At 33.0% G+C, this 53,185-nt stretch overlaps 6 protein-coding genes and 1 non-coding gene across 8 annotated transcripts; 4 read left to right on the plus strand and 3 right to left on the minus strand.

The window, feature by feature from the left end:
* The first annotated feature begins 1,393 nt into the window (after nucleotides 1-1,393).
* On the plus strand, nucleotides 1,394-5,264 carry LOC123897835 (uncharacterized protein At2g24330). Its single transcript, XM_045948620.1, has 6 exons — nucleotides 1,394-1,770; nucleotides 1,983-2,267; nucleotides 2,653-2,797; nucleotides 3,448-3,557; nucleotides 3,997-4,423; nucleotides 4,537-5,264. The coding sequence occupies exons 2-6, from the start codon at nucleotides 2,004-2,006 to the stop codon at nucleotides 4,839-4,841; spliced, it is 1,251 nt and encodes a 416-aa protein (XP_045804576.1). The 5' UTR covers nucleotides 1,394-1,770; nucleotides 1,983-2,003; the 3' UTR covers nucleotides 4,842-5,264.
* Nucleotides 5,265-6,047: 783 nt separating this feature from the next.
* On the plus strand, nucleotides 6,048-14,929 carry LOC123898567 (ubiquitin carboxyl-terminal hydrolase 26-like). Its single transcript, XM_045949555.1, has 14 exons — nucleotides 6,048-6,234; nucleotides 6,731-6,836; nucleotides 6,931-7,527; nucleotides 8,103-8,358; nucleotides 8,702-9,420; nucleotides 9,598-9,706; nucleotides 10,315-10,493; nucleotides 10,634-10,918; nucleotides 10,998-11,196; nucleotides 12,292-12,363; nucleotides 12,653-12,880; nucleotides 13,284-13,547; nucleotides 14,215-14,362; nucleotides 14,517-14,929. Exons 2-14 carry the CDS (start codon nucleotides 6,757-6,759, stop codon nucleotides 14,609-14,611), a joined length of 3,231 nt encoding a protein of 1,076 aa, XP_045805511.1. The 5' UTR covers nucleotides 6,048-6,234; nucleotides 6,731-6,756; the 3' UTR covers nucleotides 14,612-14,929.
* A 3,373-nt stretch (nucleotides 14,930-18,302) lies between these two features.
* LOC123898568 (probable galacturonosyltransferase 10) lies at nucleotides 18,303-23,635 on the plus strand. The gene is made up of 3 exons (XM_045949556.1): nucleotides 18,303-18,576; nucleotides 19,828-20,224; nucleotides 21,655-23,635. The coding sequence occupies exons 2-3, from the start codon at nucleotides 20,075-20,077 to the stop codon at nucleotides 23,104-23,106; spliced, it is 1,602 nt and encodes a 533-aa protein (XP_045805512.1). The 5' UTR covers nucleotides 18,303-18,576; nucleotides 19,828-20,074; the 3' UTR covers nucleotides 23,107-23,635.
* A 2,853-nt stretch (nucleotides 23,636-26,488) lies between these two features.
* On the minus strand, nucleotides 26,489-38,440 carry LOC123898569 (protein arginine N-methyltransferase 1.5). Its single transcript, XM_045949557.1, has 23 exons — nucleotides 38,009-38,440; nucleotides 35,162-35,279; nucleotides 34,512-34,621; nucleotides 33,916-34,005; nucleotides 33,754-33,819; nucleotides 32,652-32,731; nucleotides 32,415-32,490; nucleotides 32,228-32,314; nucleotides 31,941-32,016; nucleotides 31,216-31,307; nucleotides 31,098-31,133; nucleotides 30,931-30,999; nucleotides 30,506-30,574; nucleotides 30,080-30,133; nucleotides 29,905-29,979; nucleotides 29,198-29,290; nucleotides 29,011-29,114; nucleotides 27,917-27,965; nucleotides 27,743-27,829; nucleotides 27,518-27,623; nucleotides 27,053-27,140; nucleotides 26,862-26,955; nucleotides 26,489-26,742 (listed from the first exon to the last, which is right to left on the minus strand). The coding sequence occupies exons 1-23, from the start codon at nucleotides 38,144-38,146 to the stop codon at nucleotides 26,659-26,661; spliced, it is 1,941 nt and encodes a 646-aa protein (XP_045805513.1). The 5' UTR covers nucleotides 38,147-38,440; the 3' UTR covers nucleotides 26,489-26,658.
* Nucleotides 38,441-39,075: 635 nt separating this feature from the next.
* LOC123898570 lies at nucleotides 39,076-41,480 on the minus strand. Of its 2 annotated transcripts, none has more exons than XM_045949558.1 (4): nucleotides 41,231-41,480; nucleotides 40,994-41,095; nucleotides 40,402-40,616; nucleotides 39,076-39,608 (listed from the first exon to the last, which is right to left on the minus strand). In XM_045949558.1, exons 2-4 carry the CDS (start codon nucleotides 41,081-41,083, stop codon nucleotides 39,335-39,337), a joined length of 579 nt encoding a protein of 192 aa, XP_045805514.1. In that variant the 5' UTR covers nucleotides 41,084-41,095; nucleotides 41,231-41,480; the 3' UTR covers nucleotides 39,076-39,334. The 2 variants fall into 2 exon arrangements, with proteins under 2 accessions (XP_045805514.1, XP_045805515.1); XM_045949559.1 differs by having other exon boundaries at nucleotides 40,994-41,097; nucleotides 41,247-41,430.
* A 2,397-nt stretch (nucleotides 41,481-43,877) lies between these two features.
* Nucleotides 43,878-43,980, minus strand: LOC123900244. The gene has a single exon (XR_006805895.1). It is a non-coding gene; the product is annotated as a U6 spliceosomal RNA (small nuclear RNA).
* Nucleotides 43,981-48,853: 4,873 nt separating this feature from the next.
* On the plus strand, nucleotides 48,854-52,230 carry LOC123898737 (glucan endo-1,3-beta-glucosidase 5-like). The gene is made up of 2 exons (XM_045949750.1): nucleotides 48,854-49,524; nucleotides 50,648-52,230. The coding sequence occupies exons 1-2, from the start codon at nucleotides 49,163-49,165 to the stop codon at nucleotides 51,759-51,761; spliced, it is 1,476 nt and encodes a 491-aa protein (XP_045805706.1). The 5' UTR covers nucleotides 48,854-49,162; the 3' UTR covers nucleotides 51,762-52,230.
* Nucleotides 52,231-53,185: the final 955 nt, after the last annotated feature.

Here is a 53,185-nt window from a genome sequence, read left to right on the forward strand (position 1 = left end):
TTTCCATAAAAAACTACCTTAATTTTTACTATCATGCAACCTCACAAAAAATATATGGATCACTTTCTAATCAACTACCAAAACTTTATATTTTTATTACCCCGAAGAGTTTTTTTATGTCAATTTTATTTCTTTCGAAGAAAAAATTATTATTATTAATTAAAATTAAAATTTTAAAAATAAATAATTTTTATATTGAAATCGAAGTTTCTAATGAGTTTTTTTTTTTTGTGGGTAGGAAGTCCGGTTAAGCTAGCTCCTAAAAGAATCGATCCTTGCTATAATAGCTTAATTTCATGACTTTTGATTATTTAATATTGTTATATTGTATTTCACTTTGTTTAAAATATGTTAAATAACTATTTTTAAGTATAAAAATTTAATATAGTGTATCAAAGAATATATAAGAAAGTTTACCCCCATTGAAGTTGAGCTAATCCATCTGGTAACTTTTTTTTTATATAGAATTTTTATACGGTAACTTTGAGTATGGTCAATTTTTGTTATCTTTCCAACACTCATTTTTTTATTGGACGAAATGCACGTGTTTTCACTACTTTGTAACCAGACCAACATAAATTGGTGAAACTTACATTTATTTCGCTCGATAAAAGAATGAGTGTCTGGAAAGAAGAGATGTTAAAGTGAATGTTGTTAGCACTACTTAGACTCAAAATCATATCATTGGATGAAAAAAAAATCAATACAAAATTGAAAGAAAGAAAAGGGAATAAACACAAGATGGTACTCATTCAACATTCTAGGAACTAGAGATAAGAACATAATTTTACCAATAATTCAGAATTCCTAAAAATACCAACATTATAATTTTCTAAATTTATCGCTAAATAATCTTATACACCAAAATAACTTTTTTCATTTTATTACACTGCAGAAAATATTATTTGTCCACAAAGACCTTTTCTTTTTTGAAAAAGCCAGACTTTATAAATTGTGACATCTTATTAAATCAACTTTCAAATTATTTGATCATATTTAATAAAGAAATAAATTATTAACATGAAAGTTGAGTTGGGTTACACGTTTTTTTGTGCAATCTCCCGAGTTACTCTGCTTTACTCATTTTCTTGCCATATATTTTCACTAAAAAAAACCTTATTCGAAACACTATTAAATATTAAACTTATACATTTCTTAGAGCCGAATATCAGGTCATCCGTCGATCCACTCTATTTATAATATATAATTGGATATAAAATTTGTGAAAGGAATTTTTTTTTTTACTCTTGTGAAAGGAATTTATTTAATTTACGGAAAAAAAAACTATAATCCTAATTATTTTTATTTTTTAAAAATGATTTAATTATCACAATATTTGTCACACATATTTTTCTATCAATAAAAAATAAAAATTTGTCACACAAAGAGATTAGGATGGTAATTAAAATTTGTAATAAAGAACAGAAGCCAAAGTTGATTTGCAAAATGGTAGATTAACATTGAAGAAAGATCATAATTACATTCATCATCACATAATGAATGATTAATTAGGAGTACTTTATTATTATCATGCATGGGTTTTCTTTTCACCTGGCATATAGTTTTCCATTGAGTGCCATTCAAGTCTTTGTTTCTTAGATTACGACCCTCGTGCTACGTGTTCTTCACAACGAGACGTGTTTCGAAATTCCCAAAAAACAAACACAAATTCCCCCAAATTGATTTGCTTCCTCCTCCTCCGTTAATCGAATCCAATCAATTCAATCGCGAGATCCGAACAATCCAATCAATCATCAACCATTGGAGGAGGTTAATTTCTCGATTTCAATCTTTTTATTCATCGTTTTCCTTTTCAATTTTATTCATTGATTGATCTTTTATGAATTGTGTGATTATTCAATTAATGGAAAATTATTATTATTACTATTTAAGTGAATTGATTAGTCACTAAATTAGTTTACTGGATCGATTAATTAATGATTGTGTGATTGTTGATTTGTTAGAATTTTTGTTGTTTTTAGGAAACAAAAGGTTATAATAAAATGGCTGATGATAAAGTAGTTGGGGAAGGTGAAAACAAGGAGACAAAAACAAGTGCTACTACTGCTGGGAATGAAAAGAAGAAGCGTAAAGGATTCATTTCTCGAATTTGGAACGGAATTTTTAGGTTACACGGCGATGATTTTGAGAAACGCCTTCAATATATTTCTAAAGAGGAAGCTACTGTCGTAGCTAGAGTGGCTAGGAGATCGCGATCCAGGAGGCGGGTGTCTCGGAATCTTATTTTATTTTCTGTTATATTTGAGGTATGCTATGTTTTTTTTAATATGGTTAATGGTTGATTATATATACTATGTATGCCTTTTTACATTTCGTTGTAATATTGTCTATTCAGTTTTTCGTGTTATTTCCATTGAACATGATCGGTTCTACTTTAAAATGCATCAAATCAAATGTAAAACAAAACTTATATGTTATGTTCTAATCTGTGTACCAAATAATAAATAGACGGAAGTGGTTATTCATTTCAAGTTTTAGTTATCCATTTTGATTGAATAGCTAATTAAGTACGTTATTTGGTTTCTATCAGTAAGTAAGTTGATGACTTGCTGCCATGGTCCTAAACTGTAGACCCTTTTTTTTTCATTGTAATAAAAATAGAATTTTGCTGAGAATAGTTTCAACTTTCAGGTCATTGCTGTAGGTTATGCTATTATGACAACAAGATCAGTGGGTATAGATTGGAAAATGAGGGCAATCCGGGTTTTACCAATGTTTCTTTTGCCTGCACTATCAGCTGCTACTTATTCAGCATTTATCAGCTTCATAAGAATGTGTAAGTGTCAGAAGCTTTAGACATGCATATCATACAGAAGGTAGTCTAGGTGTGTATTTCTTCTTTAACAATCAGGACTTCGGATGTATGGTTTGTTGTTGCCTCGTTTGCAATTGTCATCTATGTCAATGAAATTAAGATTTCATTCATAATTCTCAAATTTGATGTCACCTAGTGGTCTTATTTATGATACAAATTAACACTTTAAAATCAAAAGGAGTTATAAACTCATCACCCATTACAATTTCTTCCATTTTTCTTGTCTCTGGGAAAAGGCCTTCGTAATTGTTAGAGCCAGTGGACAAGTCTGTAGTTCAGTACTTCCTGAAATGAATGCTTTTGATGAAATAATTTCCTCATGCTATCAAATCGATGGCTCCAGGGTACTCAGCAAATGCTGATAAAATTATTTGGTCATAATGGGTTTTATAATTCATTAGAAGGTCCTAAAGTTCATTCAATCATTTACAAACAGCTTATGAAACTTGTGTGTATAGGAAATTGCTTGAAGGAGTAGCATTTGATTTGTTAAAGAAATTTGTTGCCATCAATAATAAGTTAAGAAGGCTGTAGTGATTTGACCATCGAGAAGTGAAAAATAAAATTTCCTAATTTGCTGAAGTTTTAATTCATAATGTGTTATGATGCAGGTGATAACAGGGACCAGAATATTCTTGAAAAGCTTCGAGCTGAAAGGCAAGCAAAAATCGATGAGCTCAAAGAAAAGACAAATTATTACACTACACAACAGCTTATTCAGGTGATTGTTTGAAGAATTGAAACTAGGAACAAGACTTGTTACATGGTTTAGAATATCACAATTTTTTTCATGCTGTTTGGAGCAGACAAAATAAATTTGAGATTGTGGTGACCACATATTAAGGTTCAGTGATTTCAAAATCTAAGTTGATATACAACACATTATCTAATTTTTCAGAATCCTATCATATCTTGATGACACACCTCCTAATTCTCAGTTAGGAGTTTTTTATGATGACAATAATCTGAGTGCTTTATTTTTTTGGAAGAATCAATAATGTGAACGTACGACATGACTAATGGAAACAAAGTTCCTTATTCATTAGGAGTTATGCTCGTGTCTGTGCTTTAAATTTCATTACTAGAAAGCAGTTTTTTATGGTATATGTTAACCACTGCTTTAAGATTATTAACTATTATACCTGTGATGATGTACATAGAGATATGACCCAGACCCAGCCGCAAAGGCAGCTGCTGCAACTGTTTTGGCGTCTAAATTGGGTTCAGATTCTGGTTTGAAATTGTACATGGGTGATGAATCCCATCTCAGTGGTGCTTCAACAGGGAAGAGCAATGATGTTGAACTTGTGCAGTCCTCTGGACTTCGAAATAGGAAACAAGTTCAAAATAGATCCACTAGTCCAAGGACAACCGCACAAAATTTTGCTGATCAACAATTAGTAGGTTCGGGAGGATTCGATCAAACCCAGACCTCTGAGTATGATCAACCTATTGTTGTTGAACATCAGCCTCAAAATTCAACCCCACAAGATGGAGGATGGATTGCAAGAATTGCAGCGTTACTTGTGGGTGAGGATCCAACACAGTCTTATGCTCTCATATGTGGTAACTGCCACATGCATAACGGTAAGGGGTTGAATTTTATCGTTTATGGTTTTGTCCTTTTGCATTTATTGCAGGAGAAAAGATGACTATAACAGGAAAAGCATATTTTTATCTACTTATTTATTTATGTTCAGGTCTTGCTCGGAAGGAGGATTTCCCATTTATCACTTACTACTGCCCACATTGCCGTGCGCTGAACAAACCAAAGCAATTGGATGGGAGTATCTCCCCTAAGGCGGGGTCTGTGCAAATGGATGAGCGTATCCTGGCTCTTCCTTCCCCTAAGGCAAGGTCTCCAAAAACAGGCGATGGTGAGGCAGTTTTAAATGCTAGCACTTCTGCTGCAGAGAGCATAATCACAAGCGATAGTCCCGTAAATGCTATCCCTGAGATTGAAGAGGTTTCAGAAAGGACAAGTTCAGAGGATAAAACTGATTGAAATGGCAGCCTTCTTATGGTGATTTGTCTGTTGGGATGCATGTCTTGCCCCTTGTTCCGTGGAAGGAATTGACTATAAGGGGAGGAACTGTGCAATTGGTTTCCTTTGTTGGTTTTGCTACACGAAAAGCTGAAATACTTCCATACATATTGTGGATTTGTTATACATAGATTAGATGGATTGCTTGTGAGATAAGGCAATTTTGGCGTGTTTTTCATCTTTCTTTGCTGGTATTTATATATTGCTTCAGTGTTCTAGTTAAAAACCTGAATCGTACCTGAGAGAAATTTTGAAAACTGAATTTACATCCATATTATGCACTGCTTTCCAGCTATGAGGAGCAGGGATCATCTCTATTTGTCAAAGGAATTTGTGGGCTCTATTATTAAGATTTTTGGTGTATAAAAGCATTTATTTTTCGAAGTTGTGACACATTTTATAATTTATATAATCGGACTTCTTTTTTTTTTTTTTTTGCATTCAATTGCAAAAATGTAAAACAATTTTTTTTTAAAACTTTTGCATTCAATTGTTCGACTACGTGTAAGTAAAGTATTGCCAAAATATTTCTAAGTAATTCATCCTAAAAAAAAAGTGTACGTACAACATCTGGCACAAGAGCTGTGTCTTTGCCTCAAAACTTGACCCATCCATCTCTACCTTTTGATTGTGACATGACATCCCTCCCTCCCTCCCAATCAAACAAAACTTTGTCTATTGCCCCATTCTCTCTCTCTCTAATACTCACCAGTCACCACCATTTGTGTTTCTCTCACTCCAACACTTTTTTTACGGTTTACAATGGAATTAGGATTGAATTAAGAACATCCAGTATACTATTGTCTAGATTCTTCATCATTAGATAGAATCTAATCTAAGTCAAATAATTGTGAAATAATATGACTTAAAAAGTGACCTAATAATAATAATAATAATATTATTAATAAAATAATAACATTTTGAGAATTACTACTATAACAATGATAATCGGTAGTCGAGGTGAATGAGATGATAAGTAAAATAATAAAGAGGTTAGGAGTTAGATAAAAATTGTTCGAAAAAATCCTAATTTTATATATTTTACTTATATATCAAATTTTATTTATGTTTTTATTGAACAATTAATTATCATAGTCTCTTTTTTTTTTTTGTAACTGGAGGTTAGATAGTAATAATAATAATAATTATAAAAAAAATAAAAAAAATAATTTATTTATTTTGTTGACAAAATAAAATAATTTTATTGTTCTCTGTTGCTTTCTATTTTTCCAGAATTCGAAGCACTTTTCTATCTTGCAGCTGAAAGCAGCTTCAATTTCCCCCCTAAACAAACACCACAACAACAACAACAATTATTCATCTCTTTCAGTTTCATTCCTTTAATCATCTTAAGGTATTGTTTTCCGATTTTCTTCAAATTTTCTCGTCTTTCTCATTTTTATAATTTCTTCTTCATTTTATTTTTTCCGAATCTTTTCTGCTTCAAAATTCTAGGGTTCTTCTATTAACCTTCCCCTTGATTTATCTAATTTCATTCCTGCTTTTTTATACACTACAATTAACGGTATTGTTTCTGCTTAGCCCAATTCAAAAATTGAAAATTTTCTGAAACTGATTTTGCCCTGTTCATTGTCTTTTTTAATGCATTTTCTGCAACCATATAGTATTTTACTTTAGCCTTTAATTTCGACTTATATTGCACCATGATATGATAAATGATAGTAACTGCAAAAAAATTATAGCTTTATTATGTTTGTCTCAGTGATCATTGCCATTTTCCCATAAGGAAATGAGGAAATATACTGTGATATATTGATATTCATGTGTTTTTGTTTTACAGTTTTGAAGTTTTATAATGGAAATGATGTAATTGTTATTGATATTTTCAGGGGCTAGGTTGTATTTGTATTATAGAATGAGTAGGCCAACGACCCGGAGTAAAAATAAAAGACAAAAACAAGGGGATGAAGGTGTCTGTTCTAATGAAATATGGAGGTACTCTAGGTTGTTTTTAGTTTGTGAATTGAAATGAGATTTAATACTCATTTTTTAACAATGTTGTGTTATGTATGTTCTTCAATTAATGTAGGAGAATTCACGAAACAGGTGTGGTGACCGGGGATGATATTAATCAATTGTATATGATTTGGAAACCGGTTTGTTCAGGCTGCCGTGTGAATACGAAAGATAATCCGAATTGCTTTTGTGCATTGGTTCCACCTCCAAATGGAGCCAGAAAATCTGGCTTATGGGAGAAGATGTCAGATTTTGTAGAAAGTCTTGGCCCTGATCCAAACAAGGATCTTCGTGCGTCTGCCGATTCTCCTGCAGGTCTAACAAATCTTGGGGCAACATGTTATGCAAACGGAATACTCCAATGTTTGTACATGAACAAGTTATTCCGAGAAGGCATATTTTCTGCAGAACCAGATGTTTTAAGGCAACAACCTGTATTAGATCAACTAGCTAGACTTTTTGCGCAGTTACAAGCTAGTAAATTGGCTTTCATAGATTCATCTCCCTTTGTGAAAACACTGGAGTTAGATAATGGTGTTCAGCAGGATAGCCATGAATTCTTGACATTGCTTCTGTCATTGCTTGAGCGTTGTCTGAGTCATTCCAAAGTTTCCAAGGCAAGAACAATAGTTCAAGATCTTTTCCGTGGAAGTGTGTCTCATGTGACAACGTAAGAATCATTGAATCTAAGCAATTTGTTAGCTAATAAACAATTATTTTTACCATATAATATTTTTTATGGCCTGTTGTAGATTTTTCAAATATCCGATAGTTTTCTATTTTACATTTGACCCCTCTTACTACTACTACTACTACCACCACAAAAGAATTCAATAACAGGTCTAAAGAACAATTACCAATAATGCAGAGTTACTGTCATGTAATGCAATTGTTTGGTTACTGTTGTCAGATCTCCCCACAAAACGTGCACGAGTATGTTTTTCAGAAGGAGTATTTTTCATATTCCCAAATATTAATTTTGATTATCTTCTATGAAAACAAACATATTAAATGCTTCAATTCTTTGTTGAGTACTGTTTATTTTTGTAATATAATTCATGGAACTAAGCTTTTTTTTCATAACTGGTCAGAACTCAAAAGCAACTATGGTAATTTATTGTCAAAATGATCTCAACTATCTTTCGATTGTACAATTTATCCTTCATATTAGATGTATGTGTGACCAGCAGTATCTATGTATATAACAAATACGCATCTCTTATAATTATACGACGTACTATGCAGGTGCTCACAATGTGGAAGAGACTCTGAAGCTTCTTCCAAAACGGAAGATTTCTATGAATTGGAGTTGAATGTCAAGGGATTGAAAAGTTTAGATGAGAGCTTAGATGATTACCTAACTGTTGAAGAGCTTCATGGAGACAATCAATATTTTTGTGAGTCATGCAACACAAGAGTTGATGCTACTCGCAGCATCAAGTTGTGTACATTACCTGATGTACTTAATTTTCAACTTAAACGTTGTGTCTTTCTTCCAAAGGTAATTAATTACATTACCGATTTACTTCATAATTAATTTCCATATTTTGTTATAGTTATAATGAGCTCGGTACTACACTACTACTAAGTAGCATGCTTTTTTTTTCGTTGTTTTACTTTGTTTTACATAGTTTTAGTTTCTGATTTATGGATATATAAGAGACATACTTATCATAAGAAATATATAAATAAGTATTACATTAAGAACGATAGTGCATTCACCATCACCTTCATAATTGCTTGCTTCAGGGTGGTTATTCTTATATGGCGTGAAGTTTGATTTCATGGACCACTAGTTGTATCTTTATAAGCGTGCTTCTCTACTTATTTATTTGTGTTTGCAGACCACCACAAAGAAGAAAATTACCTCTGCATTTTCATTTCCTGCACAACTTGATATGCGACATAGATTGTCTGAGTTGTCTCAGTTTGATTTGGTATATGACTTGTCAGCTGTACTGATTCACAAGGGATCTGGTGTTAATAGCGGCCATTACATCGCTCACATCAAGGACAAAAACACGGGGCAGTGGTGGGAATTTGATGATGAACTTGTTACTAATTTGGGTAACCATCCATTTGGTGAAGGACCTTCTAGTTCTACTATTAAATCCATTGTAACTGATGCAATTCAATCTGAAGTAAAGATAGCTGAAAGTAATGGAAACAAAACTCATTCACAATCTTCGCTTATGGAGATATTTTCTTCTTGTGATGCATATATGTTGATGTACCATCTTAAGCATGCAAAAAATGTAAGTGAAAATGGGGGCATAGCTTGTGGTGCTAACCATAAAGAAATAGAGGGTGTTGTAGCTACTGCACGAGATGGTACTTCTCTTCCTTCTCATCTTTATGATGAGATTCACAATCTCAATGCCTCATATCTTGATGCTTGTCAACAATACAGTCATCGGAAAGAGTTAGAATTGAGTCGTATTACTGATAGGAGAAAGGAAGTTCGATCTGTTTTAGCTGAAGCTTCTGTTCCACCATTGGAGAGACCATTCTATTGGATTTCTAGTGACTGGCTTCGTCAGTGGGCTGACAACATTATTCCAACGTTAGTGCATATTTTTGTACTATATTATATTTGGTCATGAACACTTCAATGTTTTTTTAAGTAGTGTGTGACTAGACCATTTTCTTGTCGTAACTTTAGGTTTCCTTTTTGTCAATTATTTGTGTAAGGGGAATTGATGTTATTTATAGGGTTTTTACTTTTGCAATGTACATGCAGTTCGATTGACAACACATTCATCCAATGTTCACATGGGAAAGTCCCCGTTTCAAAGGTTACCTCAATAAAGCGACTGTCTGCCAAAGCCTGGGATAAGTTGTTTTCCAAGGTAACTTTTGTTTATTTTCTTTATATGTTTAGATTATTAATTGTCTTCTTGTGATATCATCTCATTCATTGTTTGTGGATTTCTATTAATGTATTTATACATGGCGGTTTAACTAAAGTTAGTGCAAGGTATAGGTATCGTGGGAATGTATTTATCTTTCAGTATATTTTTACATGTTTTGTTAGACAATACTGATAGGAAAGATAAAGCGAAAACTTATCAGATGGAGCTGTTTCAAATTTAGTGGTCTATAGGTTAAAGTACCTTAGAAGTTGAGGGAGTAATTTGTTTTGATCATGAAGTACTGCCTTTTTCTTCGTGATGATTGTCAGTAGGAAAATTGAAGTCATATGGGAGCCTGATGTAAGGGAACTTTTCTTTGTGAAATATTTTGTTTACGTGAGGAGGATGCAGTGAACTAGTCTGAATAAATTAGTAATTCAGTATCTAACAAAAAGGACAGACACTGGTGTTTTCTTATGGATTATTTTATTTGTACATCTCGTCCAAATTTTTGTTCCTCTATTGCTATTTCATCTATTCCATTGCATTGTACTGACACAATATCCATGACGCATTCCCTTTGTTGATTGGGTTGCAAAATTCAGTATGGTGGGATGCCAACACTGTCTCATGATGACCATTGTCGGGATTGTCTGATACACGGGGCTCAGACAGTGGTATCAGCTGACACCTATCGGGGTAGAAGAGAATCATTGAAGCCACTTGCACGTGATATTCTTGACGGGAACTGTCTAGACGGAAAGTATTTCATATCCAGACCATGGTATGATAACAAGTCTTCTCTCATGGCCGTCATGCTTCCACTGATACTGAATGGAACAGTTAAATATCTTGACCAACTGACCCTGTTATAGATAAATATGTGACCTGTTCTGATTAACTTCAATGTCTTATGTTTTGAAGGTTGCTGCAGTGGTGGAAAAGAAAAGTCCTTGATGCTCCATCTGAAGCTGATGCTGGACTAACGGCAGCAATTAGTTGTCCACACGGTCTATTGATGCCTGAGCAAGCTCCTGGTGCTAAGCGGGTGCTTATTCCTGAGACTTTTTGGCTCTTCTTATATGAAGATGCTATTTCTGTAAAACCCGATGATCCCTTAGGTGGCCCAACTCTTCCTTTAAGTTCCATAGAGTGTTCCCAATGCATTAATGAATTATCTGAAGCAGCATGCTTGGAGGACTCCTTGAGGTTATTTCATTTGTAATTGCCACTAAGATAGAGTGCTATATAGACACCTTATAAGATAACTTCTGCATTTATGTTGCAGATTAGTTAAACAAAAGCAGCGTCAGAATCATGAGAAATTATTCCAGGCTAAAAGTATGCCACTATCTGTAGATTGCAAATATTTCTTGCTGCCTTCTTCATGGATATTAAAATGGAGAAATTACATTAGTCCAACATTCAAGAATCCAGATAAACCGGAAACTTTAGATGGGGTAATTGATTCACTGATGTGTGAAAAGGTACATTTGTATTTTACTCTGGAATATGGCCATGTTTTGCATTGTAGTCGATGCTACATGTTTAATTTGCTTTAGTTACTATACAAAATGATTTTGATTACTGTTTGGCAAAATTAAAGTGAAATTTTTGTATGCTACTGTCAGAAAAAGGTATATCATGAAGAGGAGATAGGATACAAATTTTGATCCATAGTATGAGGTGACTATACGATGGGATAAGCTTGTCCTATTAACATATTCTATCTATCTTGCTCACTAGTGAAAAAATAACATGGAACTGACTGGGGACTGGGTTAGAAATCAACATCATAAGATAGAAATATTCTTCTCCTCCTCCTCCTCCTCCTCCTCCTCCTCCTCTTGTTTGTTGCCCTCTCTTCTACCCTTCTCTCTCCCTCCCTTCCACAACAGCATCTGATTGCTTCAACCTTCCACTACTTACTGCTAGCTCCCGACACCTCCACCACTGCCTGATACCCTCCACTCCCTTGCATCCTCTATCATTGCCATCGCTCTCCAACACCTTTTGCCACAACCATTGCTTCTCAATACCCATCACCATCACCATCACCTGACACCCTTCACCATTGTCACTGAATATAAGGCTAATGTTGTCATTTGAAAGTAATTCATATCATATCCTACCATGATCTGGTCAACATCATACACGAGATAGGGTAACATGTACGATCTGGTGGGTTGTTTATTGGAAAGGATAAGAATTTTTTGGGCTGATATCAGACATTATTTTATTTTTTCTGATGCAAACACAAATTATTATTAAACGCAAAATTTTACATAAACTACACTAAGGATGCTATCCCACCATTGTGAAATTCTTAACAGAGAATTAAGCTTGTCCAAACTACCAAATATACATCCAAATAGGTGGTTTCTTGTGAAATTCTCGCTGTCTTTATCCTATGTTAACCACCAAACAAGCTTATCCCACACGTGTTAGTGACTTAAGTAGCAGAGCTCACTGATCAATTAATCATGTGATTGTGTGTGCATATCTATATAGCATTTCCATTCTTTCTTTAGAATTTAATCCCTAGAAAATTTTAATGATGAATTTTGTATCTGTTGTATCAGCACTCACAACTTGTTGAAAGACCTCCTCAACTGGTTTTCAGACGCGGTGCTATAAACCAGAGAGAATCTTCTGTAAGTTGGTTAGGAAAAGAAACAAGAAAGGAATTGTTTTTTATACTCATGATATTTATGTAAATGCATGCAATCACATGTCAAATTCTTTATGGCAAACTAGTTCACCTGTTTTAGTATGCTTAAAATCCCTTTAAAAAATTAAACAAGTAAATTATGAATTCTTGATATCATTTGCTCTTTCACTCTGTTTCTTCCTCCTTCATTTTCACGTGTTGATGGGTGTAATTTTAGTTCTTTTTTGTTAATTTGTTGACTCAAATTTCCATTTCCTTTTTGTGGATTATAGGCAGGTTTAACTATCATATCTGAGAATGATTGGATATGCTTTTGTGAAGAATGGGGTGGTACTGTGACCAAAGGGATATCTGCTACAATTTATCACATTAATGATTCAGATAACTTTTTGACTGGATCCGATGACAAGATGCTGATATGTGAGGATCAGTTACACACGGGGGATAAAGTGAATAATGAAAATGGAACTGGACAAATTTTGATCAAGACTTGTCCTGAGGTGATCCAAAACTCTCTTATGTTACTGGCCCTACTTTTTTTTTGCACTGTTCTTTTATATATTAATCTTACAGTATTGCATACAAATTGCACTTAGTTTTGAAAGCCATGTCATTGGTTTTCCTGTTTTTCATTCTCATGCATAGTACAAATTTTTGTTCTGTCGTTAATGTTGCTTAATGAATGCAATCACGTGTTGAAAACGGTGATTCTCAGTCTGTGGATCTAAGTTGACTGACAAATTATTGATCTTGGGTGAATAATGTAATTATGTAACTATCTGAAGTTTGAAAGTCATCGGTTTTTTATTCAGCTGACTAAATATTTTGATCTCCTCAACTTTCATTTATTGAATTATATATACCAACTTTCAATTCAACTATTATTTTCATCTCAATATCCAGGTTTGTGAAAGTTGCATTGGAGAAAAAGAAAGCTGTGACTTAATGCATAAACTTAACTATTGCAATGAGGACATATCTGTAATTCTTGTACGTGGTAAGGAGGTACCTAAATCAATCTTGGAGGCGTCAAAGGGATTAATTGAAACCGATCGGCGGGTTTCGAAGCGCTCCCGGAAGACTAAAAATGGGAGTTCAGTTAGTCTAAAAGTTTCCGCTTCAACATCACTATACCAGTTGAAAATGATGATATGGGAATCCTTTGGGGTGAGTAAACTCTATGTTGGTTGTATGCATAATGCTTTAGTTCAGTTTAAATCTTGAAAGTGCCTTTTTCTATAAAAAGAATCCTCTGCTCTGAGAACTTTAGGATATCATATCATTGAAACTGGGTCTTTTTTCAGGTCAATATTGATCTCATGCATATAACATGGTGGGAAATCATTTTACATTCCAGTTTCAAATTTGTGGGGTGGAGTATACTAAAAATGAGTTGCGGTTTACCATAACATTTTTGTTTTGTTAATCAAGTGTGAAGTGTAATTTTGGTTCTAAATTTTCCTTTCAATTAAGCATTCCTTCAATGTATACTATAAGATAAGATGGACAACAAATAGTGTATCCTCTTTAATGAAATCGGTAAACATGTCGATCATGTCCCTTTTGTCATAAGAAAACATTAGTTACCCAAGTGTTATCTTCACAGGTTATACTACTATACACATGAACTGACACTTCATAGGCAGGTTTACTTTCACTTTTATGGGATGAATTTGTTTCATTGATAATAGCTAGTCAGATGAATTTCTTTCAAGTTAGAAAGGTTTTATCTTCAGCATTAATGATAATCAGTGAATTGCTATGCTAGAGTGCAAAGCATCATAATGTTTAAATCTCTTTTCATGAATCTTATCGATGATTATTGTCCTCCAAGGTTGTCAAGGAAAACCAGATACTACATAAAGGTGATAGAATAATTGACAATGATGATGAAAGTGCTACCCTTGCGGATGCAAACATATTTGCCGGAGATCAGATTATAGTGAGGGATTCTGAGATCCATGAAAATCGAGATATTGCCGGTAAGCTATTTAATAGCGCCGTAATGGTGATGCACTCGCTTTATTTTTACAGCCATAGGGAATATAAGTATAGCACATGTAATCTTTTATATCTTCCCCAAGTAATTACTTTTGATTCATTAAGTCAGAAATGAATTGTATTCGTCTTTTGCAGATGAACTCTGCAGTGATAGGATGGATCTGCAGCATACTGAGGAAGGTTTCCGTGGAACGCTTCTTACAACAAACATTTCATCCCAGGTTGTTTAAAAATGTGCTTTCGGTAGGCGATATAAATCTGAGATCTTTCTATCGGTGATAAGATAAATCTGAATTGTATTCCTGGTGCTTTCCTACTGTTGAGCACCACTTGTCTTCCTAAAGCCAAGAGATAAAAGGCAAGTTTTGGAATGTATTTTGCTAGTTAGTTACTAGTGGAACAAGCATATATGGTTTCTAATAGAGTAGTAGTTAAATGCAAAATACATTCCCACTCATTTTTGTATTATGAGGGGAACATTGTGAAGAAAAATAATATTATTGTTGTTTTGCTTTAGATTTTTATACAAGCAAATGTTACTTGTTTTTTTTGGTTTACAATGAGCTGGGGATCGAACCCAGGACCTACAACATACTACCCAAACCCCTCACCACTAGACCAATCCTAGTGGCTTAGCAAATGTTACTTGTTAGTAGTTAAGAGTTTGATGGGTATAAATTCGAGGACGAATTTACTTATTTACTAGCTAAATTTGTCTGGTCTTGAGCTGTAATAACAGTGAAAAATATTGTATAGGTTGTTTGTTTTCATGCTGAGTTATTAGATCAAACTCATTTAAGTAGAAACTACAATTCACAGCTTTGATAAATCAGTCCAAATATTGCATTGAGAAGTGATTTGAGTTAAGTAAAAGCTAAACCAAACGTACACTTAATACAATTTTTATCACAGAAGTTTGATTGATTGTAGGCCTTCTTATTAATGTTGAAACAGTTGTCTTGTTTTGTCTAGTTGGCTGTATCTTGCTTTCAAAGAAAATAGTGTGAGATGGAGGGATGTAATATATTGTTTTCTTAAATCACTGTCTTTATCATTTCACTTTCAACAATATATATACGAAACTGAATAATCAATTGCTACCCTTATTCTTTATTGTTTGAAATAGAAAGTTTGTTTTTGTGAAATGAAAAAGTGTAGGTTGTTGGTGTGCTCCATCTATGGATATTGTGGATATATATCTCTTTAGAGGGAAACAGAACCCTTGTCAACGTTGAGTGTTAAACTCTAACCTTTTGCAACTCACATAACCATAGGAGTGTGAAGATTGTTGGACAATTATTTGCCCAATTAATGTACATGTAGTTATGTACAATCAATGAAATAACCCATACAATTTAGGTATTTGCACAATATATATAGCAATAACAATTATAACTGAGTGACTAAGACATATAGCATCTCCAATGGTGATATTACTTACATTACTAACAAGGGGTCCATATAATACCATGTAATATTTATGCAACTCATACATATTTTGTTCCAATGGTAATACCACTTTTTTAGTATTATACATTAATAACAAATGGTCTCTTCTATATTTATTTTTTTTATTTAATCTAAATAAAAATAAAAATTAGTTAATTTAATAAATACGTAGATAAATAAATTACTAATTAAATATAATGAGAAATACATGACAATAAATAAAAAATGGTGAAAAATGCATAAATATGACGGGAAATATATAATGAAAAATATAATAATTAATTTTTATTATTATACATATTAGGATCTATTTGATAGAAAACAAATAAAATATGATTTGAGAACAAAATAAATAAAAATTGTGTAATATATAGAATAATATGAAATATTATCAAATTAACATCCACTACAAGAAGAAAAAAAATCTTTTTGGCACTGTTGTTGAAGAAACGAAATTGAATGAAAACTTATGAAATGAAAAGACAACAAAGAAATAAAACTTTTCTATAATAAAAAAAAAAAAAGAAGAAGATCCAATCATTAAATGTCAACGGTAATATTTTGACATATATGGAAACTAATAATAACATGAAATTGATGATACGGTACCTTATTTAAGGTACCAGTATCATCAATTTTGATACTCTATGTGTCACGTCATAGAACTCCAATAATAAAAAAAAAAAAAAATATCGTATCATTAGTCTATGAAACTCTCTTAGATACCCTTATTGGAGATGCTCTTAGACTCAAGTGATTAATGAGCTTTTTTTAGAATGAATTGTTCGGAAAACTCAAATTCGATTCATGATGAAAATAATTCTTGATCAAATTTTACTTACTTCACGGTCGAACTCTTTTTTCTTCCTATGAGAACAAGTAGAAAACGAATTTGACCTGCTTGAGCTTAAATAGGGGCGTAGGCCCTTAAACTTGATCTTACTTATTCCCATTGATAGTACCACGTGATATAAAAAACAGACATATTATTATGAATATGAGCTACGATTGAAAGAAGAAACAAAATACATTTCTTTTGTAAGAAAAATACAGGATTTCTTTTGTCAAAAATGTAAAGCCACCCTCCTCAACAGATGATTTTTTTGTCGGTGTTAACAACTTACTCAGACTTGTAAAAAAAATGTTGATGTTTTCTCTTCGGGCCCCTCGTGTTTCTTTTATACCCATCAATATTCCAATTTTGCCCTTGTGAAAAATTCGGTTCGCAGAAACCGAATTTTTTCTAGTGCAAATTCAGAGTAAATTTCGGTTTTTAGAAACCGAAATTTGTTTTCAAGACAAAAAAAAACTTCGGTTTCTACGAACCGAAGTTTTTTCAAGGGCAAAATTGGAAACTCAGGGGGGATAAAAGAAACACGGGGGGTGGGGAGAGAAAACATCAAAAATGTTTGGAAAGAAAGGACAATTTTTTTGTCAAATAGGTAGTAATTAGATCCACACATTTTAAATATAGAAAAATTCAAAATCCAAAATTCAAAATTTCGATTAGAGAGAGATTTTCTCTCGAGCACGTAAGTAAAAAATGTCAGTCGTAATTTACCATCAAACAATTAATTCAATATTGATATTGTAAAATGTTTTTTTTTTCTAAAATTGTACCTGAACGCTAGGTTGAGTAGTTTGTTGCTTACGGATATAATGGAGATTACTACCCCTAGAGTCATTTCTGTTTAGTTTCTTCTCTTGTGCTTAGGCCCTTTTTATATAAAAATTAAATTAAATTAAGTACGGTATATAATATATAATTTGTTACGAGAGGAGTAAGAAGTGGTAATATTTTAGAAGACGGACATTTATTTTTACGTACAATACAATGAGCATTCCGTCTTTAAATACTCACTCTGGTCCTTATTATAAGAAGAAGTTTATTTTTTAGATTCATAGAATGTTGGATGTATCTGGTCTATATTATTGACTAGATACACCCAACATTCTATGAATCTAAAAAGTAAATTTTTTCTTATAATAAGGACCGGAGGGAGTATAAAAATCCTTTAAAAAATTTGTCATTTTTTATAAACCTTTTTCTTTAAATTTTCATCTGTAATTCTAACATACATTATTTACTGTAAACAACAATAATCTTTTTGATATCAAGTTGTTTCAGCCTCTTCCCGATCGCAGTTGCATGGATTGAACCGTCATCCTCCCTATCAAGTCAAGCGTCAATCATCACACATTTAAATGTAAAGAAGTGTGGAATCCGGAGTTCCGGTCACTCCAATAATATTCCTAATAGCTACCATTTGAGCTACTTGTGGGACAAATAACAATTCTAAACAAACTTTTTGAAATTTTGTGATTTAGGCAATGAGGATATATTTAAGGACAAACATATTTATTATCAAAAAATGACCAAAATTAAAATGAACATATTATAAAAAACAATATTAAATTAAATATTTTGTCAAAAAAATATTAAATTAGATACAGTATATGATATTTCAAACAATATTAAATTCTTAAATTAAATGTATGGTATTTCTTTTTGTGTATCCTCAACTGCAGAAACTCTCAATAAATTTTCTTTTCCTCTCTGCGGAAATCATAATCCCTAAGACCCTAATAAGCTATTTTCTTCACCGCGATTCCCTCATAAGCTATTTTCTTAATCATCCTCATTCATTCCCAGTTACTGCAACCGTGCGTCAATCAAATAAACTCATCAGCTCACTCAAATCAAAGATTTCTTCAACTTGTTATAACACTGATCTCAACAACGCAGGTATAATCATAATTCGTTGATTTAATTAAGCCAAAATCTGAGCTTAATTTTTCAATTTCATTTCATGCGCTACAATGTTCAATGTCTAGTTCTGCTCTACATTTTGAATCTCAATTTTCCTGGAACTTTTATTTATAGCAATAAATGTTAGATTAAAATTATTATTTTTTGTCTGATACTTAAATCTGAATGTTCTTCAAAAAATTCTCAATTATGAGTTGGAATTTACAAATCTAGTTATTTAAGTAATTATTTATCTATGATGATGATGTTGTCTCCAATAATTTCTTGGTCAATATATTTAATTTATGCTAAAATTGAAACTGTTATCATTTGCTATTATCATTTCTAGTATTACTATTTACTTTCATATGGCGGATATCGAGGATCAGTTGAAATCCTGTCTCTGAAACCCGGCATGGCCGATATTCGACAACACTGCATGAAGCATACATGTATATAAATCATATATGAAGTGGAAAAGGAAGAGAGGCATGCTATAACTAATCTTTTGTGCTGACAACTAAAAGACCGATATTGTTTTTGGTAGAACCGATAGTGTTTTTAGTTATTTATATCATAGTTGATTCTCTTCTATGTGCATGGTTTGCAAGGTTTTTCTATTTTGCCTTTTGTTATCATATGAAATTATTATTATATTCGTGCACTTGGTAGAAACCACTGCTCTATATTTTCAATTTTTTGTTGGGTGCCTAAAACTAATGCTGGATTGTGACACTTTTTGGGTTTCAACTTTCAAGCTAGATGCCATAATCCATCTTATTATCATAATTGCTTTGTGATTTCTGTCTTTTCTTTAATACAAACTTTTCAATTTTTTACTTATTGGAAGTACTTCACACATTATTATACTCTTATTCAAAATTTCAAATCTTGTTTATGTTATTTTAAACACAATGCTAAACTCAAACTGTTGTAAATACTTCACACATCATACTCTTACACTCTTTGCCATAGTTCAGTGTGTATGCATGTTATTTTGTATGTTAATTAGGAATATTAATCACAACTAGGTGGTTCTTATTTTACTAGAATGGTTCTCTTTCTTTTGGGTTTTGCAATCCCCTTTAAGCTTAGGGAATTGTTTTTAATGTGAATCATGAATGTTTGATACTGGCTCATTGATTTCTCTTTTACTGAATGGTTGTCCTATTTTTGGTGTATGCTACTTTGATCTTATTCCTTATAATTGAGTCTAAAATATATAATTGTTTTTCTCCCATGGCGCAGGCAAAGAGAAACAAACTATGTGGTATTTCATTTATTGCTCATTGTAGTGATCTCATGCCCACAAAACCAAAATAAAATATTTCTCCAAAGTTTGAATCTTCTCAACCTAAATATCCAACGAGTCTAAAACCGCAATTCGTGTTGATCTCAGAAATACCACTTGATTTGCCACTCCCTCTTTTTTCTCTTGTTCTGTTTTCCCCTGAGTTTTAGGGGGGGAAATTGTGGTTTTGAACAAGTTTGGAAAATGAGGCGAAGACCAACAGATTTTCGAAGGCCAGTGCGGAGAAGGGTTCCTGATGTGTTTTGGTGGGCATTGTGCTGTGCAGTGGTTCTTCTCTTTATCTATATTCTGACAAAAGGGACTCAGATTGAGTCTAGACCGTCTTTGCCCAAGGTATTGCTTTTTTATTTACTTGATTACGTTGGTTTCTGTTCTTGTTGCTGAAAAGTTTGTATGAAAACTCAGCTAATTTCTTTCTGGATCATAGTCTTGGTTGTAGAACCTTCATTTTCTGTCAAGTTAATATGATATGGGTTCTTTAAACAAGGTACTATTGTTGTACCTTATTGTGTAAGGGAAAATCGACTAATCAGCTAAACTATGTCTCTTCAACTCAATAAGATAAGATATTTCTATTTGAATATAGACATTAAAAGCTACTATTTGCAATCTCAGCATTTAGGTGGATGTGAAAACCTGTGAGCTATTTTTAGAGCTTATAATCAGCTGAAAAAAGTTTATTAGCTTTAAAAAAAATCTTTCAATTCTTCTGATGTGATGATGTTGGAAATTCGGCGTGTTTTCAGAATTATGTACCATGTGTCTTTGTGAGATTGTGTTATCCGGATTTTGTGCTAGTTTGCTTTATATGCCTTTTCATTTTTCATGTTTTGGGGTGTGTAAACGGGTTCTTTCATATGAGTAGTTGTTTTGGGCTTATGCGTTTGATGCATTCCTATTATAACCTGCATTCGAGAGAAACAACTGGATTTATGTGAGATTGAAAAACGTTGACTCTTGTTCCGTTTCTGCATCTTATTCCTTTTAAAATTTTCTCTTTAGATGGAAAAAATGGTTAATGGGTGAATTGGATAGAATTATAAATTAGATAAAAAAAAAAATTAGAGTATTTCCATAAGGTATATACACCTCACCCATTTTTACATCGATCAGTTTTTTAACACCTAATAATTTTGAATAGCAGTGTTATGCCAGATCAGATGTTTTAAATTTCTGATTTTATTGTTACATCACTGCTAGCTTAATTTATTTTATTAATTGATAATCTAGCTGGCTGATGACATTACTTTTGTAAGTTTGTAATACATCTTTCAAAACATGGTAAGCCGTCAACATTTAGTAATGAAGAAAATTTCACATAATGTTTGGATTTGAATCTGTACCATGCTGCTACTTTATGCTCACATTGTTATAATTTGATTAAAATTACTACCATTATATAGGGAGCTTATTGTTAAATGTTTTGCAATAGGCAGAATAGTGATATTTTCATATGTTTTTGCTCTTGTTGTTAAGTTAACATACACTTCATTTCCTTACTATAGAAAATAATAATAATTTTCCGTAAATATATTTTCGTAATTTCATTTATGATATTGGAATTGTGACATAATAATTAAAGGGTAATGCATAGATCATACGAAAAAGTACTGAAACTTGATCAAGTTATTGGAACATAGCTTTCATGGCACACTTGACTTCTTATGTCAAAGCTAGAATACTATATTATTTTCGGGGGATGGAGATGGGGGAGGATGAGTTTGGGTCCTTGCTTAGCGAATAACTTGTATCTTGTTGTGCAGAGAACTTACAAGAATGATAGAATTATGGAAGGCCTCAATATTACTGAAGAGATGTTAAGTTCAGACTCGGTAACCAGACAACTTAATGATCAGATATCCCTAGCAAAAGCTTTTGTTGTAATTGCAAAAGAAAGTAACAATCTACAGTTTGCTTGGGAACTAAGTGCTCAGATCCGCAATTCGCAGATTCTCCTCTCAAATGCTGCCACTAGGCGTTCACCTCTAACAACCAGAGAATCAGACAGTGCTATCCGTGATATGGCGTTATTGTTATATCAGGCCCAACAGCTCCATTATGACAGTGCAACCATGATCATGAGATTCAAAGCAAAAATTCAAGCTCTTGAAGAACAGATGAATTCTGTAAGTGAAAAGAGTTCAAAATATGGACAAATAGCGGCTGAAGAAGTCCCAAAAAGCTTATACTGTCTTGGTGTCCGGTTAACAACAGAATGGTTCAAAAACCTTTCTTTGCAAAAGAAATTAAAGGACAAAAGGCAAGTGGAGATGAAGATTAAGGATAAAAATCTTTACCACTTTTGTGTGTTCTCTGATAATATTATTGCAACTTCAGTTGTAGTCAATTCAACTGCAAAAAATTCAAAAAATCCCAATATGGTTGTTTTTCACCTTGTCACTGATGAAATAAATTATGCTGCAATGAAGGCGTGGTTTACCTTGAATGATTTCCGTGGGGTGACTGTGGAAGTTCAGAAGTATGAAGACTTTACTTGGTTAAATGCTTCATATGTTCCTGTGCTTAAGCAACTTCAAGACTCTGAAATACAAAGCTACTATTTCTCTGGAAACAGTGATGATGGAAAGACACCCATCAAGTTTCGTAACCCTAAATATCTTTCCATGCTTAACCACCTGAGGTTCTATATCCCTGAAGTTTTTCCTGCACTGAAGAAGATCGTGTTCCTGGACGATGATGTTGTTGTTCAGAAGGACCTTTCTGATCTTTTTTCAATTGATTTGAACGGGAATGTTAATGGAGCTGTTGAGACATGCATGGAAACATTTCATAGATACCATAAATACTTGAACTATTCTCATCCTCTTATAAGAGCACATTTTGATCCTGATGCATGTGGATGGGCATTTGGGATGAATGTATTTGATTTGGTTGAATGGAGGAAGAAGAATGTAACAGGTATCTACCACTATTGGCAAGAAAAGAATGTAGATCGGACACTGTGGAAACTCGGTACCTTGCCACCTGGACTGTTGACATTTTATGGATTAACCGAGCCCTTGGATCCATCATGGCATGTACTAGGTTTTGGCTACACAAACGTTGATGCTCAATTGATAGAGAGAGGAGCTGTACTGCACTTCAATGGGAACTCCAAACCTTGGTTGAAGATTGGGATTGAAAAATACAAGCCCATATGGGAAAAACATATCGATTACTCTCATCCCTTATTACAGCAATGCAACTTTCATTGATTATGAATTGAGCTTTAATTGGAACTTCAAAGTTCAAACCTTGGCGTGCATGGAAATACATCAGTAACCATTCCAATCCTCTATCGCAACAGTGAAACATTTATTGACTTGTGGATCTGGGAGGTATAGTGATCCTTACATGCAAAATCCAATTGAGGGTATTAATTTGGTAGTAAAAATGCTTTTACAATTTTAAAAGGTCAAGCATGATTGGTGGCTATAACACGGTGTCTTCATTGATTCCGGATCTTCGGTTGTAGCATATAGATGTTCATTTCTATTAGACAATATCAGCTTATAGTTTCTTCTTTGTGATTTTAGTCAGAGTTGAGATCTACTGTAAACTTTTTGTTGTCCACTAGTACCACTATTGTTCATTGCAAGTTAGTTAGCTACTACAATATTTCTTCTACCGTTGTTGTCTTTTTTGATCCAAAAAGAAACCATGATTAGAGTTTTATGGTTCTTTCTTGTATCAAAATTATCTTGCTTATTTATTTTCTAATCAGAGATTCAATATCCTTTTGTTCTTGGTGTGGATTATTTTATTTGATTGTTTCTCTTATGTGCTAAGGGGTAATGATAGAAATGTAAGGAACTTTTCTTGACCAAAACAGAAAAAGAAATAAGAAATATAAGGAACATTTTATTTGTTCACATGTACTTTTATATTTTTGTTCACTTGATTATTTTTTTTAATAATAAAAGGATAAGAATCATAAAATATAAAGCCATTTGACCCGAAGTTTATCCCAACGGGTTTCTAAATTGATACTGCGCCATCAAATTTGATCCTAATTCATCCCTAATTTTTTTAAGAATTCTCTTCCCCCGTGACTCTCTTTTCTCCCCCAAATTTTCATTTTCAATTTTTGTATGATGGGACAAATCGGGTTCTAAATAGCTCTGGTTGAGTTGGATTATAGAAATGGACAGAATTTTCAACCCCTATAATTTTTGGTTAATTTTTCGGTTCTCAGATTAATATGAGCTTTGATAGTTTGAAATTTAGCTGGTAGGTAAACTATTGGAGATATGTTACCATGTTACCCTCATTGCTCTTTTACCAAAAAAAAAAAATAATAATAATCTTTTGTAAAGGGATGCAGATTCTTGAAAAATATACAAATTTTTAAAGTAATGATTAGAACTAAATTTTAACAAGATGGTTTTGTTCAGTACAGAGTATTCATTACCGTCGTATCCATTTTGTTAAGAAATTAATAGTAACACTATTATTTATGCATTGAACATTTAAAAGTATAATGCATCACCATTAACTACCGGACTCATTTAAATTTTTATGTTGTAGGGGAATGCCCATCAAAATGGTTGATGCTAGTGATCAACATAGTGTAGCCATCACTGAAGCAACTTATTTTGATGATGATGATGATGCAGGTGACTTGTGACTATCACTTCTAAACAAAACAACCGAGAGAAGATTTACTTTATCCTCACTGAATAAAAACGTGTGCAAAGTCTCTCGTACCATATAGCAACACTAAATGTCTTTTATTGTATATCAATTAAATAATTTTTTAATGATTTGCACGTCTAATAAAGCATTGATTGATCTTGTAAACAAAACATATTAGAAGACTAATCAAATAGAAGGATGCATGAGGAAATATATTATTTACCATTGTATTACAATAAAAATTAAAATAGTCATCTTTATTTTCTCTTGCAATTGTTGGGATGTTTAACTATGAATGTCGGCATTTAAATCCATTGTTTATGAGTTGTTGAATTGGGATTGCACCCCCAAACCATTGATCCCAGCCAACATCTCCTGGATCTGCTATGATACAATTAGAATCAATTCAAATTGTTTATATATTTACTCGTTATTTTTTTTTTGTCAAGTAATCCGGTAGCTAGAAATTCCACATTTAAGGTGGATAAGTGCGATGATCGGAGTTCGAACCACGGCCCCCCTGCATATATAATATAATGTTCTACCAATTGAGTTAAGCTCACGGGACTAGGGGTGCACGCAGTTCAGTTTGGATCGGTTTTGTGACAAAAATTCATCCGATCCAAAATTAAAATAACTCGCGGTTCGGTTCGGTTTTGGATGGCTAATTAAAAAAATCCGATCAAATCCGCTCCAATTTTGTGCGGTTTAATTTGGATCGGTTTTTGGATATCCAAATTACAAATTAAATTTTACTTATTTAAATATTAATGTTATAAATACATGATAAAATAATATATTTTATGTAAAATATAAGACATAATATGTTAAAAATTAATATTTTGCAATGACAATTATCAAATATATTTGAAATCTATGAAATAGTAAAAAGAAATAGCTGAAATTGAACTAATATGTGTTATTGAGAAAACTAAAAACCAACAATTAATATGTTAATGTAATATATCATACTAATAAAAAGTTAAATAACTATTAAAAATTATGTATGCGGTTTGGTTCAGTTTGGATCGGTTTTAAAAAATCAATCCAAAATCCGATCCGATCCAACGGTTTTCACAAAAGGACATCCAAACACATCCAAAAATATTCGATTTTTTGCGATTTTCGGTTTTTTTTTATCGATTTGCGGTTATTTTTTGGATTGGTTTGGATTTGACCACCCCTACACGGGACTTCCTCGTTATTTTATTTATTTATTACAGTATTACAGTATTTATTTACATATCAACAAGTCAGAATTACTAGAAGATATAGGTATAAAATTGTGTGTAAGCAAAACCAATCAACTGCGCCACTAACTTTTTTGATACAAAATTCTGTGTAAGCAAAAGTAAATTTCTCACGAAATCGGTACAAAATAATAATATTAAAAATTGAGGTTGACCTTGATGATATCAATTTGGTTATTGAGGTGGGATATGACAACTTTCATCCTATGCTTCCCTAAGAAGCTTGGAAAAGCTCTTGCTTGTGCCATACATTGAAGACCCTTTTTCCTCTCTTCATTGTAGTCCTCTGATACTCTTCTCTATGGCCGATACTTGTGGTTGTTTTTTGCCACTACGTGCATGAACATGAAGATTAGGGTCTCTTTCCTTATCTCTTGCATATATTTTTTATGCCTATAATATATGATAGTAGTGATAGTAGTTGTGCATATATATAGTGAGAAAATTTCATAGCATTACCCTTATATTTATCGAAAGATAAAATCATACGGTAAATTTTATCTTAGTATAAATTCGTGAAAGGTTTTTAAAATGAACATTCAATTTGTCCAAACGAAATTATTTAACTATAATTCAGACATTGATGAATTTTTGAAACATAACAAAGTCTTAAATTTCATATTTTAAATTCATAAATCATAGACTGAATCTTTGTCAAAAAAAAAAAATCATAGACTGAATAAAAAAGTTAAAATCTATTAGAGGTACCTAATTAACCCAAACAAAAACAAACCAATAACTATTAAAGATACACATGAACGTTATTTAAAATTAAGATCTTATAATACAACATATTTCCTAGAATTAATTGCAATGAAGGCAAGCACCAAAAAACAGCTTTTATGTATTCAGCTGTACTTGATACACGTTTTATAAATAAAACTAAAGTCCAACCCAGTATGAACGTCCATTACAGTTGTGGATTGGAGACTCAGTGGGAGATGTAACACACCACTCATACCAAACCTGATTCAGATTCCACAAACAAGTCAATATATTACTATAAAGAAACATAGAAAATAGGATGAAGACTAATATATGATTAGATGAAGTATCAAAGTTGCTGCTAGTGAGATAAAATCAACCTTTTTAGGACCACAACAGCGCCAGAAATTTACTTTGAGTGTGGAACCTGGTTTCACGCAAATTGGTGACCTTAGAGGGAAAAATATTGAAAACCTGCAAATAGAAGAGAACAAAGCATAAAATATTAGTTGAACTTGGTACCATAGAATATTACTGCAAGTATATATAAACAGGTAACAAATATCAATACCAGCTAAACATGTTTGGTGTAGCTGTTGAAGGTTCAATCCCGAGATGCACATCCTTGTAAAGAACAGCGTCAAAGTAGCCAGCAAATCCTATGAACATAGGGTAAACAATGTCAGTATCAAACAGATAAATATAGCATCTGCATTGAGGAGGATTCATTAGCACAAGCACAATACTTGATCTGAGATAAGATTTAGGCATTGAAGGTCGATTTGGTGTAAAATGCTTTCTAACACTTCAAATATCTAAACCATTTCACAACCACGTCCATGTAATGTTATTATTTCCTAACAAACATTACTGCCACTATGTTTTATTAATGACAAAATGGACCATCACAAACTAGCAAATTTGGATTCTGAAAACCTCTGGAACAATGGAAGTAAAAATTGAATATCTTAGATAAATCATTTCCAATAAAAGTCTATTTAGTCTATAAGAATAGAAAGAGAAAAGCACTACTTACCATGTACCATTGCAGACCCAGTGTCATTCGGTATTGTAAAATGCAACTTCTTATAGCGTTGATTGCTTTCACTATCAACGGGTTTTGGATGAGTAAATGTAAAAACCTATGCAAAGACAAAACCAACAGAAAAAGAAGTTAAATTATTAACAATAATGAGATAAGTCATAACATCAAATAAATAAATAAATAAATAAATAATAAACTGCACAGTAAGAAACGCACAGATTGGCATGGTGCAAGTCGAGCTGCGTTATGTATTTTCACAACATATGCAGTTTCAAAGTGTGAAACATCTTTATGTGCCTTAACCTGAAAAACAACCACAAGCTAGTGTATTAATTAAGTAATAAATAAATTTAACAATGTAAATTGACATGGGAAGTACAGGAGATATACATCATTGTATAGCTTTGAAGCTGTCACTGGTTGGATGAAACTTGTGTACCTGAAAGTAGGTAATACATAAAAATAAATTGACACGCACATGAACAGAAATAACAAAACAAGAAATTAAACTTATACATAACATATTTAATCATTAGCTGGTTGGTCCCTATAAACACTCGGCAGTATGACATCTCCTAGTGCAATAAAGATTGGTGGTGACTGATATCATTATTGTGTCCCTAGAATGCTTGTGAAATTGTGGTCATAGACTCATAATCATATTAGAATATGAAGTTTTTTATGCTTTCTATATTATGCTGATGTAAGCAAGCCCATAAGAATATGGATTGGTCAGCAACTGAAATAGTACATAACTTTATATGCAAATTGTTTCACAAGAAAACATGTGCAAGTCTGAGTGAAACCATGGGTCAAGGAATTCGTACAATGTTTAGCACTCAATATTCAAGCAGAGCAAAATATCCAGGAATCCAAATGCAAAACTCTACATGTATAACTTATTCGTTTTCAATTGGTGAAACATAAAATTTATGTATTCAATCATGCAACTATCTTGCACGATCACGGAATCACTGCGCAGTGAGAAACCTTGCTGAATGGATTTCTCAAGTGTTGCATTTTACCAGGTCGGCTATCACAGCCAAGAAAAAGAGAATGAGTAAGTTTAAGAACTTCAAAGTGGAATGTCGGACTAACTTAAACCCAAAACATCGTGCAAGGCCCAAAACATCAGCCTCAGTGAGAAATTACACAGAACTTACTTATTTTGTTTAGTTTACCAATAGGGGAATACCGGACTAACTTAAACCCAAGCCGCAGCTGGTGCGAGCGGATGGTCCAACCATCTGTTTCAACCCTTGGTGGCTCATAGTAATTCTATTTAATGAATAATTAGTTTGAATAATTTCAAAACTTAAATTAGTGGCCGAAGTTATATTGGGTATGTTAGTGACAACTGACACCGGCAGTTTTTTGTATTTTTCATTTTTTTTAGTCTTCACAATAGTGGTCATACCGCTATAAAAAAGAAAAGAAAATCCCAAAAGATGAACCAGTGTATGAAATAAAAGGAATTTACATACGAAGATGGTATTGAAATTCCTTCTGGCTTCAAAAACCTCTGAGCTCCATCAAGGCACTCGGGAGACAATTCATTGTCACCAAAAGAACCTAGCAATTCACTAACCTAAATTCAAGCCAACAGCAATCAGACACTAGAGCATACACAACAAGTATCAAACAATTAACAAAGTGAGCATAGAAATTTACCAATATATCGGCTTTTTCAGGGGCGTTCCAATAGCGCATGTCACATGAGACTATAGTAACAATATCCTCCCATCCTTCTAATTTAACTAATGCCTGTTCCAACAAATAACTCATGTCTAAATTGATTGAAGGATAGTCTCAAACACTGGGAAAAATAAGTAAAATAATCTATATCTTGTACTAAAAAGATATTAAGCGACGATCAGAGAAAACAAAAAATCAAGGAATTAAAACACTCATGAACAAGAGATAAAAAATGTCACAGCGACCAAACATTGAAGGCACTAAATACTTGTATTACCTACCATGTTTGCATACAGGTGCTAAAAATTCAAAACAACAGAGCATGACAAAGAGCACAGCCATATACTCAAACATTTAAAACATACTTCACTGAAAACAATATTTGAGGATGTCTAGCAAATAAACGAGTTTTTCTACTATAGTAATAAACAAAGGGTTTTTCTATTATGTGCAAATTTGTACATGTTAAGAAGTTCAAAATAGTATATGTGCATTGAAACTTGTGCATTTTATATTAAATGTGTAACTTTTTAATAAATAATTGTTGTTTTTCAATAAGTTACTACTTTTAGTTGCTTTAACATGTGCAATATTGCACATGATAGACAAACCCATAAACAAATTACATAATACTGGAAAATAACTTCATGGAAGCACTACAAAGTAAAAGTTCCACAACTAACATGAAGGGTAACGACTGCATTGGGATTCTTTTCAACAGCATAAACTTTTAGCTTCCGCCCAGTTTCTTCCGAAGCCTAAAAATGAATAAGCAAACAAGCGGTCAAAAGAATACTATGTATCCAATCTGCATATAACAGAGTCACTTATTGTAAACAATGAGGTAAAATATCACACCTGTAATGATGCCCGCACAAGAGGTCCACGCCCTGCTCCAACAACCATCAGTACCTAGCAATGAGTACAAACAATTAAACTCCACCTCTGTACTATTTTGCACAGGCATCTAAAGTGCTGTTTATCAACCACAAATAGCAATTAAAAATAGAGGGAAATTACACTCAACTCCCTTGAGGTGTCCTTAAACAACATAGACACCCAACTTGTATTTCAATACATTGACCTCCCTCAATTACACACATCTCCCTTCTATTATGTAAAAATAGAGTGGGTGTCATTTATGCATAACTGAGGGGAAGTGAAGCAATTTTACAAACTAATAAGGGTTGTTGGTGTTTGTTGAACAACCAGAAAGGGGTGAGTGCAATTTCTCCCAATACGAAAAAATGCGTTTAAAAATCAAACATGAGAAAAAATTCTTACAATGGTTTTAGTAGATGCCTCTTCATCAGGAATCATGTCCAGCATTGCTTTACTTACTGCTCTTTGGTACTGTAAATAGCAAAGCTAATGATTAGACTGCAAGTACACAACTTAGAACCCAAGTCAAAACCAAAATATGAGTAACAAAAGAGACCTGACAATACTTTTGATGTATGATCACGTTCAACAGCAGACAATACAAAATATCATTTAAATTACCTAAACAAACTAAAATATAGATAACAGACATCAGACATTGGACAACAGTTGAATAACATGGAAGGGAGGTGGTCACTAAATCAAAAAAGTTCACCATGATTGCAGTATAAGTACAAATTATAACTACTGAACTTCAAGGTAAGAGAGAAAACATAAACATAAATCGAATGGGTGAAGTTGAGAATATAATTCATGCATTGCAATACCTGAATGTATTTCATAGCATCTTTCTCAAAAGTCTCATAAGTACGAGCCTCCAAATTATCCATCAAAGGCTGCACAAAATTTGAAAATATTTCAAGATTACATATCTGAATGTGCAGAGGAATAGAAGCCAACAAATGAATAGAAAACAGCATGAAAGAACACTTACTTGCAAAGGTGACTGTAAATAATCCCTGTATCCAAGCTGGCATAAAAAACTTGAAGTCAAGAGAAGATAATAGCAATCATGCCATGCATATATTACAAGCATATGTCGAGATAAATACCTCAAAACGTTCTTGCTCAGGAAGAGGATCCATTTTTTGGTACAGATGTCCAACATAATCCAGATATAGACGCAAGGGATGTCTTTGTGAATCTAAGGTGCCAAAAAAGTCACTATAAACAGAAGGTTTTGGCCAAGGGTAAAATAGTTGAAGAAACAGCAGAACACCAAATCACAACTATCAAAAATACAAATGCAAAGCACAAAGATGCGCACACATGGAGATATACAAAGTATAGAAGTGAAGAGGATACTTAAATAAATATAAATATTATTACAAAAAGAAGAGAGGTTTTGCAGCTTCAATGCAGGCCAAATAGTAGTGTGTATAAATAAAAAAATATTTACAAACAAAATTAAAGGAAGAATAAGTATTTTAGGCCCCCATGTGCTATCATTAAAAAAAATCAGTTTCGATTTTCTAAAATTTAGGTTCCTTTTAAATTTTTAACAAGTGGACTCGAGACTCACATAGTGAACAATTGTGATACAGAGAAGATAGAAGGGAAACTAGAAAGAATGCAGTTTTAGAAACAATGAAAACAGTATTTTTGCCATTTTCAAATTTTCTATAATGCTAGATCTATTTTCAAAAAATTTAAAAGAAAATGGTGAGGAAAGTGAAGATGAAAACATGAAATATGGCAAGTATACAAGCCCTTAATTTCATTAATTATGATCTTCAAAAACAGAGAACAGACTCAGGAACCAATAACAGGAACTTACCCGCAACAGAACGATTATGAAAATCATTTGCATCCACACTTGCTTTAGGATTACCAGAATTTCCAGATATAATTATCTGCATAGATGATGTTTCAAACTCGCTCAATACCTTTCGAAGGAAAACAATGCTACTTGAACTTAAAATTCCATTAACACAATCAACCTCAACGAAAAGAAAAACGAAATACAGAACTGTAGGGCATCAAGGTTGTATACAATACCAATAACTGCTCAAGTTATTTTGCATATGAATACACTATCACCTCAGAGTTCAAAGAAAGATTTACCTGTATATTATGGTTAAAAAACCTCGTAATCAACATCTGATGGCGCTTGGAGAGACATGGATATCCACGACCATTAGTTAAAAAGGACTGGCAAAATTTCAATCAAAACCTTTATAAATTTAGATAACAATCAGAACTATGAAACCTGATATTTGAAAAATTCATTATAGCCACAAGATGTCCTTACATCAGTATTTACTATAGCTGCTCTAACAGACTCCCCAAACCACCGTCCTAATGAATTTGCTGAAGGCAGAGTACTCCTAATGAATAAGATTACAATAACAACCCTCAGCATAGGAAACCAATACTGAACTAGTGCATTTTAAAAACAAGTTAGGGGATTAAAAGCATGCAAAAACTCAAAGGTCACTGCATACAATAGAGTAAAATAAGTTAATGAACTAAAGTGCAAAATACTCACAGAATATCAAGTGCAACTGACAGTTGACTGTGATGCTCGCAAAGCAGACGAAATGAATTCCATGTTTCCCAGGAGTCAACCTAAAAATCAGAATTGAATGTCGTAAAGAAACACAAAAAGCATAACATCCTAATTCTTTACTGTCTGCAACAAGACTAAATTTTTGTTACCGAACATTCTACACTCAAATAATTTGACCACCAGCAAAGATAATACAAAAAAAAGGTATGCAAGTCATTCCAGTGTCAGGTTTTGATGAATACAATTCAGCAGCTATGACATTAAATTTATGATAGGTATGCAAGTCATTCAAGTGTCAGGTTTTGATGAATGCAATTCAGCATCTTTGACATTAAATGTATGATAGGTATCTGCAATTCTATTCAGAATAAAAATTGATTTTTTTAAAATCAAGATAATTTCAGTTAGAAAAAAAATTGATTGCTATTAAGTTGTCGTTCCTAAATATTTCAACCAAAAAAAGAGGAATCTTATAAAAATGAAGAACTCTAATTTTCACAGCAAAAATAGTATCAACAAAAACAGAAGTACCCAAAAAATCAAAGTATAAAAACAGTTACACGAATCAATACTTTACCCAAAATCAATCTAATACCAGGGACATCATTTAAATTGCAAAGTTTAACAATTCAGATAAATATAATACCAAAATAACAATAACTTCAAACCTAACACATTGTAAAACATAGCATCTTAAACCCCCGAGTACCATAGAAAATCAATCAAAATTTGCATTTGAATACACCACAAGTTAACTTAAGAATTTGGCAAGAGCTTGTCTGGTTTGAGAAATCATTTGTTTTCACTGATAAAAAAAATATCACCAAATTTTCTTGTCTCCCAAACAAATTATTGGAAAACAAAGGGCATATTTGTAGTTATTAATGAACAAAAAAATGAAACACTTTCTTTAACCAAAATAAGACCTAAGAAGTCTACATTTGGAAGAAAAAAAGGAAAGGTGTGTGCTTTGCTCATGCAGAGAAAAGAACAGCACAATGGTACATTACATGAACCCAGCCAAGATACAGAATGTTGAAGACATGACCCTTCACAGCATGTTTCTAGCATATTTACTCACCAGAGTGGCAGAGTTTGCATCCATAGAGTCATCATCAGGCACAACCAAGGAAATCCTAAGCCACAGCTGTTTACAAAATAAAAGAATAACCATAAGAATGACATAATGACACTTATGAATAAAAGACATAATCAATCACAAAGTTTGATCTCAGAATAGCACCTGCATATTACTCAGGTCCTGTAAGATTTGATTCACACACCGTGCATAATTAGCACAAGAGGTTCCTTTAGGGGCAGGAAGCAGGCAAGCCTACAGTATATTAAAGAAATTAGGAAAAACAAAGCAGTGTTATAAAATGCCATTTTAAAGACTATGGCAGAAATGGGGTGGAGATGATAGGCGGTGCGGCCTATGGCAGCTGGCACAAAATCTGCCATGACATGCAACCATGGTGCTGCTATGGCAGAAATTTGATATCACTAAATGCCATTCAATTGATAAAGGTTAACTTCATTTAAAATTTAATTTTCATTACTTTATTAATATTTAGGTTGACTTAAAATATAACATTAAAATTATATATTTTATATATAAAATAATTTGATAATATCAATTCAGCCATGGCAACTACAACTAGATCATTAAACCAGTACTTCATTGTTCAATAACCAAACTGGTTTTATAAACATTATGGAATAAGAAATATTAAATTTATCAATGAGTAAATTTCCTAGTTGCACTTAAGAATAATAATGATAAAGCAGCAAAAAAAAAAAAATTGAAAGTTCCTTCAACTGGGTTATACAAAAGCACACCTGTAATGAGAGGTGGGAAGCCCAGGCTAATTCTTGTCTAAGAGTGGTTTCAGAATCTAATCTGACGGTCTCATCTTCCGAGTCCAAATCAATCCATGAACTAATTTTTCCTGAGTAAAATGAATAAATTGCCTTAGAAGTTTCAAACAGTCGTGAATAATAAAACTTTTAATAATGAATATAAAACCAACTATGAAAAGGATAAAAAATAAACACAGAAAAGAAAAGTAGGCTCATTGAATGCTCAACAATATCAACTATGAAACACGTTATTGAAAAAACAAATAAATGAACTTTTAAAAAACAATTTTTGAAGACAAAAAAGCAACAAAAGAAAATCGTAAAATTTTATCAAAAAAGTAACCATATGATCATGACCAGCTAACATAAAACATTTGCATTATATGGAGGAAACATAAAATAAAACGTTATGAAATAGCTGTATTGAAAAATTAGTTTTGGGTCGTGAAACAATTTCAAACAGAAGAACCTGACAGATTTCATAATAAAATCAATATTCTTCAAATCCAAGAACACAAAATTGATGAGGGAGAAAATCAAAAGGAAGATTTATAATGAAATACACAATGAATCATAATATAAATTAAAAAACATGAATACTAACAGTAAGAATGATAGGTAACTCATACCAACTACATGACTACTCCATTGGGATGGGCTCAAGACCAAGTCTGACCCAGCAAATGGCGGGGAAGCAGATCCAAAATTATCCTTTTGCACTAAGCTTGGCCTATAGGTAGGATCCGTCTGAATTGCACCACAAAATCATGTAAGCTGAATGGGCAGTAGGAATTACATATGTTGAAGGATCACATATAAAAGAAATACTGGTAGCAAGATAAACTAAAAAAGCTAAAGAAATTATGAAGGCGGAAAACGAACTAATCCCCCTTGTCATGCACTAAAAAATTGGTAGTGTGCTGCATTGCATGTCCATGCATTAATTTAATAATGCAGTCTATTAAGCTCTTAGAGTGAAACAACATTTAGACAGCTTCACAGATAAAGCACAAGACAATGTTACTTTGAGTAAGCCTACTGACCAATAACATATGAAATGACAGCAGCAAGCTGCAGCATGACTGACTAATTGGCTACTGTATTGGAAGTGATAAAGAAACAGAGTTTTCAGTTACATAATGAAAAGTCTTCAGATTATTATCAAGGCATTAGCTAATTAATCAGGATTTACCAAATTAGCATATACTTAACTTCTCTAACAAAACTAATTCCTAGATTACAATAATGCACAAAACCATTTAAAAAAAAAAAAACACTAATACACAAATTTCAGAGTCGGTGCAGAAACAGAACTAATCACAAAAATGAATCTCATAAAACTGTTCATAGTGTTGTGAAATGTTGATCAATAGAGTGATCCAGTGAATCCTCAAATGCTCGCAGTGGAGCGAGCAGCTTCACTGGAAAAAGCTCATTGAACGGTTTCAATCTAGGTGAGCTTACTGACCACACACACAAAAAGGAGCAACAATGAAGTTGCAGTGTGAATGGCTAATTAGTCACCATAAACTATCCAATACAATTAAAAACTTCAATTATCAATTTACCATGTGTGTTAGTTAAAATCCCGATTTGAATCATATAATCCCACGATTTTGCAATTATGATTGCCCTGAGCGATTAAGAGTATGCACATGATCCAATTTTGGTGGAATCGGGTGGAATCGTCCCTATTATGCATATGAATGAATTTAAATTTATATAAGCATTTGAAATATGACTGAAGGTTTTGGTTATCTTACTTGCGAGCTATGCTTATGAAGTTAAATTTACACAAGTCTTTCTAGTGATTTAAGGTTTTCTTTGTCTTACTAATGCTATTCTATATGCATATATTATATAATGAGTTTTATGAATTTTATATACGATTAGTGTTATGATTCCAAGATTTACGATTTTACTTCCCCTTCTCGATTTTGTGTAAAATCTCAATTTTAACAACCTTGACCAGATAATATAAAATGCACTAAAATGACCATAAAAAATATAACCGCTCCAACAGCAATGTAACAGATCATAGGACTTACTAGAATACATTACATGAAAATACAAAAATTACAGAATTGCATGCATAAACAGAACTAATCATAATAATGAATCTTATAAAACTGCTCCTAAAGTAGTGAAATGTAGTTCAATAGAGCGATCCAGTGAATCCTCGAATGCTCATAATAGAGCAGCTTCATCGGAAAAAGGCTCATCAAACTGTTTCAATCTAGGTGAGCTTACTGACCACACACACACAAAAAATTAGCAGCAATGAAGTTGCAGTGTGAATGGCTAATTAGTCACCGTAAACTATCCAATACAATATAAAACTTAAAATATCAATTTACCATATGATATAGAATATGCTAAAATGAACGTAAAAAACATAACTGCTCTAACAGCAATCTAACAGATCAAAGAACAAAACTAATCACAAAAATCAATCTCATAAAACTGTTCCTAATGTAATGAAATGTAGTTCAATATAGCACTCCAGTGAATACAGAAATGCTCGCAATGGAACAACTTCATTGGAAAAGGCTCATCAAACAGTTCCCATCTAGGTGAGCTTACTGACCACACACACAAAAAGGAGCAAAAACGAAGTTGCAGTGTGAATGGCTAATTAGTCACCATAAACTATCAAGTACAATAAAAAAACTTTAAGTATCAATATATATATGATATAGAACACACTAAATGAACATAAAAAAGTTAACTGCTCTAACAGCAATCTAACAGATCTTAGAAAATTTAAGATCAAGATTTTCAAAAGCGGTCGCAGGATTTCGCAATTTCGGCCGTTACAGGTGATGCGTTACAGATTATGACTGGTGCAGTATGAATTAATCACAATATCGCACACATCTTACTAAAATTATTTGTACTATCACATTCACATATGTATAACAACTTAAATTATAAATAATTCTGGAGTTTTGAACTAGGAAAAAGTTAAAATGAGATAACACTTTTTAATTTTTGTTCATTTATGTACTAAAAATGTGATTTTTATTCATTTCTATTGAAAAAAACCGAAGTATCTATCAGCATTTTGTCGCGGCTGTTTCATCGCGTCAGAATCGGCACTTCAGCGTGATTTTTTTTTTCACCCTATAAAAAGGGTGAAAAAGGTAACGGGGCTACCTATATCATTTTGTGGCGGCCGTTTTGGCGGTAACAGTAGTGAAATGTAGTTCAATAAAGCGAAACAGTGAATCCTGAAACGCTCGCAGTGGAACAGCTTCACGGAAAACGCTCATCGAACAGTTTGAATCTAGGTGAGCTTACTGACCACACACACAAAGAAGCAACAATGAAGTTGCAGTGTGAATGGCTAATTAGTCACCATATGCATAAACTACACAGTACTACAATATGAACTTCAATTATTACTTCAATTATTACATTTGAGTATGATATAGAAAACGGTAAAATGAATTGGAATGAAAATGGAAGAAACGAACCAGAGGAGCAACAACGAAATCGAATTTTCCAGTGGCGAGATTGAAAGTAATAACATGAGGCATATCATCACTGAAGTCAGTTTCTACACCGCAAAATCGAGCTTCGCTCTTATCACCACCTCTGTCACCTAGAGGCATTTTCAATTCAACTGTTTTACGAGCGTCGTGGAATATTGACGGAGGAAGGTGTTGACACGGTGAAAAATTCTATGGTATTTATAGTGAGGTGAGAGTGAGAGGCTTTGATGCACCGCGTTCGACGGACATAAATGAGAAAAATGGAGTGGTAGATGTGAGGGTTTATGTAGAGGAAGATGGAAACAAGTACTCTACTAGGGTTTTACGGCTTGCAAAATGTGTTTGGGCTTTCTGAACTAACTGTTCATGTGTCAACTCCACATAACTAAGCCCAAAACTGAAGAGGCAAGACTCAGTCACTAGTTATCTGATCACACCCTTTATTTAATTTTTCTTTACCTTTTTTACTCTTAGACGTGCAATCTAAATCTAAAGTTACATACATCTGTGAGATTTCAGTTCAATTTCATGTAAAGTTTCACAAAAAAGTAGTGTGTAATTTCTTTATTTATTTATTTTTTTACAATAGAATTGAGGATCGAATTCATGACCTTCAGCATATTACCTAAACTCATCATCACTAGACTAAACCTAGTGTCTAGTCAAGTCAACCAAAAACACATTGTGATCCATCATATAATCATCAAATTATTAAAAATATTTTATTTCCATTTTATCTATTTCTAAAATTGTGCATATAATTCCGTAAAAAAAAATTGCGCATATAATTTATTGTACTTTATTAATGAAATATAAAAAAAAATTACATTTGTATTGTATCAAAATTAAAGTCTAAATTGTTTATCAAACAAATGCATTTGGATGAGTTTAATAACAAGTTTGATTGATTCAATTACAAACATTACAAATTTGTCCTCGTAGTTTCCTTCAACTAGAGATAATTTTATTAAACCCTTCCTTCCGTTAGACCCTACCCCTATTGATAAAACATCGCAATTTTTACACGTACTATTTGAATTGGATTTCACTTGAGTGTAACTAAAAGGATAGACGATTAATTAATATTAAAAAGAGACCAGCCACAGTGACATAATGTTGCCTTGTCGTTGATAATGAGCAGCAATTTGTTGCTGCTTCAACCACAATGAAAATTCATAAAAGAGAACAGCCACACAAAGTATTTAAATCCACAGCATAAAATAAAAACAATGACAAGATAACAATGATATTTGATGATTCTACTTTGACTTTATCAACAGGCTTTAGCACTTCCATTCATTTATGTTCCTATAGGGGTATACTTGCATCATAAGCTTCTTCAAAAGCAATACGTTCAGTCTTATCTTCATCAAAATGATCCTCTCGAGCATTGTCAGCTAACATAAGGGCGACCAACCAGAAGAGGCAAGAATCAAGGGATAAAAAGGCACCACCTCCAAGGAGACCAGTTTTAGCTGTAGGGCAAGCATAATTGGCATCAAGATGTACTTTGCGCGATAGGTGAATCTGTTCCGTTATTACTGGCCATAACAGCAGCGTTGCAGCAAGTCCAGATGAAAACCTAAGTAAGAACACCAATATCAGTAAAAATATTCATTCACTGGAAATGAGAAGATGGAGATATAAGGAAGTAAAAATGGTAATAGACCTAATAGTGGACTATAAAATGAATAGAAGAATGCCAGTCAATCTAGTACATGCTATTTTATATCAAAGCTGCCAAGTCCCTGTTGTAAGGTCTATAATAGTTTACCATCGTGCAATCACAGTCATGCAAGTTGGAACCGTTTGGTCAAGATTGGACAGCTCAAATTTTAAGCTCAGAAAGGTCAAATCTTTAAAAAAAAAAAAAAAAAAAGACAAACCGAAAAGTTTGACTTCGGATCTATCAACTGTAGGACAGTCAAATCTATACCAATGATCATCAGCAAAGGATATGCATATTCTGTGGGAAGCTAATCAAGTAGTTGATTCACTGATGAAGAGTAGCTTGCAAGGTTCTCAGACCTTGCAAATACTCTAAATTTGCCTGTCGCTTCATTGTAACGGCCAGTAGCGTATATACAATTGTTTTCACTTGTGGTTTCTACTAGTATTGTTCATTTTAGGGGCTTAGGCCCCATCATTCCGATTTAAAAAAATAAAAAACAAAGAACGTCTATCATTCTCCATTTTTTTCTAGTATTAAAAAAATGTAGGCTGTAGCAGTAACCATTACACTTGTAAAAGGAATGCAAAATTCAACAAATCAACCTCAGATGATCATGATAAAATTTTATTTTAATACCTAGGAAAATAAAAATAGATAATTGAAAATTAAATGATAAAACAAGTGATAAGGAAAAAGTACTTACAGTGCAATATTGAAGAAAACAGTGAAACTAGTGTTTTTAAAGAGAACCCCTTGTGGAACAGACTTTCCTTTGTAAGGGTAAAACAGAGAAAGATATCCAACCACAGTTGATGCAAGGAGAAATACAAGAGAAAGATAACCCAGTGCAACCGTTGGATCAGCCGGAAACTTGCACCTCACACCATTTTTCACAGTTACTGGTGTGCCAGCAGCAGGCTACAATTTATTCACACAAAAAATACATGTTTAGATTTTATTTTTTGTCAATTTAGTCTGGTGGCTAGAAATTCATATCGGTCTAATATAAAATTATTATCAAATTATATAATTGGATGTACCTACCAACTGAATTATATAGGTGTCTAATATAAAAGTCAAAAGTTAGATTTGGATATATTGAATTATGAATTTGATAAAATAAAGTAGTACTAGTAAAAAGTTGATAAAGCAATTGGATTTGGATATCCTGAAAAATGAATCTGTAAATTAAACTTTAGTAGGATGGAATAGAATAATTGGGGGTGGGGTAGGGTTCATGGGTACATATTTGATTTGTTGATGAAAAGTAAAAATAGGGATAATTATTATAATACCTTCTTGTTTTCTGCTATAACACCGAATATGAAAGAGATGCAACCAAATAGAGAAACAAGGAGAGCCATCTGTTTGATGGTGGCAGCCATGAGAACTGATCACTGTGAGAGAGAAGAGAGTAACGGAAAGAAACAATTAATCGCAGAATTATTATTATTATTGTTAATTAAAAGGGAAAAAAAATGATTTGAAGAATTGAGAATGATGATGAGAGTGATGAATGAATGAATGATGACCTTAGAGAGAGGATGATAATTGAAATTGGATTGACGGAAGAGGAGGAGGATGAGGATTCCGTGAGAAACAAAGCAGAATGAATTAATTAATTAATTAATTAAAAGATTGCGTTATGAAGGAGTGAGTATGAATGTGAATGATGCCACTTGATTCGTCAACGACTTAAAGAGTGTTCCGAATTACCGTTTCTGGCGGTGGAATCTCTACGATGACAGGTAAGCATATCAACTACATTTTCTATATTAAATTACTGCATGTGGACGGGATAACGCTCTTTATTAGTATTTAATTTAGGAGATTAACATCGGGTAATTTAATTTCTTTTGGGATAGTATATTCATGCCTTAATTAGTAAAATGATTCTTAAAGATATTTTTGATTTTAGATCGTTCCCTTAAAGAAAAAAAAAGGTTTGAATAGATTCTTAAAAAAAAAAAAAAGTCTGAATAGGTCCCTTAATCAGTTTAGTTTTCTTAAGGGACCAAACTGATTAACAGAGATGTCTTTAAGGGACATATTTGAACTTTTTTCTTTAAGGGGACAATCTGAAATCAAAAATGTCTTTAAGGGACCATTTTACTAATTAAGCGTGAGAATCGCGATTTTTTAATTTTTCAGTGTGCACGTGTTTTATTTCATCCTTCAATTTAAATAAAAAATACAAAAATAATAATAATAATAATAATAATAATAATAATAATAATAATAAAATATATAGGTTTTATACTCCCTCCGTCCAAATTTGATCGACACAGTTGACTATTTCACGCATGTCGATGCATAACTTTGACAAATAATATTTTTAATTGTATAATATTAAAAATTATAAAAATTTGATATTTTGACAATAATACTCATCGAGACGAATCAAACAACATCTTATATGCTAATATTTGTTTTTGTTTATTAGTAGAAAAATAAGGTCAAAACAATATGTGTGAATAGTGCACAACAGTTAACTGTGTCAATCAAATTTGGACGGAGGGAGTATGTTAGAGGAAATTGACAAAAAAAAAAAATATTGGTGTGACGCATGTCTGTGTCTAACTTATGTCAAAAAAAATGTAACGGTCAGTTTGCTAATAAAATATTTTTGCTGCTAAAAAAAATATGTGTCTTATGTTATGATTAGTTTGTTAGTACAAATAAAAGATTTTTGTTGCTACAAAAAAAATCAAGGGTATTATTGGTATTATGAAAAATCCACACAAAAACTCATGATATAGAATAAATTAAAAGGTAATACCTCGTGAGATTAGCTCAATTGGTAGGGACATCACACAATATATGCAGAAGTTGGGGTTCGAATACCGAATACTTCACTTATTCAACTTTAAGGTGGAAATTCTAGCCACTTGAAAAAAAAGGGAAAAAAAAAAAAGTAGTATAAAGAGACGTATGTTAGAAGTTAGAACCGCATTTCTTCATTTTTTCAGTATTTCGTGAAACAATTTTACACTGATATCCGATAAAATTTATTGTGTACTATTTTGCCTGCAGGGAATAGGACACAATGTTGATTTATCAGTGCATTCTTGTCTATTTTTCTTGTTTGATATCTTTGAAATAAAGAAAGCTTTAGTCAAAGAATACTTTTCAGCTTTGTGTGAATGGCTTCTTAATTATACATCTGAATCACTGTGACCAAAAGAATGTATAGTCAATGAGATCCAGATTATCAAACAAACATCTGTAAAAGCTTATCTCTTACTCTTATTTTGCATCAAAGGAAAGAATTATTTATCAACAGACAAACATTCAGAATATATAGTTCTACTTCTTATCACATGAAACATAATTGAGGCAAAGAGAAATGATCTTTTTTTATAAATGGCAAAGAGTAGATATATAGGAAATGGAGTTCTGGCCTAAGATTTTTAGTCTCTTAAACAGAATTGAGATTTTTAGTCTCTTAAACACTTCTTCATATAAGTTATACAAGAGAGTGTCTTCCCTAATATTGCAGTGTGGTATTAGGATGCAGGACATACACCTATTTTCCTGTCTTAACATACTATACACTTAATTTCAATCTTGCTCTAGCTTAAAAAGTTGTTGAAATCATAAGAACAATGAGACTGCAAGAATCATGCAAGACATGAGCATCAGAAATGAAAAATAAATCAATAAGGACACATGTCTAGTAGTAATATATTACCGAGAAATGTTATTTGGACAACTTTTGTGTTTTATATCGTTGAAATAACCACATTGAGGTATGTTCTACAACAGAGAATCATTAGAATGACAAATGATTTAACGAACTGATAAATAAGACTCACTCAACTATATATAAATGTTTCTTAGGATGCAGCTAATCACTTCTGAACCTGATGGTGATGGATGTCATGAAAGCCAGATAAAAATTCTGAAAACAACCTCAATTATGAAAGTCCATTTTGAAAAATAAAAACACAGTGACTTGTAGTTGCCTGAAACATCATCTATGATACACGTACTGTCTAGGAAGCAATCAATGAGGAAAAATATAAGCAATGAGGAAGCTATAGAAATTGATGGGATTGAATTCTCGTATGAATTCAACAAAGAACATGTAAATGTAAAAAGAGTCACGGTGGCTGATTATACATGAGTAAATATAGAAGACAAACGAAAAAAGAAGAAATCGAAAGAAAAAATGTCCAAAAAAATTTGGACCATTTCTCGTTTTGTGCGTGTCATCCTTGCACAGGGGCCATGCTAATCTTCTCTGTATCGTTCCAATTTTATCGGATGTCCCCAAAGGGACAAGCTTGGTTGTGGTGTAGCATAATATAAAGCCTGAAATATTTTCCAATGTAGTCGATGTGGGACTAACTTTGGTCACAAACAAATAGCACGCGTATTAAAAGTTTTGTTCGGTCTCACTTCGAAAGATCCATTTAATCCTTCCACTTTGATTCGAAATTTCAGTCCATATAACACATAAGAAGTTCTTTCCACGCTGTATACAGAATATCACAGTAAGAACGATGAATCTTTTGTTTCTTTTCTTTTTATTTAAAACACAATCTTAGCCTTACAACCTTACTGGATACTTACCCTGGGGTTCTTAACACTATTCACATGGGTCCTACTATCCCACATAAGATTAAGCAACTCTTAAGAAATTCTGGTAAATTTTGCTTCGTCCACAAATTCTTATATTGGGCGGTACTTAACACTATTCATTAGGTTCCACAATACCACATAAATTTATATTATTTATTTCTATCTAATTTCGATTAAAATTAAATATTAAGAATTGGTGAGTTAAAAAATTACAATGTTTTTATAGTGTAAAAATGAGATATAATTTTTTTTTTAAGTTTACAACGTTTAAAAATGTTAATCCTTTGGCTAATACAATGTGAGATTGGATAAAAGGATGAAAAGCTACGGACAAAAAATTAAAAGTCTATCAACTCTTTCTAAAATTCTATTAAAAACAATCTCTTCTTTGTGAATAGAAACAAATAAATAGCACTGAAATAGATTTGTAAAAAAAAAAAAAAAAAAAAAGCTTCCTGAAATAGTATTTCAGTAGTTGTAAAAAAAACTACCTTCCTGAAATTGTTCTTCAGGAATATCAGAACAACAACCAAATCAGTCTCTCTTCCTCTCTTCCAGTGCCCCCATCTACCTATCTTTTTCTCTACTTCACCGCCGCACCAATTCATCCTCTCTCTCCCCACCTTCACGATCTCATCTCTCCCACCTAGGGTTGGGAATAGGCCAGGCGGCCTACAGGCGCCTTCAGTCTGGCCTGTTTAAGTCTAGCCCGACTTGTTTATTAAAAATGTTAGACTCAGGCTTTGAAAAGAGCCTATTTACATAAATAAGTCAGGCTCATGCTTTTAAAAAAAGCCTACAAAGCCTGATAGGTTGTCCTGTTTATATTTAATAATTATTATTTATATAATAATTGTATTATGACATACTTAATAAACTTTGTCGTAATCGTATTTGTTATTTTATTAGCTTTTAATTCTTGTGCTAATCATTTTATTAGTTTTTTTTAGTGTTATAGAAATTATAAAAATTTATATGTGAAATAGGCTTTAAGACATGTTTAGCCTATTTAATAATACTATATAGAGGCATTTATGTAACACAGACTTTTAAACAGGCTACAAGACCAGGTCAGACTTTAAACAGGCTCAGGCCGGGCCAAAAAAATTGCATTTGATAGGTCGTAGGCCAGGCTTAGGCTTGAAGAAAAATCGTAGACCAGACTCAGGTCTGTCTTGACAGGCCTGGCTGGCCTATTCCCAACCCTAATAGCAACCACGTTCTAATCTGCCATCTCTCTTCCTCTCTTCCAGGTTCTCAAGATTTTCGATAAAGTTTCAATTTTTTGTATTCGCTGGATGTGATTCTCTTGTGATGAATGAATGAGAAAAAAATGTTTATTTTAATCTAAGAATCGAAAATCAAAAGATCTTTGTACAAGTATCTTTTACTTAAAGTTAAGAATCAAGCACTACCAACTGTATCTTCTCCAACGACAATAAAATCTAAAGATCCAGTACTTAGTCTAAAAATTGATTTTTTTCCCAAAATATACCCCTCTCCCTCTCTTATTTCCCGTAATACCCCCCTCTCAAATTTTTTTCCCGTAATGCACCTCTGACAGAAGACCAACTGGGTAGCACCATTTGAAATGGCGCCATGGCCATGTGATAGCGCCATTCTGAATGGCAACATTGACTGCTTTTCTGCTTTTTCTGTGTCCCCTGACCAGTCTGCTTTTCCCAAGATCAAGCCATTTGAAATGGCGCTATCACACAAGGATCAAGCCATTCAGAATGGCGCTATGCAGGTCCTTGTGCTTTTTCCAGACGCGCGCGTGGCTTGCTGCATTAGGAGGAGATTTGAAATTTTTTTGAATGCATGGGAGGGAGAGAAAGAAAAGAGTTTTGTTTGAAAATTTTTTAATTTTTTTTTTATTTGATTTTATTTATTTGATGAACAAATATTCGATGAATAAAGAAATTGTTTTTTTTTATTTGATGGAAAAAATTTTATTACAAGACGATTATATAAATAAATAATTAATTACAAACAAAACACTAAAATTCCTAATGTCTACGATGGCCTCCGGTGCCACAAGGTGGAGGACCTGCATTCCTCGGATGTCCTCGTCCATATAATTCCTCTTCCGCATTTGTATCTTCCCTGTTAAGAAAGTTCTCGAGTTGATTAAAACTTTGAGACATCGAGGAACCTTCACCATGTTTGTTTATATAATGAATGAATGAATCCATGTTAAGTAATTTCTAATTTTTTTCTATGTTTATAATTGTCCACATTCATACAAAATAATTAAAATCACATTCATACGAAATAATTAGAATAAAATAAAGACTTACATCATTTTTAAGAAACTAAAATTCACGTACATAAACCATAAAATGAAGACTTGCGTCATTCTTAATTAACCATAGTACATAAACCATAAAATTAAAAAATAAACCACGTACAACAACAACTTAACCACTTTTCTTTAAGGTCGCGTACAAACGATGTGGTTCATTTTCGTTTTCAACAAAGGAAAACATCAATTGCACTTCCAAATCACCTTTTAATTTGTACCAATATTTTGTTGTTGTAGCTTCGATGGAGTCACTTGTGATGTCCGTGCATGAATTTAAATAAGCCATATGCTGGATTTGTATATGTTCATTGTTTTTTAACAAGAACATTTCTTCAATCTTATTCTTTAAAGCTGCAAGCGAACTCAATTTGCTAATCGGTAACTTAAAATGTTCTTGGCGGCCTTCAAATTTAACAGAAAAATTATGGCAATCATTGGACGAAGATGCCATTATTTATAAAATAAAGAGAGTGAATAAGATAATAAAATGAATAAGATGAAGTTAGTTGAGTGAAAAATGAATGTGTGAGATGTGGTATTTATAGAATGAGATAGTAGAAAAAATTTAAAAAATTTCAAACACAAATATTTTCTTTCTCTCCCTCCTAATGCAGCAAGCCACGCGCGCGTCTGGAAAAAGCACAAGGACCTGCATAGCGCCATTCTGAATGGCTTGATCCTTGTGTGATAGCGCCATTTCAAATGGCTTGATCTTGGGAAAAGCAGACTGGTCAGGGGACACAGAAAAAGCAGAAAAGCAGTCAATGTTGCCATTCAGAATGGCGCTATCACATGGCCATGGCGCCATTTCAAATGGTGCTACCCAGTTGGTCTTCTGTCAGAGGTGCATTACGGGAAAAAAAATTGAGAGGGGGGTATTACGGGAAATAAGAGAGGGAGAGGGGTATATTTTGGGAAAAAAGATTTGCTAAGAATCTTGCGATAATGATGCTCTTAGGTCCCTTGTGTTTAGTGTAGACTGAACAACTAGGCAGTATAGCCCTTTCATTACACGAAAGTTTTATCTTTAGCTTGTCACTTCAATTTTTATTTATGATTTTTTTTGTCAGGTAACCAAATAGTTAGAAATTTCAGGGGTTTAAATTCCGACTCTATGCATATATATTGCAATATCCCTGCCAACTGAGCTAAGTTTACGAAATATTTATGATGTGTGTTTATTCGAGTAAATCATCAAATTAATTTTTAAATAAATTCTTCAAATTATAATTATATTTCAATAAAGTTAGAGATTAGACTATCAAAGTCATAAATCAATTTGACGGTTTACTAGTGAAATTTGAATTTGTATTACCAATACTAATGTAAACATTAAATATATAAAATTTAGTTCAACTAATAAATGTTGTATTGTTAGATGAAGTCCAAAATTTCACAGTTGTAGTTGTCCAAAACTTCAAGTCCAGATACTTTCATTTAGCCTGCTTTGCTATCCATAATTGATGACTAAAACTATGTAGTTTTTGACTAAGTAAGGTCTTGGTAAGATTTTTTTTTTTTTAAAAAATAAAATTATGTTGAAAGTATTTGTTTTGAGTCAAAGATAATGAAAATCGAATATATTTTGAATTTAAACACGCGGGACTTCTTTTACACACCTGTCTCGCGTTAGCACTATTAGGTATGCGGTGTGTGAATATAACTGGTGATGACCCGATCAGAAACTGATAGCAGGTGGTCTAGTAGATCAAGGCTATGATATCATTTTAGAATTGAGTTTTAGGTTTAATTCATCCTTACAAAATCGCCTTGTAAGGTGAAAATTGTTTCTACTTTATAAATACATATTCAGGTAATCTCGTAATTGATGTGAAACTTTTTTAGCATACCTCAAAAAAAAATTCAAAATTGGACTAGGTGACATCATCTTTTTACCACTTTCACGCATTTATAATGAAGATGATTGTCTCATCATCTTAACCAAACACTTAACCTATATTTGGTATTTCGGTAAACATGTCAGAATCATAGTTATTCACCACAATTTTGCAAAAGCTATATAATGTACCTTTTAAAAAATCACGGTGAGTCACCGTCATTCTTCGATACCAATTCTTCCATACCAATGTCAAACATACACTTATAAAAAATTAATTTTTATTTATAATTTTTGAAAATACTGATCTTCTAAACTGTCTGATAAAAAATACTCCAGGTCCATAATTTTCACTTCAGTTCTTAATTAAATAAAAAAAAATTATTTCAGTTTCTTTTGTAAAAAAGTGTGACACAGTGATGCAAAAAACCTTTGTTCTGTGTCTCATTCTCTCACCTACTCATCACTCCATTCATTGTCCGTCGTTAAATGCAAAAAGTAGTTTAACTCCAAAAGTACCAGAACCTGCTTCAAGGTTTGTGTCTATGTACTTAGGGCTACTTGTTTCACTTACTTTACTCTCTTCTACTCTTCAACTATTTCACTTTACCCTCACCTTTTTAACCATTTTTTGCTAATTTGATTTTTGAGGCCAAGTTATTCAGCTTCAGATTTAGCACAAACTAATTATATTAAACCAACCAACACTCTTTTTTTTTTTTTTTAAAAAAAATCACTATGGAGGTGTTTATGGGAGGTGAAAAGTTTAACATGCGTGTTATTGTTGTTGTTATCTTGTTCTTTAACATGTTTTTAGTGTGTTCTGTGAGTGGAATTGGTGTTAACTGGGGTACACAGTGTACACATCTTTTGTCACCAAACACAGTGGTGAAAATGTTGAAAGATAATGGGATTCAGAAGGTTAAGTTATTTGATGCTGACCCAAATATCTTAGATGCTCTTAAAAAATCTGGTATTCAAGTCATGGTGGGGATTCCAAATGACATGCTTTATACCCTTGCTAATAGTCTTCCAGCTGCAGAAAAATGGGTTTCTAAGAATGTTTCTGCTCATGTTTCTTCTGGAGGTGTGGATATAAGGTATACCTTTTTTTCATCTGTTTGAATTTCTAGGGTTTTGTTCTGTCTTCAAGTGAGTTGCACTGTTTTTCTTAGCTAGGTATCGTCCCATTGGAGTGTTGTGTAAGCACTTGGCATTTTGTTCTTAGTTAAAAGGCGTCTTAGTGGGTTGATTGAGTAGTGTGGCTGTTTATTTTTTTTTGGTATTTACTCTCTGATTCCCGAGGCAAGGGGACCCGATAATCCGGTAATGCAGAGTTTGGCCGCGAAGTAATTAAAGTCTAGCTAGTAATTGTTCACAATTAAAGTCTAGCTAGTAATTGTTCACCAGGAATTGAACTCAGGTTCTCCCAAACGATTCGTCATATGGGAAGAGACTAAGGGGCTAAATAGCTCATGGGGCCAGTGTTAGGCCCTCTTTCTGACAAACGGCGTCAATGTTCCGACCTCAAGTCAGTTGCATAGCTTTTCTGATGTATTGTCTGCTTTAGGTCTCCTGTAAGCCTTGAAGGTTTTTCCATCAGTTAAGAGACACATTAGTGGATTGAGAATTGTGGTGTTTATAAACTACCCCTGGCCTCAATTCCTAAATAATGTTAGACTTTTTTCTGTACTCGAACATGTTTAGTAAATTGAAGCTTGATATAATTATTGCTATCACTATTATGTTATTTTTTTGTCTCACCGTTAATTGATGAAACTAATGTGCATAAACCAAAGATTTTCTTTAGAAATATGAATATCATCATAGCAGCCAACCATAGGGACCTGGAATATTTAGAACACTCAGTAATATCCGCCCCGGTTAGATGGTAACATACTTTGGTTTTATGGTTCACTAACTTAGAATTCAGAAAATCCAAAATTCTAATTTTCTATTAGCTTTTCTTCTGTTGAAGGACTCGGTAACGATATGCAAGATTTGAAATTAGGTATATGTAGTGTTTACCACTAGTTGTTCTGCCAAGTTTCTGTGAGAGGATTTAGGTGTAACTCATTCATTATGGATAATGCTTCATGTCCTTTTTTTTTCTGCTAAATTTTTTGACAGTTAATTGCTTATGAAATCAACGACTATATTCTACATCTTGTCATTTCCATATTTTATCATTCATACACATTTATTTCTTGTGGTTTTTACTAGGTATGTTGCAGTGGGGAATGAACCATTCCTGTCAACATACAATGGAACCTTTGAAGCCACAACACTTCCAGCTCTTCAAAACATCCAAGCAGCTCTCACAAAAGCTGGTCTGAGCAGCCGTGTCAAAGTCACCGTCCCTTTAAATGCTGATGTATATCTAAGCTCATCACAGAAGCCATCTGACGGCGATTTCAGGCCGGATATCACCAACGTCATGCTGGAAATAGTCAAGTTCTTGAGCGACAATGGAGCTCCATTTACCGTCAACATCTATCCTTTTATCAGCCTCTACTTGGATCCCAGTTTCCCCGCTGATTACGCCTTTTTCAACGGCTATCAGCCTGCCATAGTTGACAATGGAAAGAGCTACGACAACGTGTTAGATGCTAACCATGATACTCTAGTATGGGCACTGCAGAAACATGGTTTTGGAAACTTGCCTATAATTGTTGGGGAAATCGGTTGGCCAACCGATGGAGACAGAAATGCAAATCTTCCAAACGCACAACGATTTAACCAAGGTTTTATGGCGAGGTATGTTTCCGGAAAGGGGACACCAATGAGGCCAGGTCCTTTAGATGCGTACTTATTTAGTTTCATTGATGAAGATAATAAGAGCATTCAGCCCGGGAACTTCGAACGTCATTGGGGGTTGTTTTACTTAGACGGACAGCCCAAATACAACCTTAATCTCGGAACCGGCCGCGCCAACGGATTGATAGCAGCTAGTGGCGTTGATCATTTGGAGAAAAAGTGGTGTGTTTTGAAGCCTTCAGCAAACCTTAATAGTGATCAAGTGGCACCAAGTGTTGCTTATGCTTGTCAAAATGCCGATTGTACTAGTCTCGGATATGGAACTTCATGTGGTAATTTGGATGTGAAAGGAAACATCTCTTATGCATTTAATAGTTATTACCAGGTTAATGACCAGATGGATAGTGCATGCAAATTCCCTGGACTTTCTATGATTACTGATAAAGATCCTTCATTTGGAACTTGCAAATTCAGAATCATGATACAGACAGATTCTGCTGAGCTGAATGGTATGGTTTGGTCAACAACAGCTTTATCCCTTGCTTTGGTTTTTTTACTCTTGTGTAATGTTTCACTTTGATCTTGCTACTTTTTTAATTTATTATTTTTGGATGACTTAATATGTGTATTACAAATTCTCAGTATGTATGAGTTTAGCTGGTGTATAAAAACACTCTTGGCAGATCAAAGAAGGTTGAAACTTGAAAGTGGTTAATGGTCCTAATAGCTTGAAAGTGGTTAAGACTTAAGAGTGCTTGTGGGTTATCTATTACTTGCAATGTTATTATGGATTCAAGTTTGAATGAGAATAGGGGTTGTTTTACTTAGATGGAAGACAAACAAACCTTAATAGTGGTCTAGTGACACCAAGTGACAAGTGTGTTTGGCCTATGTCAAGATGTTTGATTGCATGAGTTTAGGGGGTGCAGTGCAGGGCTTCATTGCTAGTAATTTAGATGTTAATTGATTAAAGATTATTCGGTTGGAAGTTGTACCTTTGCAATTCAGGATCGTCGTGGAAAATATGCTTCCTGCTAAGATGCTAGAAACTAGATTGATGTGTTTTTTGCTTTTTTTACATACTTCACTCACTAACGAGTAACGAAACCCACTTGGGGTTGGTCTAGTAGTGTTGGCTTGGGTCCTTGGAGTATGCTCCTCTCAAGGTCTCAGGTTCGATTACCACTGGTGCCAATTTTGGTGGGCTAAGTCCATACAGAGGAAAAAAAAAAAACTCTGGCTTTAAATGGGCCCCGCAAGTGGGCGGTGGGATTGGTCCCCTTGGAATAGTCGGTCATAAGGCCGGATACCAAGATTTCAAAAAAAAAAAAAAAGAACGAGTAACGACACTTATTTATGCTTCAATAAAAAAAATAAATATATGTCATTAAAAAAAAATAAAACAAAAAGTAAAAATGTAACAAAAAAAATAAAACAAAAAGTCACCATGTTTGGTCTTTTGGTCTAGTGGTGAGGGGTTTGAATATTACATTATAGGTCATGGGTTCGATCCCCAGCTCATTGTAAACAAAAAAAATAAAACAAAACAATTGTACCAAAAAAACAAAAACATATTTCAACCGACCAGATTAAGCCGGAGTAGTTTATCACTTTCATCATTTAAGATGTTTTTCATTCTCATCTCTATTTTTTTTTGCTTATGGGATTTTTTTTCATCTCCATCTTCATAGTTTCTGTGGGGATCTATCGACATTAAAGAAATATTAAATTTTTATTATTTTTAATCAAACTAATCGTTAAAAGAATAAAATAAAGTTTAATCATAAAACAAATAAAAATTAAGACATTAGTCTAAGAATTATGACAATAATAAACATCATATAAAGAAATTTATACACAATTGTTATATAAAAAAAATATACATATTGTGTGAAAATATATTATATAAAATACTTTAATATACACATATAAATGTTATTTTAATAAATTGTTTAAGGGAAGAGTCTCCGCGGAGAGAAGATTAAAATTTTGTCCCTTCCCCAA

Source organism: Trifolium pratense, linkage group LG7 (assembly GCF_020283565.1).
Source record: "Trifolium pratense cultivar HEN17-A07 linkage group LG7, ARS_RC_1.1, whole genome shotgun sequence".
Taxonomy (NCBI): Eukaryota; Viridiplantae; Streptophyta; class Magnoliopsida; order Fabales; family Fabaceae; genus Trifolium; species Trifolium pratense.

Coding starts and splice junctions, on each gene's coding strand:
- LOC123898570 (XM_045949558.1), bottom strand. CDS start 41,083: ATGGCTGCCACCATCAAACAGATGGCTCTCCTTGTTTCTCTATTTGGT. Junction 40,617..40,993: donor TTATAGCAGAAAACAAGAAG/GTATTATAATAA, acceptor AATAAATTGTAG/CCTGCTGCTGGCACACCAGT. Junction 39,609..40,401: donor GTTTTCTTCAATATTGCACT/GTAAGTACTTTT, acceptor GTTCTTACTTAG/GTTTTCATCTGGACTTGCTG.
- LOC123898569 (XM_045949557.1), bottom strand. CDS start 38,146: ATGCCTCTAGGTGACAGAGGTGGTGATAAGAGCGAAGCTCGATTTTGC. Junction 32,017..32,227: donor TTTTTAACCATAATATACAG/GTAAATCTTTCT, acceptor TCATCTATGCAG/ATAATTATATCTGGAAATTC. Junction 27,624..27,742: donor GACTTGCACCATGCCAATCT/GTGCGTTTCTTA, acceptor GTCTTTGCATAG/GTTTTTACATTTACTCATCC.
- LOC123898737 (XM_045949750.1), top strand. CDS start 49,163: ATGGAGGTGTTTATGGGAGGTGAAAAGTTTAACATGCGTGTTATTGTT. Junction 49,525..50,647: donor TCTGGAGGTGTGGATATAAG/GTATACCTTTTT, acceptor GGTTTTTACTAG/GTATGTTGCAGTGGGGAATG.
- LOC123898568 (XM_045949556.1), top strand. CDS start 20,075: ATGAGGCGAAGACCAACAGATTTTCGAAGGCCAGTGCGGAGAAGGGTT. Junction 20,225..21,654: donor CTAGACCGTCTTTGCCCAAG/GTATTGCTTTTT, acceptor CTTGTTGTGCAG/AGAACTTACAAGAATGATAG.
- LOC123898567 (XM_045949555.1), top strand. CDS start 6,757: ATGAGTAGGCCAACGACCCGGAGTAAAAATAAAAGACAAAAACAAGGG. Junction 10,919..10,997: donor TGCTTGGAGGACTCCTTGAG/GTTATTTCATTT, acceptor TTTATGTTGCAG/ATTAGTTAAACAAAAGCAGC. Junction 13,548..14,214: donor TGATATGGGAATCCTTTGGG/GTGAGTAAACTC, acceptor TTGTCCTCCAAG/GTTGTCAAGGAAAACCAGAT.
- LOC123897835 (XM_045948620.1), top strand. CDS start 2,004: ATGGCTGATGATAAAGTAGTTGGGGAAGGTGAAAACAAGGAGACAAAA. Junction 2,268..2,652: donor TATTTTCTGTTATATTTGAG/GTATGCTATGTT, acceptor TTCAACTTTCAG/GTCATTGCTGTAGGTTATGC. Junction 3,558..3,996: donor CTACACAACAGCTTATTCAG/GTGATTGTTTGA, acceptor TGATGTACATAG/AGATATGACCCAGACCCAGC.